We start from the raw sequence: 72,089 nt of genomic DNA, 5'->3' as shown, positions 1-72,089 counted from the left end.
AATGGGAGAAGTACTTACCCTTAGTGGAGTATAGTTACAATAACACTGTACATACTTCCACGGGAAAATCACCTTTCGAGGTAATTGAGGGAAGATAAAAAAGTCCCTTGCTACTTAAGGTACATGGGAAGATCTTCGCTGCAGATGAGTATAGCCGAGACCTACAAGAATCTTTCCAAAAGATTAAGGATGCTATCTCTATCTCACAGCAAAGGCAATAGCTGCTGCTGACAAGCACAGAAGAGCCCAAGCCTTTAAAGAAAACGATTGGGTCTTGTTAAAGTTTCCCAAGGCTCGATTAAGGCACAGGATGGGCAAGAATCCTACGGGCCACCAAAAGTACTATGCTAAACTAGCAAAAAGGTACTATGGTCCCTTTCACATTCTTAGGCCAATCAATGAGATGGCCTATCAACTCAATTTGCCCAATCATTGGCTCATACACAATGCTTTCCATGTGAGCCTATTAAAGCCTTACAAAGGAGAGCCACCTCAAGAACCAACAATTGAAGACCCACCGGAGATCGAGGACCAAAAGGAGGTGCTGCAGCCCAAGTCCATTCTCCGACATGAAGACAAGGTATTAAGAGGCGGTAAGACTATCCGACGATATCTTATCAAGTTTAAGAATTATCCTTTTGAAGATGCTAGATGGATGCAAGGCATACAATTAAAGGATAACCTAAACCTTGTCAATGCTTACAATGCTTCCCAAGAGTAAGCAAATGTACAAAATGTTAAAAATGAACAAAGTTTTTGTCTTATAAGACTCTCTTTTTCTTTATTGTGCACAAAAATGAAGTAGTATGCATGCTTAGATCAAGTTTGCGGAGACGACGTCTCCCAAACACCAAGTAGAGCTTGTCACTCTACTATGGAAGATTGATAGGACTAATGTGCAGACATGCTTGCGGCAGCCTCAGGCTCTCAAGCACCAAATGGACTAGTCATCCATTGTGGAATGATGTTGTAGGGTAACATAGGGATCCTCTACCCGCTAAGAAAAGGACTCATGAATATGCTTTATCTTCTCTACACCATAGTCCAGGACTACTATGATTTCAAGAGAGAGGTAATTTCATAATAATCAATATCTAATTCTCCTAAATGATTTTCTCATATTAAACTGATCATTTAATATGGGGAAGTGCCAGGGGAGAAAAAGCTAGAATATTGGTTAAGCTAGCAGACCGGCCACAGTAGGGATCCAAAGGAGGGAAAATAGGGATCCAAAGGGGGGGCCATCTGCAAAAGAGCCATGTCCAACAATGGGCTAAAAAGACCCTAAGTTTCAGCCCATTAAGACTTCCAAAATGCTAAGGTTCCAAAATTCAAAGGTTCTGTCCAAAGGGTTAAAGCTTAGGGGGAATTGGATGCTTTGTGTGCTCTCCAAAGTCAACACACATCCCTACACATGAGGGGGTGAGCACTAAAGGTAGGGAATGAGAGAGAAATTCACACACACACACACACACACACACACACACACACACACACACACACACACACACACACACACACACACACACACACACACACAGGCTCCCTTTACACAAAGGGAATTAGGGACACATGTCAGCTCCCTAGCCCAAATGCCCACGAGGTGTGCCCAATTCCTATTGGATGACCCTTGAAGTGGACCAATGAGAATTAGGCTAGAGTAAATTTAGCCTAATTAATTTTAAAACACTTAATAAAAAGAACCAATGAAAATTAAGTCTCCTCGATGATTATTGGACAGCCTGAGAAGGGGTCCAATAGGAATTGAGCAGCCCAATGGGCTACTTAATTCCTATTGGTCAGAATGGGGAAAGGTCCGATGGGGATTTAATTCATTTAAATCAATTAAGTTTAATTGATTAAGCTCTCACAAAAGGGGAAAGGGGGACACATGTCAGAAGGCTATCACTTATGCTGCTTAGTAGCCATTGGCTGAGCTTGGCATTGTCCAATAGGGAGCCTGCAAGAGCAAATAGCAAGAGGGCTCGCCCAAGAGAGAGAGGGGGCTGATTTTTGCAAGGCATTATCACACACACACTCACACAATCTCATGTGTGAAGAAAGAGAAGACTATCTCTACCAAGCTTGTGAGATAGAAGCCTACATCGACACACTCTTGGCTTGTGGATGCAAATCCAACCAAGAGTCAAGCTTCAATGCATGCTCATCTCCTCTACCAAGCTAATTACTAAGCTAAAGCTATGCTAATATGAGTGATTATGTGAGGAGATGCACATATTTCTCGTAAGATACTCCTTCTTCCTCTCAATCTACTCTCATACCCTGCTAGCTCTCACCATCTTTGAAGTTGTGTGAGGTCTTGGGTCTGAGAACGGGGATAATTTAAGTTGTGTTTGCTAAGTGTTTTGCTTAGTGCATGAAGCTTTCATCTTCATTGCACTAGCTAGTCTTGAAGGAACACAAAGAATTGCATTGTACAATGTCTCTCTTGATGGGAGAAACCATAATACAAAGCCTTTTGGAGGGGGGACCGGCTCCATGCAAATCCGGTCCTCAACTGTTGTCATTAGCTTAATTTCTCTCTCTTTTGAAAGTATTGTCTATGCTATCTAACTAGGTGTTATGATTTTTGTTGCTCTCTCCACCCAAGCACTCTTGTAATTCTCATTAGGAATCTATTCTAATGAAATGCCCACTATGTTCATGCTCATTTCCGCTACACACAAGTTATTAGGCCATTAAATGTTACAAAGAAGAAGAAGATGGAGATGGAGCAAGAGAACTCTTCAATTGCACAAATGAGAGAATGAGTGAATTTTAGGTTTAGTTGACTTTTATATGAGTTCGCCCCATTCACACTTGGGCACCCATGCTTAGCCAACTAATCCCTTGAATGTCCCAGTTAGAGTGCCCCTCTCATCGGCGATCACTCTTACCCTTTTCCTATTGGACCGACAAGCCCGGTACCTGAATCTACCAAATAAATAATACGGCATTTGTCTTAGGTGATAGGAATGTGCATGGGGGTTAACACAAGGCCACTGCCCAGAAGCTACTCCTGCAGGCGATGATCAACCTCCAGAAGGTAAGCCTTCGATCATCTTACCCTCTGTAAAAGTCAGAAAGGTAGAAAGGGATCTTGAAAGTAGGGCGTTAATAGGGTTACTTACTGGCCCTCGCCTCCCAGTTGACACTTTGAAGACCTGGATTAATCACCAATGGGCCTCTAGAGGCATAGAGGTGGAGTCAATATAGTGCCTGTCACGCAATCATTTTCTGTTTGTCTTTAGAGAGGCCTCCATGGCTTTTCAAGACCTGAGCTCAGGACAGTGGGTCATAAGGAACTCCCCACTGTTTCTGTTCTGATGGAGCAAGGACTTTAACCTAGTGCCTGTCACGCAATCATTTTCTGTTTGTCTTTAGAGAGGCCTCCATGGCTTTTCAAGACCTGAGCTCAGGACAGTGGGTCATAAGGAACTCCCCGCTGTTTCTGTTCCGATGGAGCAAGGACTTTAACCTAGAAGACTCTGCGGCCAGAGGATATCTAGTATGGGTGGAGTTCCCAAATTTACCTCTTCACGTGTATCATCACTTGGGGCCCATAGCGGGTAAACTAGGTAGGGTATTGGGGGGCAGACCAAGACAGGATTTCTATAACTTTGCTCGCCACCCTCAGGTGTTGGTCGAAATGAATATCTATCACCCAGATAACCTTCCCTCCTCCATAGAAATTAATATAGACGATGGAGAAGTCTTAAACCAATCTATAGAATACAAGTATCTTCTAGATACTTGCTTCTTATGCGGCAAGAAAGGCCACTACATGAGGGAATGCCCCCTGAAACCTGCCTCTAAAGAGCCCCACTCAACCCATCAGCCCAATCATCTCGCCCCTAAGGCTCAGGAAGAAACCCCTCCTTCCAATGTCAGAGGCAAAGGCACTATTAAGCCGAACCATGTGCAAGCTAAGCAGCCTCACCCCAAGAAGTATGAGCCCAAAGGTAAACCCCAACATCACAACCGTTTCTCCATACTGGCCCGTATTCAGGATTATCTTGACTCTGATTCGGATGAATCAGGTGAGTTTATCCCCCCTACCCAAGCCCAAGTAAACCCTTAGTCAACGGACATGGAAGTCCAACCCTCTAGGCTAGAGGAGGAGCTTAACGAGTTGGACAATAAAGTCCCCCTGGTTCTGAATGAGGAGAACATCCTTTTGAAAGACCACCCCCCAGTTCAACCAACAATGGGGCCTTCTCCTATGGAAGTCCTCAGAGACAACAAATAGAATCATGCTAGTGTGGCCCAAACCCCACCTAGACAATCAGGGAACAAAAAGGACAAAAAGGTTCTCAAATGAAGCTTCTCTCTTGGAACGTAAAGGGCCTCTCAGACCTACCAAAGTCAGGAAAATTTCCAATTGGCTCAAGAACAATAGTTTTAATGTGCTTATGCTTCAGGAGGTAAAGACTACTGGACATGATCTCACTAAGGCACTTGAGGGTGTCTCCAAGCTTCACACTCCCACACTCACGGGTCTGGGGGCTGCGCTATTGGTGTTCCAGAAGAGCTCAACATCAAAGATTTGGTTGTTCAGTTGGGGCTTAATTGGTGTTCAATAGCTCTTCCCTCACCCGTAAGTTCCAGGTTGGTATGTTGTTATGCAAGAGGCTCGGTGGCTGATAGAACAAAATTATGGACTAAAATTAGCTAACCTTCAAGAACCTACTATCTTAGTAGGTGATTTTAACATGGTTGAAAGCCTGGATGATCGGTTCTTGGCCCTAGGTCAAATCATTCGAGGGTCTGAGCTTCTAAAATGGGAAGCCCTCAAACAAAAGCTCCAACTTTGGGATGTGGAATTCTTGGGAGACTTTAATTGGCAAAATTATGCCTCAGACAACTTAGCAAAAAAAGCCCGACTTGATAGATGCTACATGGATATCTCTCTTGTCAATTCCTTTACAAGGGTTAAAGCTAAACCTAGGTACAATACTTGCATCTCTTTCACTATCCCGTGGTAGTTACCATCGATGACAAAGACTCCAAAGTCAGAAATAATTGGTTCCACACTGATTCGAGTCTTTTCAAATTACCTTCAGTCCAAGAAGACGTCAGTAAAATATGGACCCATGCCTTCAAGAATTGTTCCAAGCCCACCCAAGCCTGAAGCAAAGCAGTTAAAGACACACAGAGCAATCTTATCCAGGTTAGAAAGGAAGTGGCCCTAATCAGGAGAAAATGTAGGGATTTGATCTATGAAGAAATGTCTATTCTTGAAGCCTCTCCCCCGAATGAGGGCATCCAAAATCTCATAGCTACTGCTCGCCAAAAACTTCGACATGAGGAGGACATGATCATCAAGCACACCACAACCTTCTTCAAACATTGGTGGGCTGGGAAAGTGGATCGGCCTACCAAAGAAATGTTCATAACCATGAGAAAGAAGTATGTTCGAGAAAAAGTCCCCTTCTTCTCTTCCCCAATCCCAGTAACCTCTGACACTCAAATCTTGAGCCACTTTTCTACCCTCTTCAGCACTCTTGAGAAGCTCTCGCTAGAAGCTGTGGAAGCCCGAATTGAAACTCTCGCTTGCAGAGTCAAAGTTATCCCTGATCAGGCTGCCTCCTTAGCAGAGTCTCCCCTATCTATCTTTGACATCTACTTAGCCATAGAGGGGATGAAGCCACACAAGACTCCAGGGCTAGATGACCTTCCTGCTTGATTCTTTCCACAATTCAAAGAAATGCTCTCCCCATTCCTTCTATTGGTATGGGAGGAATCTATAGCCCACAAAGCTCGCCCCTGTTCCATCAGCACTGGGGTAATCAAACTTCTGCACAAGAGAGGAGTCAAGACAGATCTCTCCAATTGGAGGCCGTTAACCAACATACAAGATTTTTGCCAAGGCAGTGGCCAACCAAATAAGTGTACTCCTCATGAAATGGATCTCAGCTGAGCAAAAAGGGTTCATCAAAGGCAAGAAGATAATGGAGGCTTTTATCGCATTATGAAGGGCTTTAAACATGCTACAGAATCTGGCCAAGACTTCATCTTCATCAAAATCGACTTTGATAAAGCGTATGACCGACTAGAGTGGTCCTTTATCTTAAGGTGTTTGGAAGCAATGGGCTTTGGCAAGATGATGGTCCTCTTTGTGCAAACTCTGCTAGGTAATGCCAGAGCCAGGGTTTTGCTAAATGGATGTCTCTCAGGAGTATTTGATCTAGCTAGATCAGTCCGTCAAGGCTGCCCTCTAGCTCCTCTACTTTTTGCTATTGTTGCAGACTCCTCAAACTGCTTGGTCAAAGATAGGATGAACAAGGGACTCATTAAAGGCATCACTCTCCCTGGTACTATGGACCAACAATGCTTGTCTCAATTCCGACGATATGAATGCACTGATGGCTAATGATCAGTCCTCACTTTCTGAATTTTGGAATGCTATGAAGATTTTCTGTCTGGCTTCATGTTGCAGGTTAATCACAACAAGACAGGAGTCTACTCAACTCAATTTCTACCTGGGCGGCTGGATAACATAGGCTGTAAAAAATTAAAAGAAGGGGAGATTTTCAGGCTCCTTGGAGTTCCCATGGGATTCAGGGTCTCACTCAAAACCAGGTGGGACTGGGTATGCAACAAGTTCCAAGCCAAATTAAATAGATGGATAGGATTCCAACATTCTTTGGCGGGAAGGGTAGTGGTCATCAACCACTTTCTCAATGCTTATGTCCTGTTTTTCTTTGGTTTTTGGAGGCCTGCCGATTGTCATCTTCTAAGGATTTCCAAAATTTGTAGGATTTTTTTATGGGTAGGTGACCCCTTTGTTCGCAAGAATGCTAAGGTTGCATGGGAGGTGTGCACTCTTCCTAAACGCAAAGGAGGGTTGGGCATTCAAGACCTCAACCTTATAGCTGACAAGATGGGAGTCAAATTACTGGTGACAGCTCTCCATAAAAAACGGATGAAGAATGGTCAAGACTCTTACTCAGGAAGGCCAAGCAATTCAGATTAGAAGATGCCAAGGGATGGTCTCACCTTCCCCCTTCAGTCATTTTTTTAAGAAAAAAAAAGGTCCTCCCAACTGGCTCGACCTGCTCAGATCTATATTCCAGGCTTGGAACAGGCATAGGAGCAATCTCACTCTTAACTCTCTATCCAAACATCGGCACTCCCTTCCCCCCCATGATTCCATCTGGTGGTCTTGCATGGAACTTCCCTCTGTCAATCAGCAAGAGCAGAGGAAGGCCCTTATCCTTCACAAAAAAGGTTTAAAGACTTGGTCTCAACTCTGAGATACTGAGTCTAGGGATTGGTTGTCTAACACTGCCGTGTCTCTCAAGTATAGAGTCCAACTGTAGGATTTCCCGTTAATCCACTCCAGGATCAACTTATTCCCAATTGAGCTCAATTGGACCCTTCAAACGCCTTCTCCACTTGATCTTAGGGCCTTCATCTGGCCGGGCAGGTTCAAACTACAGAATCCTTCTTGGGAGTATTCCCCCATGCAATCTTCTCTCCATTTAACCCTCAACAAGAGGTGGCAAGTCAACTACTCCCCAAAACAATGGGAGTACAAGTTCACAAATATCTGGTCTTCTGCTATAGAATTGAAGAAATCTGTCCTTCTCTGGCTTCTACTGCATAAGGCTATATGGACGGGCAAGAGAATTCTCGAAGCTAACATAGGAACAGGACTATGTTGTAGATGTTATAGTGAGGTGGAGGACACGGGCCATCTGTTTGTTGCTTGTCCCTCTAATAAAAGGTTACTCGCCCCTCTAGAAAGGTCTCTAGGTTTTACTCCATCATGGAAACAATTGATCTTAGGTGACTATGTGGGGATCATTACTGTATGTTGGAACAAAGCAAGGGCGGAGTTTCTCTGGATGATCTGGAAGCTGCGTAACTGTACTTTGTTTGAAGAATTTTACTAGACTCCTAGTCTTAAAACCCTTTTCTCATTTCTGAATGTGCAGGACACGAATATTGCTAATGATCAGGTGACCCTCTACAGGACGAAGGAGGATATTCTAAAGGATTCTCAGTACTTTTATAACCAGCTCAAGGCAAGTTCCTCAAGTGGAATCTTTTTTGAAAACAAAGAGCTCACCAGGGACGAGTGGGAGAAGAAGCTAGACATCGAAATAGCCCATCTGGAGTCGCGGATCCGGGATGGCAACTTTTACCTGGAAAAGCTTCAGGCAGAAATTGAAGAGGTGGATGGATAGGGCTTACGACATGTGATCTAGTCTCTTTTTGCACAAGAGTAGTCTCCTTATGGTTAATTGTAAAAATATGGACATGACGTATGAAGTAAATGGGATAAGCCTAGCAGTAACTTTCTTGCTTATCTAAATACAATTTCTCTGCGCTTATGTGTTTTAAAAACAAGCCAAGAAGTGAAGCCAAACTTCACAAGGACGTGCCATGTGCCACTGGCAAGATAATGTAAGTGATGGAATGATCAGACCAATAACAATAGTTTGTCCCGCATGAGAATTCGTTTGCTCTTGAGTTGATCCAAATGTGATCCAACGTTGAGTAATTTATTGTTGTTGGTTCTTTGATTATTTGTCCATATAGTGCCATGTACTATTGTAGAGAGATGTAATAACTATTGCTATTGTTTGCATTTATATTGAAATCTCCTGTAATAATGGTTTCTGTGGTCATATCCAATGCGTGCAAAGTTTTATCCAGTGCTTGCCAAAGGGACGAGAGTTTCGATGAAGGATGTCTGTATAATGATACGATGTTTAATTTCTTATTGCTTACAATAAACATGGTTAATGAAACAATTTCAATTCCGTCTGATATTAATATATTTGTGTCAACAAAGTGATACTTATTCTTGTGCAGCATGAGAACACTTGATGGTCCTTCAGAGGATATACAATCAAATTCGGGAAATGTGTTTCTTGGTTTTTCTGTGTGTGTTTCTTGGATGCACAGAATGTCTGATGACATAAGGCTCGTGTCTTTTATAATGTCACTGTAATGCGGAGACATGGAGACTGTGTTTAAAGATTGAATAATGATATTGTTCTCTGTGTAGTCTCTTAAGTTTCTGTTTACGGTTTTCCATGTTGCTGTTTGTTTTTGGCGTTCTATTTCTTGTAACACTATCTTATCCGTTTTTATTTGCTTCGAGTCAATTCTAGAGAGGAGAAACAAGTTTTCAGGATTTTTAATGTGTGACAACGCTGTGTATATCAGTCCATGGCTTTTTACTTTTGAAGGGTCGAAGACCAATGAGTGAAGTGTTAATCCTTGAGATCTATGAATAGTTCGAGCTGATGCATGTTGAACAGGATAATGTGTTCTTGATACGACATTCATCATATTTTTTCCGACTTGGAACTCTCTTGTGATTTTTGTTATCAGAGTCCATTTTCTCGATATAAATTCTGTGAACAGATGTTGGTTCTCAAATCTTGTACGTTGACCTACTCTGACGTTGTAAAACTCAATCCAAATTATTTTTTCGTTTGATGCCTCTGAATGGCTCTTGTAAAGTCCATCGGCTCCATTTACAAGCCCATCTGTAATGTTTAAGTTTCCGGCGCACAGTTCTACGACTAAGTTTGGTTTCAAATGCAAGGTTTTTTGTAACCCTCCACATTGTTTTGAATCTTCTGGAATCTTAACATATTTTTGGCAACTTTTCGACTTTCTGTCAGTAGCTTCAAATATATCTGGTGTTCCTGGTGTGGCTTCAAATATGTACTTGTTATACGCGTCTTTGCTTTTATTGTCGTAAAACAAATAAGAGTAATTATTCAGTGGAGGTGGTTCACGGCAGAAAGAATCATTCAAGTGTTTAATATCTTCCTCTGTGTGTTCACTTTTGTGTATCCGATTTAAAATTTCAATAAATCTTATATTTTCTTGTCGCATTGGTTGTGTTACTTCATATTGCTTGATATGTGATGCCAAAATGAAACGAGCAATGTGTCGAGTATGTTTTTGTGGTATGAGAAGATCCAGCTATCACGAACAAGACTTTCTTGACAAAGATCTCCACAGAGGATAACGTCTATGCCTTCAAATTTCTTATCATGTATTCTTTTTATAGCGCGGAGTCGTGCATCAGCTTGTTCAAACAGATTACGTCCAACAAGGGAGATCTCATCAATAACCACTGACTGTAAATTCGCATACTGTGTAGAGAGTTCATCTAATTTTTTCACGCTCAATGAGGTTTGGTCACTCGCTATCAGTGGTAGACGGAGAGCAGAATGTATCGTGGTTCCACCAATATTGAATGTTGCTTTTCCAGTGTATGCCATCAATAAAATTTTAGTAGATTCAATGTTTGCAGGCAATTTAAAATTGTAGTGCCGCAGCAAGCCTTGAACCAATAGCAACAGTAAAAAAAATTTACCAGTTCCAGCACCTCCGGTCAAAAACATATGTATTGCTTTGTTTGGATCTGTTCATTTTCTCAGCATGATATCATCGAATAAAAGACATTGTCGGGTATTCAGCATTTGTAAGCCTTCATTTAAATGTTTATTTGAAATTGCTATCAGCTTCGTTATTGCTAGTTTTTTGTTGTTGGTAGTGTTCAAGTCTGGAAGATTTGAAGTGATGTTGTCGTGCATATTTTTGAGTGAAGAAGCAAAGGAGTATGATGTTGATGTTGTTGCAACTTGTGAGATATTATTTTCATGTATAATATCTTTGTTAAACTTTTTCTCATTGTAGGATATAAGATCTAGATGACGTTTATATATATGTGCCCATGTTTCAGAGCAATGAAGATGTTGATTCTTGTCATTGTTCCAAGGTAAATACAACAAGCATTATTCTCGATAAAAGTTATTGGAATCTCTATGCTTGTCGTATCGAACGCAACGAATGATTCAATTATCTTTCAACGAAACAATTTTGCATCCATAATGCTTGTAGCACGAGCAAAATTCTGCCAAGCAAATATTATGCAAGTACATTGGTCTTTTGTTGTATTTATCGACGATGTTTTCAAAAAATATTTCATGGCTGTCTGGATCTAATTGTTTCAGTGTTTCTTTTCTTTTTAAAATAAGCGAATGCTGGTCTGGAGGATTTGTGTTGATGAAAACAAATTCTCTAGTAGAATTGTGCAAAGGTGAAGATAAAACAATATAAGCACCTTGTTGTGCACTCAATTTTTGCATATTTAAAATTGTATTTCCAATGCGCCGTAATCTTTCAATAGTGTTGGCATTATTTGCGATACAAGTATCGATTTCAGCTTTAATAGGTGTTATCAATGTACTATCCATTTTTGTTATGTATGATGAGCAGTATGCAGCAGCACCATACGCGTTCACTATGTATTGGATGTCGGTGTTAGCGTTCCATAATTCTAAATTTTTTGGATTGAAATTATTTGTAAAAATGTCTCTTGTTCTTCGTCTCATTAGCATGGTCGATGTCACAATTTTTTATCGAATTGCTAATACGTAATCATCGAAAGAAAGTTCTAATTTTTCGAGCCAAATCTTGAAATCAGCTGGTAATTCATCGAGTTTGGTTGTTTCGAGGAGTTCTTTGATTCTCTTAAGATTTTTCTTGTGCTATTTGTTATGTATTTCTTCTTCTTGCAATGGTTTAAGTACACAAGTGTAAGGCATTGGATATCGGAGGAAATCAAAATGACATCTTTTTCCTTTTTTCAAGCAAGTTTTTCGATGTGCGTGTTGTTGAACGTCTCTCAAATCTTCCTGAAGAAGGTTCTTGTCAGTGCTAATGCATTTTTCAATGAATGTCGTTCCACTATTTGTATTTGCATCAGTTAGCTGAGGTGCATTTTCAATCCATATTACACCATGATCGTGTTGACTGCCACGACTTTGGAATTCGGTCACAAAAAAGTAATCTTTCACTTTTCCTCCTAGTATGTTGTTGTCTTTGTTGAGTAGTTTTTTCAAACTTCGAAATCTGTGTAAATAATATTTAGAACATGTAATCGGGTCCGATCGCACGAGACGTCTAATGTAAGAATTTTTTGTTTCGTTTTCATCTCTGGTCATGGGAGAGAGTTTTTCTAAACAATTAATTAGTTCTTTCGAGCGTCTCTCTGCAGCCGAGAAAGTGACAAAAAAGGTAGGAGGACCTAGCTGTCTTGTCATCGCGAAGATATTTTTTTTAATCTTTTAATTATAATCTGAAGAAGTTCTCAAAGCTTCGTAATCTCTGTAACCTATCTTTGATCGAATAATTCTGTCGACGTTTGTATCGTGCAACACATCTCGGGCGTGAAGAACGGTCCCTTCGAGTTTAACCTTTCTTAGACGGACCCATATAGACGAAATAATTTGTTCTGTCATTATTTTCACTGCTTTAAAGAACAAGTTTTCTATATCCAATGCAAATCGTCTGTCCCCATGAAGTAATTCCCTTTTTGCAATTTTATGATAGTTTTTAACTGCTAGATCGTGATACTTACGTGGTTTACCAAAAAATATCTTTGGAAAACCTAGTTCTTCACAAAAAGTGTCTTTTAATAAACCAAGTGGATGATTTCCTTCACTAGATGCAACGTGCAGAATCTTATCGTTGTAATCAATGATTTGTTGTGCCGATGTGAACTGATGAATGAGAATATCATGATAATCCTCATCATCCTCGTCATCATCATTGTGCCTTACAAGACAAACTAAATGCGCCTTTTACAAGAGGGTAATATGTCATAACCAATTCTCATTCAAGCTTATGTTCTCTTTCACATAAAGATCGGAATGTAGAAGCTCTTTTAGCGCTTCAAGAGTGAGAAGTGGATGCACTAGTCCGCTCAAATAACAATGATTGTATTCTAGTTTTCTCTTTAAACCTACGAGAATCGCGTTTTCTTCATCAATGAATCGCGGCAAGCTTACTTGTGTTTCGGTAACATTTGCTAGCACGTTCACAATACTTCCACGTAAACCGTGTAATGGAATTAGCCTATTCAACTTGAGAATAGTGGAAATTAATGAGAATACTTTCGAGAAATAACTTTGTGAGCATAGCGGGTAGACATAATTGAAGATAGCAACATAATCATAGCAATTAGTTAACTTGGCATGAACAATACTTTTGCAAGAGAGAGAATTTAGAGAACATGACAACAGTTGAGGACCGGATTTATGTGGAGCCGGTCCCCCCTCCAATAGGCATTTGTATTATGATTTCTCCCATTAAGAGAGACTTGTTACAATACATTCTTTGTGTTCCTTGTGACCTAGGTGATGCAATGAAGATGGAAAGCTTCATGCATCACAATCATAGCATAACATGAACTTGAAGAAAGCTTTAATTGTCCCAAGCCTCAGTCCCAAGACCTCAAACACCTTCGAAGGTGGAGAGAGCTAGCAGGGAATGAGGGTAGTGAAGAGGAAGAAGAAACATTTCATAGGAGAAAGAACTAGTTCCTCACTTATCATACTCTTGTTGCTAGCATACATAATAGCATAGTAATGAAGAAGAAGGAGATGACAAGCTCAAGCATTGAAGCATGGCTCTTGGTTGGATTTGCACTCCATAGCCAAGAGTGTTGGTGTAGGCTCTCCACCTCTACTTGCTTGGAGAGGGAGCTCTTGCACTTTGCATAGCACACAATGAGAGTGATTGTGAGTGTGTGTGAGTGAGTATACCCCTCAAGCAAGCCCCTAGCTAGCTTGGGTCGACCCCCCCTTGTAGCTCATGCTTGAAGCTCATTGGACCCTCCCAGGCCTAGCCAATCATGAGCAGGAGGCATTACAAGCAGTAGGGGTAGCCTTGAGACAAGTGTCCCCCTTTCCTTTTTGAGAGAGAGGGCTAGATAAATGCTAAAACAATTAGATAATTCATGTAATTTATCATTGGACCCCTTTGAAGCTTAGCCAATAGGCTTCAAGCAACACATGAAGGTAACATGGGTAGGGGCCTGACATGTGTCCTTGCTGCCTCTTCAAGTTGGGGCTTTCCTTGTGTGTGTGAGTGGGTGTTCTCTCTCTAGCCCCTAGGAAAAGGGCTCGCCCCCCCTCTTGTAGGAATGCTTTTGACTTTAGGTGATCAAGCACCTTACTCACCAAGCATGACAAAGCACTTGAACTAGGGGGTGTTCCCACAAGCATCTCAGGCAAGCTTCTCAAGGCACCTCAAGTACCTTAATCATGCAGCAAGTCAAGCACCTCAAGCATGGAGCCAGTCAAGCACCTCAAGCATCTTAATCAAGCACCTCAAGCATGACAAACACCTCAAGCACGACAAGCACCTCAAGCAAGACAAGCACCTCGAGCTTGGGCCGGGTTCCCACCTCAAGCTCAGCCCTAGCTTACCTAAGGTCAAAGGACTTTTACACACATTTATTGGAGGTCTTCAATGAAGCTAACCCTAAGGTCTTATGCTCCATTGGTTAGCCTTGCTCTTTGATAGACCATCTCCCTTTTGGGCCCCTTTACCATTGGCCCCGTGTTGAGATAGATCTATAAGCACATACCTATATCTTAACACTTGTTCCCGTTTATTCTCCCACATTAAGTGATCAATTTAATATGAGAAAATCATTTGGGTTGGTTAGATATTAGATTTTATGACATTACCTCTCTCTTGAAATCATAGTCGTCCTCGACTATGAGGTAGAAGAGATAAAGTCTTAGTCATTAGTCAATCGTACTTAGCGGGTAAAGGATCCCTTTTTACCCTACGACATCTTTCCAAGATGGATGACTAATCCATTTGGTGCTTGGGAGACATAGCTGCCGCAAGCATGTCTGCTCTTTAGTCCATTTCATTCTCCCAAAGTAGAGTGACAAATTCTACTTGGTGTTTGAGAGACGTCGTCATCACAAACATGATTCTAAGCATGCATACTAGTTAAATTTGTGCACAATTAAAAAGAGGACTAGTCATATAAGACAAAAACATGAGTCATTTAAAAGAAATTTGTATATTTGCTTACTCTAATGTAGCATTGTAAGCATTGACAAGGTTCATACTATCCTTAAGTTGTACTCCTTGCATCCATTTAGCATCTTCAAAAGGATAATTTTTGAACTTAATAAGATACCGTCGGATTATCTTACCATGTCGTAGTACCTTGTCTTCATGCCGAAGGACAGCTTCGGGTTGTAGCACCTCTTCTTGGTCTTCGACTTCGGGAGGGTCTTCAATAATTGGTTCAATTGGTGGCTCTCCTTTGTAGGGCTTAAGTAAGCTTACATGAAAGGCATTGTGTATAAGCCAATGGTTGGGCAACTTGAGTTGATAGGCCGTCTCATTGATAGGCTTCAAGATTTGGAAAGGACCATAGTATCTTTTTGCTAGTTTAGCATAATACTTTTGATGGCCCGTAGGATTTTTGCCCGTCGTTTGCCTTAATCGAGCCTTAGGAAACTTGAGTAAGACCCAATCATTTTATTTGAACATTAAGGCTCTTCTGTGCTTATCAGCAACAGCTTTTTGCCTTTGTTGAGAGATGGCTATAGCCTCCCTAATCTTTTGAAAAGATTCTTGTAGGTCACGGCTATACTCATCGGCGGCGAAGATCTTCCCATGTACTTTCAGTAGCAAGGGACTTTTAGGTCTTTCCTCTATGATCTCAAAAGGTGCTTTCCCCGTAGAAGTATATACAGTATTATTGTAGGCATACTCTACTAGCGGTAAATACTTTTTCCATTGTGAGCGTTGATCTACTTCGGTAACATAAGTCTTGAGTAGATCGAGTATCGTAAGATTGGCTATCTCACTTTGGCCATCCGCTTGTGGGTGATAGGCCGAAGAGAAATTCAATCTTGTTCCTAGATTTTCAAAGAGACCTTTCCAGAAATTACTGGTCATTCTAGGATCTCTATCTGACACGATAGATGTGGGTAATCCATGGTGCTTGAAAATCTGAGATATGAAGAGAGTTGCCATTTGGTGTGCCTTAATAGTCTTTTTGACAGGAATGAAATGTGCTTGCTTGCTAAACCTGTCGACTATTGTCCATATTCCTGTATTCCCATGGATAGACTTGGGCAATCCAAAGATGAAATCCATGGATATACTCTCCCATGGTGAATTTGGAATAGGCAATGGCTGGAGTAATCCAGGTTGCTTCCCTCTATCATACTTGGTCTTTTGGCATACTACACATTTTGAAACATACTCTTGTATATCCACTTTCATGGTAGGCCAATAGAAATACGTCTCTACTTCTCGGAGAGTAGGTTGAATACCTCTATGCCTTGCATATGGAGGAGCATGGGATTCATACATAACCTTCTCACGAAGGGAATGAGTAACACATAGCCTATTGCCGTGGAGACGATAACCATCCTGCAAGGTGAATGGTTCCTCTTTCTTCCCCAAAGCAAGGGCTGACATTATGTCTCTAAAGTCAGGGTCAGTAGCATACTCATCTATCATAGAGGATAGATCATTGTGAGTAGCTATAGACACCACATTAACTTTTGGTCGTCGTGAAAGTGCATCGGCAACTTGATTGTGCTTACCAGCTATGTGAGCAATATGAAAATTAAATTGCGAAAGAAAATTTGCCCACCTCATTTGTTTGTCGGAAAGCTTGGTTTGCGTCATGAAATACTTGAGACTTTGGTGGTCGGTTCGTAGGATAAATGGAGTCCCCAATAGGTAGTGCTTCCATGTGTCTAGGGCATGTAGAACAGCTAAAAGCTCTTTCTCATAAATGCCCAAGACTCGTTCATCACCATTGAGCCTTCGGCTCTCATATGCTATGGCATGCCCTTCTTGAAGCAAAACCGCTCCAAGGCAATCACCACAAGCATCACATTAGACCTCAAATGGCTTTGAGAGATCCGGAAGCACGAGGACTGGTTGGGAAGTAAGCTTCTCTTTGAGTTTTTCAAAAGCATTTTGCTCCTTAGCAGTCCATACAAACTTAACATTCTTCTTAGTTAAGTCGTGTAGTGGTCCTGCTACTTGAGAGAATTTTGCTATGAAGCGTCTATAGTATGCACACATACCAATAAAGCTTCTTAGCTCATGTAGATTTCTTGGGTTAGGCCATGCTTTTATTACCTCTAACTTTGATGGATCCATTTGGATACCATCTTTAGAGATAATATGACCTAAGTATTGAATCTCTTGAAGGAAGAATTCGCTTTTCTTTTGGTTGAGATAAAGCTTGTTCTCCCTCAATGCTTGAAAAATCACTTGGAGATGCTGCTTATGTTCCTCCAAAGACTTGGAGTAGATGATGATATCATCAAAGAACACTCCAGTGAATTTTCGATATGGTCTAAAAATTTTCTCCATCAAACGATTGAACGTAGCTGGTGCATTAGTCAAGCCAAAAGGCATGACTAGATATTCATAAAGACCAAACGTTGTGCAAAACGCGGTCTTTAAGATATCTTCATCCACTATCCTTATTTGATGATAGCCACTCTTAAGGTCAATCCTACTGAAGTAGGTAGAGCCTTGTAGCTTATCAAACAGATCTTCTACCCGAGGTACGGGAAATCTGTTTTTGATAGTGATATGGTTTAGTGCTCGATAGTCCACACACATACGGTATGTACCATCTTTCTTTTGCACTAAAAGGACTGGAGAACAAAAGGGAGAGGAACTAGGCCTCACCATCCCTTTGTCTACCAGCTCTTGTACTTGCCTCATGATCTCCTCTTGTTGAGCTTGTGAGACTCGATAAGGAGGCTTGTTAGGTGGTGAGCTTCCAGGAAGGAGCTCAATACGATGGTCATCATCCCCTCGTTTTGGAGGTAAGTCCATAGGGATATCATCGATGAACACATCTTGGAATCCTTTTAGAAAATTAGACAAGTCTAACTCTTCTTGATTCCTATCATTTACATTTGATGAAACATTAGTATCTTTTGGAGACTCTTTGACAAAAATCATGTACGCAGAAACTGAGCTCTTCATTGACTTATCAAAAGAAAGAGGATTTACAAGTGGAATAGTGCGACCACGCTCACTAGCATCTATATACATGTTCTTTCCCCTATAAGTGAAGTAAATTCTCCTTTCAGGGAACTTCATGTTGGCAGCCATGCGATCAAACCATGGTGCCCCTAGGATAACATCCTGATGTTGGAGAGGAGAGATGAAGAAGTCTTCTTTGTCGACATAGCTTTGGACATGAAGCCTCAACTTCCAAATCAAGGGAGTAACGGAGGCTTGTTGTCCTTTGAAAGCTGCATCAGCGACTACTATATCTCCCATCTCAAAAGCTTGAATGCCCAACTTGGTGGCCAACTCTATTGATATGAAGTTAAGAGTAGAGCCAGGGTCAAACAAGATGAAGGCATCATGCTCTCTTACCTTTCCCCAAGCATAGGAGAGTGATGATCCTTTGCAATGAGCATCCTCTTTTGGAGCTTCGATGGTGGAAGCTCTAGGAGTCTCATTGCGAGTATTCTTCTTGGGGCAAGAACGATAGCCATGTCCTTGCTCTCCACACTTGAAACACTTATGGTCCTTGCGAAAAGCTTCAAACTCTTCAGGAGAGATTTTGTTTTTACCTTTGTAAACTCCCTTCTCCTTGGACCGATTGTTGTTGTTGTTGTTGTTGTTGGAAGTGCCTTGGGAATTATTCTGAGCATTGGATTTCCCCTTTGCATCATTTTTATCTTTGTTTTCTATGGGCTTGACATTACGTCTAGCCCCTTGATGGAAATTGATGCGTGAAGCAACCATGGTGTGGTGGATTACTTCGGTAATAGTACCGGGCCGTTGAGAGTTGATGTATTCGGCCATCTCTTCAAGTAATCCCGCACAGAATTGCTGTCTTTTCTCGGCAAAGTCTATCTTTTGAAAGACAGTAGCTTTGAGATGTAAATCCCAAAACTTATCTACATACTTGTTGATAGACTCATGAGAGAGGAGCTTCAAGCCGCGCCATTCGGTAAGAACTTTATCTTTAGTATCGCTTGGAAGAAATTGCTTCATGATGGAAACTCGTAGAGTTTTCCATGTCTTTGGGGCTTCTCCATTGCCACGAAGGCTAGCCCACCATTGACGAGCTGATTTTTGGAAGTGCATAGCTACATGGCGTAGCTTGGAGGACTCTGTGAAGCCCTCGTCCCCAAAGGCCGCATCAAATTGCTGGATGAAGGCCAACACTTTGTCGGTAGCACCAAAGGTGCCATCGTAGGTGAGAAAAGAGATACTCTTTCCTCCCTCCTTGAACTTCTTTAGCTTTTGTGACCTTCGCCATGCAGGAAATGATTTGCGATGCCCTCCCCTCTTGTATTCTCTAGGAGAATAGCCATAACTTTCATCGGAAGAGAAGGAAGGTGAAGAAGAAGGAGAAGAGGGTGACCTCTTCCTAGCCCTTTTCTTCCTTTGTTTCCTCTCTTGCCTTTGAAAGTGATGAGGAGAAGGACTATGGGTTGCTCTTTTCCTCTTGGGAGGAGTAGGCGATCGTCTAGACCGCCTTCTTCGTGGAGCCACATCTTCAGAAGAACTTAGAATTTCATTGCTTTCTTTCTCTTTGGATTCCTCCTCTCGAATGGGAGAGAGTCTTCTTTTGGGGGTCTCTTCAAGAGGCCTCCTAAGCTCTCTCTCCTCTTGGAGAGGAAGGGAAATTCCATAGGCACGAAGTTGTTGAGTAACTTCGGCTTGCAAGGTAGGGTTGCCCATAGCTTGTTGCAACCTAGTCACAAGATAATTCACAAACATGGGAGCATCATCATTAGCACCTTCATGTGCAAAATCAAAGCTATCAATGTTCATTCTACTCTCTTGATTATTGTCAGCCATGTTAACAAAATTTTATGTATGTACTTAGTGTATGCTTTGGCAATTCAAAACCTTAGTTGCCACTCCTCTTAGCCTTTGAAAATCGGCTCTTAAGTATCTACACCCACGGCTCAAAGTGGTTAATTATAGAGAGTAGAGGAGTAGGTCTAACATAGCAGAGTTGCCAAGGGTTAGCTCCTTTCGGACTTCTTATGGCTCAATAATTGTAAAGCCGTAGGCAAGTCTAAAAAGACTCCATTATTAAGTCCAATGCTCCCGAGGTGTGCACCATCCCCCACATAGTGGGCTTAACAAAACCGATATTAGATCCCAGTTCCACTTACCCTATTATAATTAACAACATCAACCATTTATAGGCTACTTAAGGACCTCTCTTCTTAAGCAAGAAAAGAGAAACCAAATGCTCTGATACCAATGTAATGGAATTAGCCTATTCAACTTGAGAATAGTGGAAATTAATGAGAATACTTTCGAGAAATAACTTTGTGAGCATAGCGGGTAGACATAATTGAAGATAGCAACATAATCATAGCAATTAGTTAACTTGGCATGAACAATACTTTTGCAAGAGAGAGAATTTAGAGAACATGACAACAGTTGAGGACCGGATTTATGTGGAGCCGGTCCCCCCTCCAATAGGCATTTGTATTATGATTTCTCCCATTAAGAGAGACTTGTTACAATACATTCTTTGTGTTCCTTGTGACCTAGGTGATGCAATGAAGATGGAAAGCTTCATGCATCACAATCATAGCATAACATGAACTTGAAGAAAGCTTTAATTGTCCCAAGCCTCAGTCCCAAGACCTCAAACACCTTCGAAGGTGGAGAGAGCTAGCAGGGAATGAGGGTAGGGAAGAGGAAGAAGAAACATTTCATAGGAGAAAGAACTAGTTCCTCACTTATCATACTCTTGTTGCTAGCATACATAATAGCATAGTAATGAAGAAGAAGGAGATGACAAGCTCAAGCATTGAAGCATGGCTCTTGGTTGGATTTGCACTCCATAGCCAAGAGTGTTGGTGTAGGCTCTCCACCTCTACTTGCTTGGAGAGGGAGCTCTTGCACTTTGCATAGCACACAATGAGAGTGATTGTGAGTGTGTGTGAGTGAGTATACCCCTCAAGCAAGCCCCTAGCTAGCTTGGGTCGACCCCCCCTTGTAGCTCATGCTTGAAGCTCATTGGACCCTCCCAGGCCTAGCCAATCATGAGCAGGAGGCATTACAAGCAGTAGGGGTAGCCTTGAGACAAGTGACCCCCTTTCCTTTTTGAGAGAGAGGGATAGATAAATGCTAAAACAATTAGATAATTCATGTAATTTATCATTGGACCCCTTTGAAGCTTAGCCAATAGGCTTCAAGCAACACTTGAAGGTAACATGGGTAGGGGCCTGACACGTGTCCTTGCTGCCTCTCCAAGTTGGGGCTTCCCTTGTGTGTGTGAGTGGGTGTTCTCTCTCTAGCCCCTAGGAAAAGGGCTCGCCCCCCCTCTTGTAGGAATGCTTTTGACTTTAGGTGATCAAGCTCCTTACTCACCAAGCATGACAAAGCACTTGAACTAGGGGGTGTTCCCACAAGCATCTCAGGCAAGCTTCTCAAGGCACCTCAAGTACCTTAATCATGCAGCAAGTCAAGCACCTCAAGCATGGAGCCAGTCAAGCACCTCAAGCATCTTAATCAAGCACCTCAAGCATGACAAACACCTCAAGCACGACAAGCACCTCAAGCAGGACAAGCACCTCGAGCTTGGGCCGGGTTCCCACCTCAAGCTCAGCCCTAGCTTACCTAAGGTCAAAGGACTTTTACACACATTTATTGGAGGTCTTCAATGAAGCTAACCCTAAGGTCTTATGCTCCATTGGTTAGCCTTGCTCTTTGATAGACCATCTCCCTTTTGGGCCCCTTTACCATTGGCCCCGTGTTGAGATAGATCTATAAGCACATATCTATATCTTAACACTTGTTCCCGTTTATTCTCCCATATTAAGTGATCAATTTAATATGAGAAAATCATTTGGGTTGGTTAGATATTAGATTTTATGACAAACCGTATTGTCCATCGTATGTTAACTCTCGTATTTCCGAGAACAGCATTCGAGGTGTGATCAGTCTTTCTTCTAGCTTGTTTAGTTTTTGTACAGTTTCATTCTTGTCGTTCAACCCGATTTCTTGTAAAGATTTATAAGTTATTGCTAGTTTTCTTCTCTTTCTTTTGCAAGCTTCACAAATTCGTGTGAAGGTGTCGCTAGCTTTCTTTTTTTTCGTCAACGTTATTTGGTAACAAAAAAGCATTGCTATTGCAATGCTCGCATAAGGTTAAAGGAGTATCCTAAATTTCTTTTAAATACATTTTCAAAGGTGTATCATTGAAACGCAATCTCTTTTTCGAGCAGGGTTTGTGTTCCTCGGGAGAAATATCTTGATATGACTTTCTCAAGCGTTTTACCTTTGTTATTATCGCTGTTTTTGTACGAAGTGTGTTGGTTTCTTGAGACAAATACTCTTCGGCGACACATTGTTACTGTCGTTAGGATACAAAACCAGTAACCTACAAAGTTTTGAAACTTCAGAAGATGTCCAAATTTCAGATCTTTTCGACCCTGATGCAGGTTCGCGCATAGGATACACGTACAAAGTCCCATCGATGTCTGTGACCAATATTCGATGTTTCATACCGTCATGGTTGCATGCACCGACGATTAATTTCCTTTGCTTCTTACGTTGTCCACTTTGTAAAACCACCTCAACGCACAAGTGGTTCGCTTCGTTGAAAAGCTCGATTATCTGAATAGTTAGTGCCAAGGAATTGCGAGAGGTTTTTAGCAACCTGCAGACTCTATCGTAAGTTATTTTGGTTATGCTACTGTTGTTTCCCACCATGAGAGAGTTTATTACATTTGTCGATGCGGTTTGTTGTTCCATTTGAAGGAGGGCATAAGCAACTAAGTTTCTCAGAAGATCTGTCGGTGCAATTGTTGTTTTTGTGATATACTAGAAAACAGTGAATATATCAACATTCTGATTGTATGTACACAAGAAAGATTCATCAACGCCAAGTTTTTTTATGTCGTCAATAGTGGAGATAGCCATTGTTTTAGTGAACTGAATGAGCAGAGAGAGAGAGAGAGAGAGAGAGAGAGAGAGAGAGAGAGAGAGAGAGAGAGAGAGAGAAGAGAGAGAGAGAGAGAGAGAGAGAGAGAGAGAGAGAGGGGGGGGGGGGGGGGGGGGGAGAGTTCCTTATCCAGTTGTAGATAGAGAAAAGGGAAACGAGAGAAATATGTGAACGACTGGAAGTAGTGAACCTCTATCTGCAATATTGTAACTAACAAACACAAGCAAGGGAGTCTTTATGAATAATACTGAAATAGATAGATAGAGAGAGAGAGAGAGAGAGAGATCAAACGAAAATCAAAACCAATTCGAAGGCTTTGATCTGTGATTGCTACCGAGGGGGGGAGAGAGAGAGAGAGAGAGAGAGAGAGAGAGAGAGAGAGAGAGAGAGAGAGAGAGAGAGAGAGAGAGAGAGAGAGAGAGAGAGAGAGAGAGAGAGAGAGAGAGAGAGAGAGAGAGAAGCCAAAGCTGTTGGCTACTGAAAATAACGGGACTCTTTACATGTTCATATTTGAGAAAGAGAGAGAGAGAGAGAGAGAGAGAGAGAGAGAGAGAGAGAGAGAGAGAGAGAGAGAGAGAGAAAATCAAAACCAATTCGAAGGCTTTGATCTGTGATTTCTACCGAGGGGGGGAGAGAGAGAGAGAGAGAGAGAGAGAGAGAGAGAGAGAGAGAGAGAGAGAGAGAGAGAGAGAGAGAGAGAGAGAGAGAGAGAGAGGAGAGAGAGAGAGAGAGAGAGAGAGAGAGAGAGAGAGAGAGAGAAGCCAAAGTTGTTGGCTACTGAAAATAACGGGACTCTTTACATGTTCATATTTGAGAGAGAGAGAGAGAGAGAGAGAGAGAGAGAGAGAGAGAGAGAGAGAGAGAAAAGACAGTTGGGTCACTAACGACAGAGAGGCCTATGCACAATACTTAGAGAGAGAGAGAGAGAGAGAGAGAGAGAGGGAGGGGGGGAAATGAGTGAATAGAGAGAGAGAGAGAGAGAGAGAGAGAGAGAGAGAGAGAGAGAGAGAGAGAGAGACGGGAAGGGAATCTTGAAAACGGTATGAAAGCACAGTTGCAAGTCTTTTTACAGAATTTTTTTTTTTACAAGGCTTTTTTGGTGCATTCAAGACCATGAAAAGGAAAACTAGATCGAAACTCTCCAAGAGCTTTACTAGTATTATTTATATACAATGGTAATTTCTATTCTGCCTCCAAGACCTTTACCCTGGATAAAAAGCAGTCAGATTTCCTGCAAGGCTGATTTTGAACGTGTCAATGCGTGTTGTTGATGCCAAGATCTCCCTTGTGTGCGCTCCTTGCCGCACTGTCGAAGCAAGGTACTTGCCTAACACTGTGTGCGAGCCACAGACGGCTCCCAGCACACAACTAGCTTAACTAGTAAGCTCAAAAGAGGGCAATGGTGTGTCAGTCACCGCTCTATGCTCCTGCCGTGGAGGATTCCTCGCCGCGAAGAAAAAGGAGCCACCGCTTCGCCGCCGCCGTCGTGCCTTCGTAATGCTCGATCACCCACACACACACGCTCTCTCTCACACACACACACATATACACACACACAAGGAGGTGAAGAAGAAGAAGATGGAGATGGAGATGGAGCAAGAGCACTCTTCTATTGCACAAATGAGAGAATGCGTGAATTTTAGGTTTAGTTGGCTTTTATATGAGCTCACCCCATTCACACTTGGGCGCCCATGCTTAGCCAACTAATCCCTTGAATGTCCCAGTTAGAGTGCGCCTCTCATCGGCGATCACTCTTACCCTTTTCCTATTGGACCGACAAGCCCGGTACTGTTAAGTATGGAGCCTGATTTACCCTTGTAATTTTCTGTGGTAAAAGCGTACATTTGTAAGGCCCCCATTATGAGGAGAAGCCATCGTGCGTGAAGGAAAATCACTCATCGGAAACCAAAATTTTCACGGACAAGAATCAGGGGCAACTTTAAAGGCCTCGGGGGCGGAGGCCCCGAGACTTTTTTTTTCGCCGGAATATTATGGCCGGACGGCGGCCGGAAAGTGGTCGGAAAACAACCGGTCGGTTGGCCGGTGGCCGGTAGTCAATGGCCGATGGCCGGTGGTCGGAAGTCAATGGCCGGTGGCCGGTGGTCGGAAGTCAATCGCCGGTGGCCGAATTCAATGGTCGGTGGCCGAATTCAAAAGCGGACTTGTCTTCTCAAGGGCGGCCACACATGGGCGGATTGGAGGGTCCGATTTGGACTTATTCGCACAAGGGCGGCTACACATGGCTGTCTCTCATAAGAGAGGGCAGCCCTTTTGGCCTATAAAAGGAGGCCATTTCTACACACATTTCATAGTGTGAAGTTGATGCAACAAGGTGAGTGTGAGGTGGTGAGAGTGAAGCAAGGCGGGAGCTCCATTAAGGGTATAATCCCTTTGTAAACTACTTCTTGTTTTGAAGTACTAAAGCCATTGAGTGGCTGCTTTCCCGTGGACGTAGCCCACATTGGGTGAACCACGTATATCGTGTGTACTCTCTCTCTCTCTCTACTCTATAATCTCGTGTATATAAATCTGTCTCTCTCCATTAAGTAATCTACTCAATTATCTATTTAGCTACGTCTTATTTCCTAACAACTGGTATCAGAGCAAGGTTTGCTCGTAGCTAAATTATCTCAAGGAAAGGATTCCTTGAATTGAGTGGGAGTTATGGCGGAGGAAGGGAAGCTCAAGATTGAGAAGTTCAACGGCAAAAACTACCAACATTGGAAGATGCAGATTGAAGACTATCTCTACCAGAAGGACCTCTATTTGCCACTAGGCGCTCTTGCGAAGAAGCCCGCAACAATGGCAGATGAAGCTTGGATTGTCCTTGATCGAAAGACACTGGGAACAATCCGGTTAAGCTTGGCATCAACGGTGGCCTTCAATGTTTCGGAGATGAAGACCACGGAGGACTTGATGAAGTCACTTGACGACTTCTACGAGAAACCATCGGCATCCAATAAGGTATTTCTTATGAAGCGCTTGTTCAATCTAAAGATGGCAGAGAATGGTTCAGTTGCAGAACACCTAAATGACTTTAACACAAACATAAGTCAACTTCGATCAGTGAAAATCAATTTCGATGACGAAGTGCGAGCTCTCCTTATACTATCATCTGTACCGGATAGTTGGGACAGCCTTGTGATGGCTGTAAGTAATTCTATCTCTGGCACAAATACTCTTAAGTTTGATGATGTTGTGGGTGTTCTCCTAAGCGAGGAAATGCGAAGGAGAAGCACAGGAGAATCATCAAGTGCTGCACTATCAGTGGAAACAAGAGGAAGGCTTAAGGAGAGGTTCAAAAACCAAAAGGGTCGTGATCGCTCAAGGCGGAGCAAGTCACGCACAAAGTCAGTTCTTGAATGTTGGAACTGCGGCAAGAAGGGCCACGTCAAGAAGGATTGCTGGTCCAAGAAGAAGAAGGAGACGGAGTCTCAAGACAACAAGCCAACATCGGAGGCCAATGTGGCAGGTAAAGTAGAGCAAGATGCACTAATTCTCTCATTAGACAATGTGTCTAATTCCTGGATAGTAGATTCCGGGGCTTCATTCCATGCGACACCACACAAGCAACATTTTCAAGACTACACCAAAGGTAGTTTTGGGTATGTATACTTGGGAGATGATGAAGCTTGTGAGATTGTCGGCAAAGGTACAGTTTCTGTCAAAACTGCTAACGGAAATGAATGGAAGCTTAAAGATGTTAGGCATGTTCCTTCTCTTCGCAAAAATTTGATCTCTACAGGACAATTGGATGATGAAGGTCACAACATTGCATTCGGAAACAAACGGTGGAAGATCTCAAAGGGATCTTTGGTGGTTGCCAAGGGTGAAAAAATCGGTACACTTTACTTGTGTACTGTTAGCATGCAACCTTCAGCTTGTGCAGCAACTACAGAAGTTGACAGTGCGGTGTGGCACTACCGACTTGGGCATATGAGTGCCAAAGGAATGCAAATCCTTCAAACAAAGAAGCTTCTACCAGGTTTGAAAGAAGTGGACTTAGAGTTCTGTGAAGATTGTGTTTATGGTAAACAAAAGAGGGTAAAATTTCAAAAATCAGGAAATGAAAGAAAAAATAAAAAACTTGAGTTGGTTCATTCTGATGTTTGGGGTCCTGCAAGTACACCATCACTTGGTGGCTCATTGTACTATGTAACATTCATAGACGATGCGACTAGAAAAACATGGGTTTATGTCATGAAGAATAAATCCGATGTATTTTCCATATTTCAAAGGTGGAACGCCTTTGTGGAGAATGAAACAGGTACCAAGGTTAAATGCCTCAGATCCGACAATGGAGGTGAATATTGCAGCCAAGCTTTTGAAAGCTTTTGTGCTAGCAATGGCATTCGGAGGCAAAGGACAACCCCGAGGACACCTCAACAAAATGGGATTTCGGAAAGGATGAACAGGACAATCATGGAACGAGCACGAAGCATGCGGCTACATGCAGGCCTACCGCTTGAGCTTTGGGCGGAAGTTATAAGTACGTCGGTGTACTTAATCAATCGGTCACCCTCAACGGCATTGGATGGGGGAGTTCCAGAAGAGGCATGGACAGGTAAACCTGTGAATTATACATTTCTCAAAGTGTTTAGGTGTGAGGCTTTCATGCACATAGATAGAAGCCTAAGATCAAAGTTAGATGCAAAGTCCAAAAAGTGTTTCTTCATTGGCTATGGAGAAGGAGACTTTGGGTATCGCCTATGGAATCCTGAAGATGGTAAAATCTTAAGGAGTAGGGATGTAATTTTTAACGAACAAAATATGTACAAAGATTACTTGGAAAGAAAACAAACAAAAGAAACAGGTGATGAGTACATGGAGCTTGAGGACAGTGAAGACTCAAGGACTGCAAACGGTGACAATGTGCAACAACGTCAACCAAATGAGGAGCCTCAACCTATTCCCCGAAGATCTACAAGAGCAAGTAGACCTCCAGAAAGGTTTGTTCCTTCCTTCAACCATCTCTTGATCTCAGATTCTGGAGAGCCGGAATCATATGAAGAAGCTATGCAACATGAATCCAAAGAAGAATGGACGAAGAGCATGCAAGTGGAGATGGACTCACTACATCGCAACCAAACATGGGAGTTGGTTGAGTTGCCTAAAGGTAAGCGGGCACTTCAAAACAAATGGGTGTACAAGCTAAAGGAAGAAGAAGGTGGGAAGAAAAGGTACAAGTCTAGGCTTGTGGTAAAAGGTTTTTCTCAAAAGAAAGGTATTGACTTGAATGAAATATTTTCTCCTGTTGTAAAAATGAACTCAATTAGGCTTGTCTTAAGCCTTGTGGCTGCTCATGATCTAAATCTCGAGCAAATGGATGTAAATACGGCATTCCCTCATGGTGACTTAGAGGAGGAAATCTACATGCTTCAACCAAAGGGGTATGAAGTAAAAGGTAAGGAGAAAATGGTTTGCAGATTAAAGAAGAGCTTGTATGGTTTAAAGCAAGCATCAAGACAATGGTACTTGAAGTTTGATCGATGGATGTTGGATCATGGATTCACAAGATGCAACTCGGATCACTGCGTCTACACGAAGAATTTGGGAGATGGGAAATTCATCATCCTAATGTTGTATGTTGATGACATGTTCATTGCAAGTGCTAACATGCAGGACATCAAAGACCTAAAAGAGGAGCTGTCCAAATCTTTTTCAATGAAAGATTTAGGTACTGCAAAGAGGATACTTGGTATGAAAATATCAAGGGACAGGACGAAGAAGACAATAAAGCTATCTCAAGAAGATTACATCAAAAAGGTACTAGAAAGGTTTGCAATGCAAAATGCAAAACCAGTTTCTACACCTTTGGCTGGTCATTTAAACTAACGAAGTCCAAAGACACAAGAGGAGATAGCCTATATGTCTAAAGTTCCATATGCTGCAGCGGTAGGTTCTCTAATGTATGCTATGGTCTGGACAAGGCCAGACATTGCACATGCAGTGGGAGTTGTGAGTAGGTTTATGGACAACCAAGGTAAAGAGAATTGGCAAGCTGTGAAGTGGATACTTAGGTATCTAAAAGGGACAACAACAAATGCTTTGTATTTTGGAGGAACTAATATTTTTCTAGAAGGGTATGCTGATGCAAATATGGCAGGTGACAAAGATACTCGAAGGAGCACTATTGGCTATGTGTTCACGGTTGGAGGCACAGCAGTAAGCTGGGATTCAAAGCTGCAAAAAGTGGTTTCACTTTCTACCACGGAAGCAGAGTATGTGGTAATGACAGAGGCAAGCAAAGAAATTCTGTGGCTTCACAGATTCTTAGAAGAGCTTGGATTCAAACAAGACAATTGTGTCTTGTACAGTGATAGCCAAAGCGCTATCCATCTTGCGAAGAACTCAACCTTTCATTCAAGGACAAAGCACATTGAGGTGAGATATCACTTCATACGCACTCTTTTGGAAGAGGGACAACTAAAGCTAGGAAAGGTGCATACAAGTGAAAATCCTGCAGACATGTTTACAAAGGTGGTCAACAAGGAGAAGTTGAGCTTTTGCTCATCTTCAATCGGCATTCAAGGATAAGAAGCCAGAATAGAAAGCAGTCACAGGTTTGGTTTGGAGATCAGTCTCCAAGTGGGAGATTGTTAAGTATGGAGCCTGATTTACCCTTGTAATTTTCAGTGGTAAAAGCGCACATTTGTAAGGCCCCCATTATGAGGAGAAGCCATCGTGCGTGAAGGAAAATCACTCACCGGAAACCAAAATTTTCACGGACAAGAATCAGGGGCAACTTTAAAGGCCTTGGGGGCGGAGGCCCCCGAGACTTTTTTCTCCGCCGGAATATTATGGCTGGACGGCGGCCGGAAAGTGGTCGGAAAACAACCGGTCGGTTGGCCGGTGGCCGGTAGTCAATGGCCGATGGCCGGTGGTCGGAAGTCAATGGCCGGTGGCCGGTGGTCGGAAGTCAATGGCCGGTGGCCGGTGGCCAAATTCAATGGCCGGTGGCCGAATTCAAAAGCGGACTTGTCTTCTCAAGGGCGGCCACACATGGGCGGATTGGAGGGTCCGATTTGGACTTATTCGCACAAGGGCGGCTACACATGGCTGTCTCTCATAAGAGAGGGCAGCCCTTTTGGCCTATAAAAGGAGGCCATTTCTACACACATTTCATAGTGTGAAGTTGATGCAACAAGGTGAGTGTGAGGTGGTGAGAGTGAAGCAAGGCGGGAGCTCCATTAAGGGTATAATCCCTTTGTAAACTACTTCTTGTTTTGAAGTACTAAAGCCATTGAGTGGCTGCTTTCCCGTGGACGTAGCCCACATTGGGTGAACCACGTATATCGTGTGTACTCTCTCTCTCTCTCTACTCTATAATCTCGTGTATATAAATCTGTCTCTCTCCATTAAGTAATCTACTCAATTATCTATTTAGCTACGTCTTATTTCCTAACAGGTACCTGACTCTACCAAATAAATAATACAATGTCCACCGTAGGTTACAACGTCCATCTCATAGGTGATAGGGTGTCCGTGAGCCGTGAGGGTTAACATGCCCCCCTTCCTGATGTAGATTCCGTCCTCGGAAGCTATTGAGTTGAAGCTCGTTGGTCGAGGTGGAAGAGGATTTGAGATGAATGTCCTTAGCCTTCTTCAGTCACTGCAAAATCAAACAACATTGCACAGTAATTGCATTCTCATAAGCGATTAAAAAGCATATGCAATTTTAGGTAGACAATTGATTAGTAACAGAATTTTAAACAATTTGTCAGCAATAAGCATTAAATTGCAATGTAATCAAATGCATAAACAGATGTAAAGGTAAAAAATTAAACAAGTCTGGGGTGGCTAATTTAACGGTTGAAAGGCACTAGAGATCGACTATTAATACCATGGGTAAGCTTCTTAATTTTCTCTGGTTAATTAAGTTGTTTAATCGCGAGAGCCAAGTATTTCATGTTCGAGGGCTGACTAGAGGCTATACCTAGAGGACCTTGTAGTTAAGCTACGATAAAAGGAATTTCTCATGAAATCATCGCCTGACTGATTACCTTTGCTTTGACCCCCCAAAGTCTTTTCACAGTGATTCAATTTTGATGTGTGTGCTTATTTTGTATGCCTTGGGTTTTTTGCTTTTCAAGGAAAAGCGCCCACACTGGGAACCTCTCGGGCTACCATAGGCGATACATGTGAGTGGAGTACCAATTTAAGCAGGGATTTCTCTTCCAGCTTAAAATTTTACATTGTGGCACTTTGATATTTTTTTGTGTTGTTTGTTTTCATCATTTTAATTTTGTAGCTTTGGGGGGTCATATAACTCTGATACACCTCCCCAAGCTCATCACACTAGTAAACTCCCTTTATAATACTTAAGCTAAAGGTCAATAGGGTCAAGCCCACTAGAAAGCCCTAGTACATTTCACACAATGCTGCCTAAATCGGATTAATAACCTAAGTAACCATTGCTTATTAGGAAGGCATTCCCCATGGTATTAAGAGAAGATTTCTAACACCTAGCTTGGTCAAACTAGCTTAGTCGGACTGCTTGATTTTTAAACCTAGACAAGTGATTATGACAAAAAATTACATTGAATTAAATGTTTGATACTAAGCAAATGCAGTGAATATTAGGCTACCAATCACAATTAAAGCAGACAAACATGGATGCAAAATAGATAGGGGCAATGCTAATGGACAAAAAACACCTGTTTGTGTTGATGGTCGCGCTTGATCTGAAGTGTGAACGAGAGAAAGGTTCCATGAAGGTCCAAATCATATCAATAGCAACATGCTCCTGTACACACTAGGAAACAAAAGGAATACCTCCAGGAGGCACATTAGTGGGAAAAGGTACCAACACTTATTGAACACAACAAAAAACATAAGGAACCCTAACCTAATCATTTGCACTCCCCCTAGAGAGTCAAGGGAATAGGATATTGTAGAGGTTGGGGGGAAACCCTAAGGCTAAACCCCTATCCTCGTCGTCGAGATAAACAAAGTCATCATCCATGAGACCATATGTGCCATCCGTGTAGTCCTGTAAATTTTCTTCTGCATCATAGGTGCCCATGTTTACTGAGAAGGTCACTAGACGCCTATAGTCATCTTGGTCAAAAGGGTAGGCTTGTGCAATGGGAGAAACGCTCTCTACTAAGTATGGATCAGACGTGGTCAAGAGACGTATCAGCCATTCTAACTCCTCAAAATTCCTCTCACATGCTAGCGTACCTATCAAATCCCATTCACATGCAAGCACTGGAAAGACCATGTGAAATATTTGTGAAAAGTAACGAGGGTACCTCTCACCCAAGGCAGGAGTGGATGACTCTAGCGTACTAGCCATATCTGTACACGCAAATAGATGATGGTTAGAGTGCAAATATTACAAGGGTCGTGTTCTTGTGCATAATTTGTTTTTATGATTTTGTGTTATGGCTCTTGCTCTTTTACTTTTTTATCTTGTTTTTGTGAGTATAAGGCTTTATATATACATTCCCTAAGATTGGAGATTAAGAGGTCAGGGAGAAAGGTTGAGAGGGAAGCAAGTGAATAATGGATGTCCACAAACACTCCCCCCTTCCTTGGGTAGATCATACCGTTTGAAATGATGTCGTCACCCTTTGAAACAAGTTGTTCCAAGTTGTTATAGGTGAAGATTTTTGCCAGTAGTTTTCTATTACCTTAGGTGCCTCGTCGAGTTGCAAGGGTGGTAAGGTACTCTCCCAGGATCGAACTTGAAGTGGTTCATCAGGTGATTCTTAAACACTGGAAGGTGTGGATTCTTTTGTAGCTTCATGGAGGTCCACTACTATAGATGGAGGCTGTGTAGAAGCTTTTACCTCTATGGATGTATTACATGAGGAGCTAGAAGCTTCATGGAACTCCCCCCTTCCTGAGCTAGGTGGAATAAATTGGTTTTGCCTTGGAGCCCAAACTAGCTCTGGACTAGGTGTGTAGCATTCTGTGATCTTTCCCTTCCCACGGTCTGCCATTGGCTTTAGCGTTACACTGTTTGACTCATATGGGTTTGTTGTCGATAGGGAAGGACACATTTTACGTTTAGGTACCCAAATTTGCTCATTTCCATCATAGTAGCCTTGGGCTTCTAATAGTCGTTTTGGAATCCATCGTGATTTGGTCTTGACTCTCCTAGAGCGCGCTCTTGGTTTTCCAGGGAAATTTTTTCTTGGAATGGATGGGAGGGTTGAGGTAGTTGGAAGTAAGGCCTTGGGGACCCATTGATATGTACTCTTAGGTCGTGCAGGTTGAGTACTTGCAATATTACTACTTGCTGCAACTACAAGTGTTGAAGTGCTAGGTTCATGGGTAGCCGGCAAAGACGAGTTAACCACCTTGGCTTGTGAATGTTGGCTATCCTTCAACTTTGCTAGAGTTTGCAACGTAGGTGACTTTGCTTGAATGATAGGGGTAAGAGTCGGTGGTCGCGTCATGACACTACCAGTATCCCAATCAATAGTGCATTTGGTTGCCAACATCCACGTGCGTCCTAGGTTTACGTTGCCTTCCATAGCTCCCGCGGGCATGACTAGAAACCTCTACGCTATGCTTCCATTGTCATAAACAACAGGGGTCTGAAGGACTCCAAGAATAGCAGTTTTCTTTTTATTAATGCCCTTGACTTGCATCGTACTCGGGGATAGGGTCGGTTTCCCTAATTGACACCAAACTCCATAGGATAACAAATTGTGTTTAGCTCCCGTATCTAATAAGGCATTGTATAGTACTTTTCCATAGGGGCTATTTAGCTCAATTGGGTATCGTAGGGGTGGCTCAGATTCTAATGAGTCGTCATCTGTGTCCTCGAAAAATGCTTACATGATTCCCAGATTAGCCTCTCGTTGGCGTCTAAGACATTGTTGTCATTCTCGAGCCTCAACTCTTGCTTGGATTTTTCTAAGCTCTGCTTGTTCCTTCGCAGCCTTCTTTTGATGGATGGCTTGCAACTCTTCCTGGCTTAGAGGATCATAATATCTTTTGAATTTACTCCCATTAAGGAATCCAATGGTTTCAACTCCATCTAGAGTCTCCACACGAATGGTACCTTGCGGGGTAATTTCACACACTCGATATGGTCCCTTACCAGCGTATTTCAATTTCTTCTTTTCATTACGTACCCCGTACATAAGAACTTTATCACCAACCTTGATGTCTTTATCCTTTAAATGGCTATCAAACCACTTCTTTCTCCTATCCTTCTCCACTAGAGCATTTCGCACAGCTAATTGCCTCTCTTCATCTAGCCTTTTCAGGATATATAATCGCTCCACTAAGGGGTTACCATCCCAACCTTCTAGAGAAGCTACTTGAAGACTAGGAATGACAAACTCCCATGGCATAACTGCTTCTTGGCCATACACCATCTTAAACGGTGTGCAATTAATAGCAACTTTATACGCAGTACGATAAGCCCATAAAGCTGATGTAAGCTTTAGGTCCCAATCAGTGCGATGAGCCTCAACTGTCTTTGTCAAAATGGAGATGAGAGTTTTGTTGGTACTCTCAGCTTGGCCATTTGCTTGGGGATAATAGGGTGTAGACTTGTGGTGAGATATCATGAAGTTTGATGTGAGTTATTTTATTACTTCATTTATAAAATGAGTTCCATTGTCGCTCACAAGTTCAAAGGGGCATCCAAAACGTGTGATAATGTTCTCAAAGAGGAACTTAGCTGTTGTTTTTGCATCCGCCTTTCGTGTTGCTTTTGCTTCAGCCCATTTGGTTACATAGTCGGTAGCCACAATGATATATCGTGATTGCGTGTTACGTGCAGCCGGACTAATCGGTCCTACAAAGTCTAAGCCCCACTTTTCAAATGGTTGGGTTACCTTGATGGGATGTAGAGGCATCCTATCTCTTCTTTGTGGCTTCTTGAAGTGTTGGCATTCATCACATCCCTTTGCAAAAAGTGATGCATCCTTAAACAGAGTGGGCCACCAATAGCCTGACTGTAAGATCTTTCGGGCAGTCAACTTTCCTGAAAAGTGACCACCAGCTACGCCCATGTGTGCCTCTTGTAGAATATATAAATACTCATCCTCGCGGGCACAGTGTCTAAGAACATCATCTTTTTCTCTCTTATAGAGAGTTCCAGCCAGTAAGCAATAGGGTTCGCATTCCTTGATTAATTTTTGAGCTATATCTTTTCGTAGCTCTTTGGGTGGAAAACCATTAACGAAGAAGTTAGCAACCTTTTCACTCCATTCAGGCATTGTCTCAACAATGAAAAAAGGAGTATCATGCAATTCATCATCAACCCCCGTAGGAGCTTCGCCATTAGGGATACGAGATAAATGATCCGCCATGACATGTTTCCTCCCAGGCCTCACAACAATGGTGAAGTCAAACTCAAGAAGAATTAACAACCATCATGTAATTCGACCTGTGGAACACGGCTTGTTTACCAAATATAGCAATGCTTGATGATCAACATAAAACACAAACTTGGTAGCAAGAAGGTAATAGCGAAATTTCTTTACTACGTAAATCATAGCTAGACCTTCGCGCTCTGTAGTAGTGTAGTTCATCTCGGCATCATTTAATTGGTGACTTGCAAAGCTAATAGGGTAGTCCAATTATGTTCTCCTGGTGTTCGCAGGATTGGAGCACTTGTTAGGGACTTCTTTAATAACTCATAAGATTGATGACATTCTTCCGTCCAGTGAAACTCGATAAGAAGCTTGTACAATGGACGCGCTATCTCGGCAAAGTTTAAAATAAACCTTCGATAATAACCAACATGGCCCATAAATCTTTGAACTCCTTTATAGTTCGTAGGTGGTGGCAAATCGGCAATGGCTTTAATCTTACTCTCATCTGTGGATATCCCGTTCTTGAACACTATATGCCCTAGAATGACTCCATGCTTAACCCAAAATTGGCATTTGAAAGGGTTCAATGAGATGCGATAAAATTTGCACCTTTCAAATATTTTTCGTAGATATAACAAATGCTTCTCCCAAGAAGAATAAACACAAAGGTCGTCTAGGAAAGCTTCACAAAACTCCCTTAGAAATTCTTTAAACGCAGTGTTTATTAATCGTTGGAATGTAGCAGGGGCATTTGTTAAGCCAAAAGCCATAACACGAAATACAAACACTCCAAACTCTGTGATAAAAGCAGTTTTAGCTTGGTCCTCTAATGCAATTGTGATTTGATTGTAACCAGAGTACCCATCTAAAAAGCTATAAGCTTCCTTGCCCGCAACTCTTTTAAGCACATGTTCTGAATATGGCAAGGGATAATGATCTCTCCTACTAGCTGCATTAATTTTCTTGAGGTCCACGTGTTAAGTATGGAGCCTGATTTACCCTTTGTAATTTTCTGTGGAAAAAGCGCACATTTGTAAGGCCCCCATTATGAGGAGAAGCCATCGTGCGTGAAGGAAAATCACTCACCGGAAACCAAAATTTTCATGGACAAGAATCAGGGGCAACTTTAAAGGCCTCGGGGGCAGAGGCCCCCGAGACTTTTTTCTCCGCCGGAATATTATGGCTGGACGGCGGCCGGAAAGTGGTCGGAAAACAACCGGTCGGTTGGCCGGTGGCCGGTAGTCAATGGCCGATGGCCGGTGGTCGGAAGTCAATGGCCGGTGGCCGGTGGTCGGAAGTCAATGGCCGGTGGCCGGTGGCCAAATTCAATGGCCGGTGGCCGAATTCAAAAGCGGACTTGTCTTCTCAACGGCGGCCACACATGGGCGGATTGGAGGGTCCGATTTGGACTTATTCGCACAAGGGCGGCTACACATGGCTGTCTCTCATAAGAGAGGGCAGCCCTTTTGGCCTATAAAAGGAGGCCATTTCTACACACATTTCATAGTGTGAAGTTGATGCAACAAGGTGAGTGTGAGGTGGTGAGAGTGAAGCAAGGCGGGAGCTCCATTAAGGGTATAATCCCTTTGTAAACTACTTCTTGTTTTGAAGTACTAAAGCCATTGAGTGGCTGCTTTCCCGTGGACGTAGCCCACATTGGGTGAACCACGTATATCGTGTGTACTCTCTCTCTCTCTCTACTCTATAATCTCGTGTATATAAATCTGTCTCTCTCCATTAAGTAATCTACTCAATTATCTATTTAGCTACGTCTTATTTCCTAACAGGTACCTGACTCTACCAAATAAATAATACAATGTCCACCGTAGGTTACAACGTCCATCTCATAGGTGATAGGGTGTCCGTGAGCCGTGAGGGCAGGTATTTTGGAGGAACTGATATTTTTCTTGAAGGGTATACTGATACAGATATGGCAGGTGACAAAGATACTCCAAGGAGCACTACTGGCTATGTGTTCACGGTTGGAGGCACAGCAGTAAGCTGAGCTTCAAAGCTGCAGAAAGTGGTTTCACTTTCTACCACGGAAGCAGAGTATGTGGCAATGACGGAGGCAAGCAAAGAAATTCTGTGGCTTCACAGATTCTTAGAAGAGCTTGGATTCAAACAAGACAATTGTGTCTTGTACAGTGATAGCCAAAGCGCTATCCATCTTGCGAAGAACTCAGCCTTTCATTCAAGGACAAAGCACATTGAGGTGAGATATCACTTCATACGCACTCTTTTGGAAGAGGGACAACTAAAGCTAGGAAAGGTGCATACAAGTGAAAATCCTGCAGACATGTTTACAAAGGTGGTCAACAAGGAGAAGTTGAGCTTTTGCTCATCTTCAATCGGCATTCAAGGATAAGAAGCCAGAATGGAAAGCAGTCACAGGTTTGGTTTGGAGATCAGTCTCCAAGTGGGAGATTGTTAAGTATGGAGCCTGATTTACCCTTTGTAATTTTCAGTGGTAAAAGCGCACATTTGTAAGGCCCCCATTATGAGGAGAAGCCATCGTGCGTGAAGGAAAATCACTCACCGGAAACCAAAATTTTCACGGACAAGAATCAGGGGCAACTTTAAAGGCCTCGGGGGCAGAGGCCCCCGAGACTTTTTTTTTCGCCGGAATATTCTTTTTCGTCGGAATATTATGGCCGGACGGCGGCCGGAAAGTGGTCGGAAAACAACCGGTCGGTTGGCCGGTGGCCGGTAGTCAATGGCCGGTGGTCGGAAGTCAATGGCCGGTGGCCGGTGGCCGAATTCAAAAGCGGACTTGTCTTCTCAAGGGCGGCCACACATGGGCGGATTGGAGGGTCCGATTTGGACTTATTCGCACAAGGGCGGCTACACATGGCAGTCTCTCATAAGAGAGGGCAGCCCTTTTGGCCTATAAAAGGAGGCCATTTCTACACACATTTCATAGTGTGAAGTTGATGCAACAAGGTGAGTGTGAGGTGGTGAGAGTGAAGCAAGGCGGGAGCTCCATTAAGGGTATAATCCCTTTGTAAACTACTTCTTGTTTTGAAGTACTAAAGCCATTGAGTGGCTGCTTTCCCATGGACGTAGCCCACATTGGGTGAACCACGTATATCGTGTGTACTCTCTCTCTCCCTACTCTATAATCTCGTGTATATAAATCTGTCTCTCTCCATTAAGTAATCTACTCAATTATCTATTTAGCTACGTCTTATTTCCTAACAATTGGTATCAGAGCAAGGTTTGCTCGTAGCTAAATTATCTCAAGGAAAGGATTCCTTGAATTGAGTGGGAGTTATGGCGGAGGAAGGGAAGCTCAAGATTGAGAAGTTCAACGGCAAAAACTACCAACATTGGAAGATGCAGATTGAAGACTATCTCTACCAGAAGGACCTCTATTTGCCACTAGGCGGTCTTGCGAAGAAGCCCGCAACAATGGCAGATGAAGCATGGATTGTCCTTGATCGAAAGGCACTGGGAACAATCCGGTTAAGCTTGGCGTCAACGGTGGCCTTCAATGTTTCGGAGATGAAGACCACGGAGGACTTGATGAAGTCACTTGACGACTTCTATGAGAAACCATCGGCATCCAATAAGGTATTTCTTATGAAGCGCTTGTTCAATCTAAAGATGGCAGAGAATGGTTCAGTTGCAGAACACCTAAATGACTTTAACACAAACATAAGTCAACTTCGATCAGTGAAAATCAATTTTGATGACGAAGTGCGAGCTCTCCTTATACTATCATCTCTACCGGATAGTTGGGACAGCCTTGTGATGGCTGTAAGTAATTCTATCTCTGGCACAAATACTCTTAAGTTTGATGATGTTGTGGGTGTTCTCCTAAGCGAGGAAATGCGAAGGAGAAGCACAGGAGAATCATCAAGTGCTGCACTATCAGTGGAAACAAGAGGAAGGCTTAAGGAGAGGTTCAAAAACCAAAAGGGTCGTGATCGCTCAAGGCGGAGCAAGTCACGCACAAAGTCAGTTCTTGAATGTTGGAACTACGGCAAGAAGGGCCACGTCAAGAAGGATTGTTGGTCCAAGAAGAAGAAGGAGACAGAGTCTCAAAACAACAAGCCAACATCGGAGGCCAATGTGGCAGGTAAAGTAGAGCAAGATGCTCTAATTCTCTCATTAGACAATGTGTCTAATTCCTGGATAGTAGATTCCGGGGCTTCATTCCATGCGACACCACACAAGCAACATTTCCAAGACTACACCAAAGGTAATTTTGGGTATGTATACTTGGGAGATGATGAAGCTTGTGAGATTGTCGGCAAAGGTACAGTTTCTGTCAAAACTGCTAACGGAAATGAATGGAAGCTTAAAGATGTTAGGCATGTTCCTTCTCTTCGCAAAAATTTGATCTCTACAGGACAATTGGACGATGAAGGTCACAACATTGCATTCGGAAACAAACGGTGGAAGATCTCAAAGGGATCTTTGGTGGTTGCCAAGGGCGAAAAAGTCGGTACACTTTACTTGTGTACTGTTAGCACGCAACCTTCAGCTTGTGCAGCAACTACAGAAGTTGACAGTGCGGTGTGGCACTACCGACTTGGGCATATGAGTGCCAAAGGAATGCAAATCCTTCAAACAAAGAAGCTTCTACCAGGTTTGAAAGAAGTGGACTTAGAGTTCTGTGAAGATTGTGTTTATGGTAAACAAAAGAGGGTAAAATTTCAAAAATCAGGAAATGAAAGAAAAAATAAAAAACTTGAGTTGGTTCATTCTGATGTTTGGGGTCCTGCAAGTACACCATCACTTGGTGGCTCATTGTACTATGTAACATTCATAGACGATGCGACTAGAAAAACATGGGTTTATGTCATGAAGAATAAATCCGATGTATTTTCCATATTTCAAAGGTGGAAAGCCTTTGTGGAGAATGAAACAGGTACCAAGGTTAAATGCCTCAGATCCGACAATGGAGGCGAATATTGCAGCCAAGCTTTTGAAAGCTTTTGTGCTAGCAATGGCATTCGGAGGCAAAGGACAACCCCAAGGACACCTCAACAAAATGGTATTTCGGAAAGGATGAACAGGACAATCATGGAACGAGCACGAAGCATGCGGCTACATGCAGACCTACCGCTTGAGCTTTGGGCGGAAGCTGTAAGTACGTCTGTGTACTTAATCAATCGGTCACCCTCAACGGCATTGGATGGGGGAGTTCCAGAAGAGGCATGGACAGGTAAACCGGTGAATAATGCATTTCTCAAAGTGTTTGGGTGTGAGGCTTTCATGCACATAGATAGAAGCCTAAGATCAAAGTTAGATGCAAAATCCAAAAAGTGTTTCTTCATTGGCTATGGAGAAGGAGACTTTGGGTATCGCCTATGGAATCCTGAAGATGGTAAAATCTTAAGGAGTAGGGATGTAATTTTTAACGAATAAAATATGTACAAAGATTACTTGGAAAGAAAACAAACAAAAGAAACAGGTGATGAGTACATGGAGCTTGAGGACGGTGAAGACTCAAGGACTGCAAACGGTGACAATGTGCAACAACGTCAACCAAATGAGGAGCCTCAACCTATTCCCCGAAGATCTACAAGAGCAAGTAGACCTCCAGAAAGGTTTGTTCCTTCCTTCAACCATCTCTTGATCTCAGATTCTGGAGAGCCGGAATCATATGAAGAAGCTATGCAACATGAATCCAAAGAAGAATGGACGAAGAGCATGCAAGTGGAGATGGACTCACTACATCGCAACCAAACATGGGAGTTGGTTGAGTTGCCTAAAGGTAAGCGGGCACTTCAAAACAAATGGGTGTACAAGCTAAAGGAAGAAGAAGGTGGGAAGAAAAGGTACAAGTCTAGGCTTGTGGTAAAAGGTTTTTCTCAAAAGAAAGGTATTGACTTGAATGAAATATTTTCTCCTGTTGTAAAAATGAACTCAATTAGGCTTGTCTTAAGCCTTGTGGCTGCTCATGATCTAAATCTCGAGCAAATGGATGTAAATACGGCATTCCCTCACGGTGACTTAGAGGAGGAAATCTACATGCTTCAACCAAAGGGGTATGAAGTAAAAGGTAAGGAGAAAATGGTTTGCAGATTAAAGAAGAGCTTGTATGGTTTAAAGCAAGCATCAAGACAATGGTACCTGAAGTTTGATCGATGGATGTTGGATCATGGATTCACAAGATGCAACTCGGATCACTGCGTCTACACGGAGAATTTGGGAGATGGGAAATTCATCATCCTAATGTTGTATGTTGATGACATGTTGATTGCAAGTGCTAACATGCAGGACATCAAAGACCTAAAAGAGGAGCTGTCCAAATCCTTTTCAATGAAAGATTTAGGTACTGCAAAGAGGATACTTGGTATGAAAATATCAAGGGACAGGACGAAGAAGACAATAAAGCTATCTCAAGAAGATTACATCAAGAAGGTACTAGAAAGGTTTGCAATGCAAAATGCAAAACCAGTTTCTACACCTTTGGCTGGTCATTTTAAACTAACGAAGGATATGTGTCCAAAGACACAAGAGGAGATAGCCTATATGTCTAAAGTTCCATATGCTGCAGCGGTAGGTTCTCTAATGTATGCTATGGTCTGGACAAGGCCAGACATTGCACATGCAGTGGGAGTTGTGAGTAGGTTCATGGACAACCCAGGTAAAGAGCATTGGCAAGCTGTGAAGTGGATACTTAGGTATCTAAAAGGGACAACAACAAATGCTTTGTATTTTGGAGGAACTGATATTTTTCTTGAAGGGTATACTGATGCAGATATGGCAGGTGACAAAGATACTCGAAGGAGCACTACTGGCTATGTGTTCACGGTTGGAGGCACAGCAGTAAGCTGGGCTTCAAAGCTGCAGAAAGTGGTTTCACTTTCTACCACGGAAGCAGAGTATGTAGCAATGACGGAGGCAAGCAAAGAAATTCTGTGGCTTCACAGATTCTTAGAAGAGCTTGGATTCAAACAAGACAATTGTGTCTTGTACAGTGATAGCCAAAGCGCTATCCATCTTGCGAAGAACTCAGCCTTTCATTCAAGGACAAAGCACATTGAGGTGAGATATCACTTCATACGCACTCTTTTGGAAGAGGGACAACTAAAGCTAGGAAAGGTGCATACAAGTGAAAATCTTGCAGACATGTTTACAAAGGTGGTCAACAAGGAGAAGTTGAGCTTTTGCTCATCTTCAATCGGCATTCAAGGATAAGAAGCCAGAATGGAAAGCAGTCACAGGTTTGGTTTGTAGATCAGTCTCGAAGTGGGAGATTGTTAAGTATGGAGCGTGATTTACCCTTTGTAATTTTCAGTGGTAAAAGCGCACATTTGTAAGGCCCCCATTATGAGGAGAAGCCATCGTGCGTGAAGGAAAATCACTCACCGGAAACCAAAATTTTCACGGACAAGAATCAGGGGCAACTTTAAAGGCCTCGGGGGCAGAGGCCCCCGAGACTTTTTTTTTCGCCGGAATATTCTTTTTCGTCGGAATATTATGGCCGGACGGCGGCCGGAAAGTGGTCGGAAAACAACCGGTCGGTTGGCCGGTGGTCGGTAGTCAATGGCCGATGGCCGGTGGTCGGAAGTCAATGGCCGGTGGCCGGTGGCCGAATTCAATGGCCGGTGGCCGAATTCAAAAGCGGACTTGTCTTCTCAAGGGCGGCCACACATGGGCGGATTGGAGGGTCCGATTTGGACTTATTCGCACAAGGGCGGCTACACATGGCTGTCTCTCATAAGAGAGGGCAGCCCTTTTGGCCTATAAAAGGAGGCCATTTCTACACACATTTCATAGTGTGAAGTTGATGCAACAAGGTGAGTGTGAGGTGGTGAGAGTGAAGCAAGGCGGGAGCTCCATTAAGGGTATAATCCCTTTGTAAACTACTTCTTGTTTTGAAGTACTAAAGCCATTGAGTGGCTGCTTTCCCGTGGACGTATCCCACATTGGGTGAACCACGTATATCGTGTGTACTCTCTCTCTCCCTACTCTATAATCTCGTGTATATAAATCTGTCTCTCTCCATTAAGTAATCTACTCAATTATCTATTTAGCTACGTCTTATTTCCTAACACCACGCACACTCTTAGTTTCCCATTCTTTTTTGGCACAATGACTATTGGAGAAACCCATTCTGAGTGCTCAATAGGGTATATGAATCCACATTGGATAAGTTTTTCAATCTCCTCTTGTACAATTTTGGCGTACTTAGGATTCATTGGATAGGGTCGTTGCTGGATGGGTTTAGCAATGTTGATCATGGGAATTGTATGTTGCACCACAGAAGGTGGAACGCCCTTCATGTCATGATATGTCCAAGCAAAGATATCCTTGTATTCCTTGAGGAGCTCCTTAAGTACAGCCTCTTCAGTTTCGGTAAGGTCTTGAGCAATAAGACTAGTTTAGACTCCTCACCTGGTTCTGCTAACTCTATCTCTTTAACTACCGCTGGACCATCATAGACTCCACTGCTTCCATTGGTAGATATTCGTTGGGCTTTGGCATACACAACCTTTCGCTCCCCCGTGGTATAAGATTTAAAATGTTCAGGAGCCGTATGTAAGTCAGCAGGCTCTTGTCCTGACAGAGACCTTTCTTTTAGTTCTGCCTCCTTTTGTTGTTGTGCTAACTCTCGGTTTTGACGTCTTCTTATAGTTCGACTCAATTTCGGCTCTGTAACCTCCAATTGAGCGAGGTCAATGGGTCGCGGGTTGCACCACATGACACTCTGGAGATGTTCACCCCAATTGTCTACTAGCTTTCGATGAGCATCACATGCCCCTAGATAGCTAAGCCAATCTGCAGTAGATCTTTCCTTGTTTATCCTAGCTCTCACATTTGCTCGATATCATCGTCTCTTATATGACCTTTGTTTCTTGTTAAGGTTTTGATTTTGGTAAATGTTTGAACTCGACTCGCCTGATAGGTCTTCGCTTGTATCTTCTTCACTCTCATATAAATTACCATAGATGGTCGTACTAGGCCTTGAGTGTTTAGTTTCTATACTTGGTTCACTCGATGTTTCCTCAGGTTCCGAATCCATTTCTCCCTGAGATTCCGTTTCTGATGTGTATTGGCCTGAAGCCTTTGAGGAATCATCAGTTTCACTCTCAGGTAGGTGTGCCTCTTTCTTATCATCGATGTTACATGCGCTACACCTAACATGTTTACTGGTGCAATGTGTGGTATCTCTTCCCCATCTGGTGTTACCCAGGTTGTTCCTCTAGCTCCCCATGTATCTATAGTTGCCGCTAGGTGTACCCAATCGACATTGTCTGACTCAGCCATTCCGGGTAGGATATCCATATAAGGAGAGTTCTCCCCAATATCCGTGTCTTCGTTACACGTGTAACAATACTGTAATGGAGCTGAGTGAATTGTTGTGTCTGATCGATTATCAATGATGAATTTATTTCCTAGAGGATGCGTTCGACCACTTAAAAGATCAACTCGAATGACAGAGTCTTGGAACTGTAAGTAGACATGGTTTTTGGACCAGTCATGCACCATTTTTGCTTCCCTCATGAATGGACGCCCTAAGATCATCTCAAATGACATAGGATGCTTGGAAAAATCCATAACAATGAAAGTCGGCCTTACCTTGTGTCCCAAGACCTTGATCCTGAGATCCTTTAGCATTCCAATAGGCGTAACAATAGATCCATTAGCCATTTTTACCACTACACTTGTGGCTTCAAGGTGAGGTCTCCCCATAGACTCCGAACAACTCTTTGTCACCATGCTGACTCCCGCACCACCGTCAAGGACCCCCTTTACAGTTAATCCTTTAGTAGTGATTGGTAGAGTAGCATTAGATTCATCACCTTCAAAGTATTGCCCCAACTTGTTAACAGGTATTTCTATAACAAGGTTCTCATCTAGGTTGGGTTGTGGATCTATGTGTTCCTCCTCTATTGGCATCTCCGCAGCTCCATCCATCTGTGCAAATTGGTAGCCCAAACTTTAGTTCTCCATTGAGGAAGGCTCAAAGAGCTGAGACTAGCTCAGGGTCTTTATATAGTTTGGACATGATGGTGGTTCTAACTTCTGAAGACATGAAATCCATCAATTTCGCAATGTTTAACGGCACCTTTTGGCCTTGAGTCCCTTGACGTGGGGAAGATGGGATCTCCATTTCTTCGATAGGATCAGGTAGTCCCTCTGTAAACATTCTTTCCATCAAGAAGTGAGTACGCCCACTTTCCCATGACTTTAAGTCACTTTCTTCTTGGATGACACTAGGTATGTCCAAGGGTCTATGGACTTGGTGAGGTTGTTGTTGCGTAGGGAACACGGTGTCTGTAATCTGGATCTTCCTAGGTGCTGGTTCTAGATCCCTTTGGGTATCTTCTACCAAACTCCTTAAATGCTTGACTCGCTCAATCTCCTCTGTAGGGTTAGGGTAAGTTCCTATCTTCTTTTTGGATCCTGGCCATTGTGGCTCATGAAGATCTTCCTTGTTGGTTTCTATGTTAGTGGTCGTTTTGGTCTCCATGGTTTCACCTGAATCAGAATCTTCTTCAGCGTCGTTCATATATACGGGGTCATCACCTGTCCCTATGTTGGTCTTTGAGTTGGGGTCTGACTTCGCTGCTTTTTGCGATCTCTTTCTTCGTGTTTTCTTCTTTTTCTGAGATTGGGCAATTGATGCCGTGTCTCTTTCCTCAAGAATATAATTTTGTTTTTGGAGCATCGATCGTGTGAGTGCGTTTACTGGTACTATGTTTATAGTTGGTGGTGTCCCATCAACAATCTCTATTAAGTTTAATGGTGTGATTTTCAGTGCGTTTGGATTGTTAGGACACTGTGCGATCAAATGATCTATGCCACAACGATTACAAGTGAGTATTGGCATTGCCAATGCACTCCCTTGACTTGTTTGCATTAGTGCAGCATTCTTTTGCATTCTAATGGGGCACTCAGCTACTCGATGTGGTCCACCACATTCGTAGCACTGAAGAGATGGTCTCCTGGAAAAACTATTAATGTTTTGGCCTCTTGCTGCTAGCGCAATAGCTTGATATACCGGTTTGATTTGTCCCCAATGGTCTTCCATATAGTACATGGGACACTCCTCAAGCATGTCGACTCCATAGGTGATACTAGAGTCTATGTCCTCTTCGCAATCTACATAAGTACTAGATGACTCGCAACTTATTTGGTTCATAGGTGTAACTCTTGGATGAGGGGGTTGCGGTCCTAGCACTGGAGGTGGCAACGGTGTGGTTTGGACCACATTTTGGGTTCTAGGGACCATGTGCTGTAATGGCAACTGTTGCTCCATGGGTGGGGTAGGCATCAATGCAGGAACTCAAGGTGAGTCTGCCCAAGCTATAGGTGGTCTATTTTCCATGATGCGTTTAAGCATTAGGCAATCCTTCGCTTGATGGCCATACCTACCACACGCGTTACAAGTCCCGTTAAACTTTACTCTGAAAGTAGGGAATTCACTCGTAGTATGTGGGCCCAAGCAAATTGAGCACCATTGTTGCTCCCTTCTTGGATACATATGAGTGTTTTGTGGAGCACGATTACCCCTAAGGCTTTCTTGGATGGCCTTGGTGAGATCTGCCAGAGTCATCTCAGATATCGTTTTCTCTTTCACAATTGGCTTTATCTTCATTGGCTCATGCCCTAACGCTTGCGAGCTACTAGACTCCGGCTCGGCAGACACTCTTTCTCCTGCAATCATTAAATTATCCTCCAATTGGATTGCATTCATGGTGACTGCTTCCCAAGTAGTGATACCTCTAATGACTAGGCCATTATAGATACTTTCATGTCATAATCCCCTAATGAATCTATCGAGCAATTGGTTGTTGTTGAATCGCTCGTTTGGATTGCATCGAGAATTCAAATTCTTTAGGCGACTAATGAAGTCTCTCACCGATTCACCTTCTTCTCGTTAGGCTTTCTGGAGCTGAGAGGCTACACCCCAAAGTACTCCCTCTCATATGTGCTCTTTCAAGAACAATCTCCTAAGAGTAGAGTAGATCGTTTTCTCTTCTACTCTTAAGGTTCTATACCAATCTCCAGCCTTTCCGCTCAGGGTCAAACTCAAAGCCTTACACTTATGTAGCTCATTGTGCTCTTCCAAGGAATCGCACACATGTTCAAAGACTTCCATATGCTTTCTAGCATCTCCGTCTCCACTGAATTTCTGTGTGAGCTTAGCTACTTGAACTACCTTGCTCCTAGGCTCTCTATCAGGTGCACTACGCATGTTTTCCGCAATAGAGCGATCGATAGTTTGAGCAAATGCTGCCAAATCTCCTATTTGAGCAGGTATAATGGGTGTATGTGCTCCTGGAACCACATGTGAGATGGGAGTTGGCCTTGGCCTTGGCATACGCGCGGCTCTTGGGTCCCATATTTCGTATGGTGGTGTACCAGACGGTGGTCCAAAGTTTACAGGCGTGGCCCTAGGCATAGGGGGTGCCTGATATGGCATGTTATTATTAAATGGCATGGCTCCACTTGTATAAGAGCTTGGATAATGCCATTGAGGATTGTAAGCTCTTGGAATAATCGGAGGTGTAGGAGCTACATGAGGCTGAGGTACGACAGGTGCACATGATTGATACATACATGTAGGTATAGTTGGGGGCACTGTGCTACTAGGCATCGGCACAGTATTAACAAATGAACTCCATGGTGTACTTCTTGTCATGCTCACCACTGGGATATGCATGGTAGCCGTAGTGTCATTAAGAGAAAGATGAGCTAGATCTGGGAAGGTAAAGCTGCCACTTGTGGGCTCAGATTGTACTGAGGCTCCCGGCGAAACAACATATGGAGGATCAATGGGGCTCACTGAGGGAGTCTCCATTTGTGATAGGGTTGGTTGGTTGGCCTTTCCCATATCCAAGAATCTCATTAGGCCTGTTGAAGGCATGTTGATCCCTGTGTTCTGTCTTTCTAACTCGACAATCCTATGGAGGACATCACAGACTTTCTGTTGTTGCTCATCTATGCTAGTAGCACCCGATGTGGATTGTAGAACATCTAACCAACCCACATGATAGGTGTGTCTTGTGTACCGATCAGTTAAAGCTTCTGCTTGTAGGTCATTCTCCCAATTTTCGTTTAGGAATATCCCATCTAGGCCTCGCGTGCTGGAGGTTTCCCTCGAAGTGGAAGCATTATTGCTCCCCATCGCTTGCCCCTCCGTGACTGCTACCTTGGGAGCACTCGGTTGCTCGGCTGGCATGATTGTTGTCATAGGAGCCTTTGATTTCAGGGCTCGTCCTTGTTCTAGCCTTCGTAGATTCTCAATTTTCCTCTCCCTTGTTGCTTGCATATAGCGTTCGATCTCTTTTACTTCGGCAAGACTCCTACCATCGGGTAGTAGAACCTCAGAGGGAGATAGTCCTAAAGGATCAGGAGGTGCAGTGGATGGAACATTCACATGCACACTCTCAAGAAGCATAGGGTCTATTTTAGGCATGAATGACAAATTTACTTCCCCACTCCCTTCATTTATTTCATTAACCGCATGTTCGGAGCGAGTAGCTCTACTAAGGGTCTCTTTTAAGCGGCTAAGCACGCTGGACCCGGGCCGTGGGCCCATGGCATGCATGTCTTGACTTGAACTATCAGGGTTTGGTGTAGGATATCCCTCCATGACTTCGTAGTCAGAGGAAGAATCACTAGACGCGATATGAGGATCTTGGGTCGCGCTACCTTGAGTCCCGGCCAAAGGTCCAGAACCTAGGGTGGAGGAATAATGGGTGCCCGCGTAAATGGAGGCACTACCAATATGCTCGTGCTCTAACACTCGTCCAGAGCGTAGGTTCATATGACTTGGATCCCCTAGAAGTGTCAGTGAGTGCCCGTGAAGGCTGCTCACCTAGTATTTTTGGGTGTTTTGCAACCCAAGTCTTTTCTTAATTTTTTTTGATTTTTTGGTCCTTTTTTTCTGAACCAACTATAGAATAGAGCGTATGATAACTCAAAACGAGCGTCTCGGTCAGAGGGACGTGCCGTGCTTTATAGCCCTCCGTTTGGTCACTTTATGCCCTCGAAATCCCTAAAACCGTCAATTTCTAGTAGGGAACTAGGCCCAAATTAGAAAGTCTAAGGGTGCAAGTGGGAAGAGAAGGGAGGAGAGTGGAGGACTTGCCCCACATGCTCTCATTCCCTCTTGAGGGGGTAGGGTATATATATAAGAGTGAGTCTAATATATATCATAGGACTGAGGCCTGGGCCTGGGCTTGGGCTTTGGGAAATGATCCCGATCTCGATCAAAATTTTAGTGTAGCCCCCCAGTCACTCACACTTAAATATTTTCGGATTTTTTATAATTTTATTTATTTATTTATTTATTAATAATTTTTTTTATTTTCCCGATCCCGATCAAAAGTTTAGTGTAGCCCCCCAATCACTCACGCTTAAATATTTTCGGATTTTTTACAAATTTTTTTTTTGGGCGACGATCGCGCGCGGTTTAGGTGACCCTTTCTTGGCCACACACACTGTCAACACCTACCTAACCTCTCTGTCAACAGCTCACAGCTCACTACCTTATCTACTTACTAACAGTGCTGATAACCACTAACTAATCTGTTAACCACTCTGCTAACTGCTTACTGACAGTGAGCTAATTGTCCACCTACTTCCTCTCTCACTACCTTACTGTGCAAAGACTATGTGCAAGCAAACCTTAACAGAAAATTGTGTACAGACTGTGTGCAAACAGAAATTGCTAACTGTCTACCTACTTACTCATTCACTGCGAACAAGCTAACGACTACTAATTGTGCAAAGACTGTGTGCAAACAGAAAACACAAGATTATGCAGAAATCACAGAACTTGCAGACAATACAGAAAATAACAACTTGCAGAAAAATAACTCATTCCTCTTCCTCTTCCTCTTCTTTCCTACTACAAACAACTCATAGAAGAAGCACAAAGTGCCTCTTGGGCTTAGTGCAGGGCGATTCCCCGGCAGCGGCGCCAAAAATGTGCGCTCCTTGCCGCACTGTCGAAGCAAGGTACTTGCCTAACGCTGTATGCGAGCCACAGACGGCTCCCAGCACACAACTAGCTTAACTAGTAAGCTCAAAAGAGGGCAATGGTGTGTCACTCACCGCTCTATGCTCCCCCCATGGAGGATTCCTCGCCGCGAAGAAGAAGGAGCCGCCGCTTCGCCGCGCTCAACCGCTTCGCCGCCGCCGTCGTGCCTTCGTAATGCTCGATCACCCACACACACATTCTCTCTCTCTCACACACACATATACACACACACAAGGAGGTGAAGAAGAAGAAGATGGAGATGGAGATGGAGCAAGAGCACTCTTCTATTGCACAAATGAGAGAATGCGTGAATTTTAGGTTTAGTTGGCTTTTATATGAGCTCACCCCATTCACACTTGGGCGCCCATGCTTAGCCAACTAATCCCTTGAATGTCCCAGTTAGAGTGCGCCTCTCATCGGCGATCACTCTTACCCTTTTCCTATTGGACCGACAAGCCCAGTACCTGACTCTACCAAATAAATAATACAATGTCCACCGTAGGTTACAACGTCCGTCTCGTAGGTGATAGGGTGTCCGTGAGCCGTGAGGGTTAACACCTTGTAACTATTGGACTTTTAGAATACAAGCTTTGAAAAGTCTTGCCCAAAGCCAAGACCTCATCAACAATGAGTCCAACCAGTTGTGCAGAAATGGTAGGACCTTCGCTTGGCTTGATCTTCACTTGAAGCTTGGGAATCTCGTAGCTTGTGGTGGTCTTTTGGCAAGTGACACAGAAAAGACCTTCCGTCGTTTTATGAACCTTGTTCGATTTGCAAATGGCACATAGTGTCTCTAGAAGAACACCATTTATATTATAGAAACGCAAGACACCGAATACCTGCAGGTCAAAAGTGAGAACGAAAAATTACAAAGGAAGTCAGTACAGTTTCTAGGCAATCAAGTTATCTAACATTACCTGTTTTCCGTAGCCGAGACTCTCAACCTGTGTCTTGTAAGTTTGTAAGAGATCAGATTGTAGACGCTTGCTATGAACAGGCACCAAGATCGTGAGATCCAAAACAGAGAGTGTATTCTCACAACCTAAGAAAGCTCCGACATTCCTTGCAACAAAAGTTTTCACTTCTCCATTGTCAATATCCCTCTTGATAGACTTATACTCTTCTTTGCGATCGTTGACAAAAGTCAGCTGAAACAAGTACACGTTAAAAATCACAAAATCTTATCCACCCAAAGAAGTGCAAACGATTTTAATCACGAGACTTACAGTTGCTTGATCTTTGGGAGTAGAACCGTCAGCCACCAGTAGTTCTCCACGAGTGGAGTTGGCGTACATTTCAAAACTCTCACTCTTAATAACAACAAAAGCAAGCGTACCCAAATAACTTTTTGCACCGCTTAGACCCGCACTTGCCGCCTCATCTAAGAAAAATCTTATCTTCGTTTCTGGGTAAAAGCTCAAGCGAATTGGAAACGAAGCAATGCAAGTGACGATCGAGGTAGCATCCAGGTAAAGAGAGAAAGGTGACGTCCCACCGTCTGCCTTGTTCTTTGTTTTGATTGCAGAACCTTCTATCCGCACAAAGCTACCAACGCTAAAAAAGGAAGCAAATTGACTTATCAAAGATGAACCAACAACGACAATGATTGTGTTGGAGGTGTGCGAATCCACAAGATCAGCCTTGAAGAACTTCACAATCTTTGGATCAAAAAGCTTGAAAGTACCATAATTGTTCAGCACACACCCCTCAATTGCAAATCTAGGAGTGATGTTAGAGAGGTCATTTATATGTAAAAAAGGCACATTATGCTCTTCAATAGAAGGTTCTTGTTGTGGGAAAGGGTTGGCTTTCACTTCATCTTCTTCAGTGTCAATTAAAGCATCTACAAAACAGTAGAGGAGAACATGATAAATGATTTATATTAAAAACAAGTATATGGTCAAATTTTTTTGGTTTTATATATACCATGTCTCTCGATCTTAACGACAGCCATCTTTGCTTTTTGCGCTTTCGAGCATCCAAATTGTGCACCTATTGAAAAAGAAAGGGACACTATAAAATGTAAAAGGAAATCGAATCTCGTATACACTTTCTTTAGAAAAAGGTAGAAATCAACGCACTGCAAGCTTGCACTTTGCCTTTCGAAAGAGATGGCTGGATAGCAAACTTTGGTTCACTGTATACACTACGCTTACGAGAAGTTGTCGGAGTGCTTACAGATGACTCACTTGCATCAATGCGTACACATTCACGTTTGGAAGTTCCACTTTTTGGATGTACAATACGTGCAAGGGCAACGTTTTTTTTCGGCTCTACAAAACGATATGTTCAAGTAAGAAGACCAAAAGCACACAGGACACCGCAAGACCTATACTCCATACCGTCAATCTCCATGCTTTGCATGCCACCACGGCTATAGGCCATATTTCAGCGCACTTACTCACTTTATCTACATAACACAAACAAATGAAAAAGATTGAGAACACTTGTGAACTATGATTCTGTCACCAATTATCCAAACTAAACCTACAAAGAAGAGGGAGTCAAAAAAGGGGGGGAGGGGATTGCATCTTTCTGATACCACGTATCCCAAATAAACCATTGTCTTTTAAAGGAGCACAAGAAAGAGGGAAGGTGGCATCCACACCCAATAAACAAAAGTGAAGAGAGTAGTGAAAAGGAGGAAAGGCATTTTGAAGCAACAAGAAACTTCACTACATCAATTCAATATAGAATAGTGCCACTCTACAATAATGGAGAGAGGAGAAAAAGTGAATGTCATTTTTCTTTAGTGATGACAATACATATTGTACCACCAATCCATCATAAAGCACGACACCGTAAACAAAACTAACGGCGCACAAATTGTATTTTTTCAACCTCGAACAGAGTCAACAAGGGCAGAGAGAGAGAGAGAGAGAGAGAGAGAGAGAGAGAGAGAGAGAGAGAGAGAGAGAGAGAGAGAGAGAGAGAGAGAATTGGGGGGAAGTGGCTAGAAGAGAGGGGGAGGGGAGGGGGAAGTATTCAAAAACTTCTTAACGGAACCAAGACACCGAACCCATAGTGCACTTTGGAAGATCGACATGTGACAAATGTGAAAAAGACGTCTACATTTATTGTTAAGCACAACTTCAAACTGAGTGACGTACCAGCCTATATTTCCATCCACAAATTCAAAACAAAGAGCAAACACATTGCCTATTGTCTACTAGCGACAAGAATTTTAGCACAAAGCAATAAATTTCTTGTTAAGAGCAGCTTCAAAGATGACTGAGATAAGGGCCTTTTTTTTCTACACAAAAGTTCAAAGCAAACAATGAATAGATTGCCCGTTTTTTGTCAACAACTATAATTTCAGCTGGAAGGGACATTCACATAAAGAAAGCACTATACTCATTGAAAGCAAAGACTGGAAACAAGCAAAAGAATGACTTCAAGTAGCGTAAGCACAAGAAGATAGTCATGATTCTTAGCATAGTACAACAGTAATGGCATTCAAAAGCAACTAATTTTTGTACAACCTTGCCCTGTCACCTGCATGACACTTTTTCAACAAGAAATACAGCATTTGCACTGGGCATACAAGCCCCAAGAGTAGGTGCATATCGTAAAGAGATTACGATATTCAAAAACTTCTTTAAAAATCCAAGAAAACAACCCCATACTGCACTTTCAAAGACCGACATGTAACCAACACAAAAAAGAGCTCTAAATAAGCACGACTTCCACCTCAGTGGCATACCGGCCGATTTTTGGCCGTACATAATTTCAAAGCAAAGAGCAAACACATTGCCTATTGTCTACTAAAAATCAAAATTTCAACACAAAGCAATAAATGTCCTGTTTAAGCACCGCTTCAAAGCTAACAGATAACGGCCTTTTTTTTTCTACACAAAAGTCGAAAGCAAACAGTGAATACGTTGCCCATTCTCTATTGACAACCACGATTTTAGCACAAAGCAACGGCTTCATCATTCCTCACGAAAGCCCCAGGCTTTCACCATCATCACATGCGTTACCTTACTTTCATCCTGACATGCTTGCAACTGAGAGTAAAAAATACACTGACAATATTCATACATCACATCACTCAGCTAGAGAGGCGCACAGCAGGCCCATGCTCGAGAACCGAATGCAACCAGCAGCCAGAACTTTGAACCGAGTATACAACAGCAAGCAGGACCCAAATTTCTGTTGAATACATGGGCAATGGATCATGGAGCACAGACGAATATAGAGCAAATATGTAGGTCTATTTTGCCCTAATTTAGTCTGTTCCACCAACCAGAAACAAACCCGCATTCTGCTCAAGCTACACACGGACATCACCACTCACAAAAAACACGAAGCTTTACCAGTCCATTACAGAACATATCTCCTAAAAAGCAACCGACCATAATCATTGTTGGCAGAGGACAGGCATGAAAAATCAGTAGAACCAAACTGCACAAAATCAGTAGAGCCCTCACTGCACATGGACATTTTCAACGAAACAGCTCCCTACTTACCAAAGAAGAGGAGTGCTTTGTTGTGAATGTATGCCAGGCTATCACTCTTTGCAAGTTGGAATTTTATGTAGTCCTAGATGTTATGCAAGAGGACTCCAGTCCTAGATGTCATGTAAGAGGACTCCGTATCACAACTATGATGAGTTAATGCCATCATTCTCCTCGTGAACTAGACACAAACCAAAACGCAGATGTAGACAGGAAACAAGAAACTTACTAAGCCGAACAAACAGCAATTACCCACTAACGATCAGAGCACTCTCACCACATCAGGTGATCACTTGGTCATAGCACAATATCACATCACAGTCCACGGAAGGATCAAAAGAGAATAGAGACATGCTCAAGAAAGAGAGCAGTACCTTACACACAAGCCTCGGAAGCACTTGACAGTCACAACCTCAAAAACCATGTATTTAAACCCCTTGCATTCCATAGCCAGAATTGGGAACAACATGTAAATCCATCACGCAATGATGAGCCACATCGAAAGCAATCCGAGGAGGATGGGCACAGCAGGGCACCGTCACACGCACGGTAGAGATTGAATCTTCCATCACAGACGAACATCAGCACACACGCAAGCGAGCATGAGGCCGTCGACTTCACTCCCTGCACCAACGCCAACAAGGAATCTCCACGAGCGAGAGACGGAAAAAGACCAGGTCCACAACCCCCTGAATCCGAACGCGGACGCGCGCGAAGCAGAAGAGCACAAAAGGGGCGCAGGGCAAAGGGAGTAAACCCTAACCACATGGGTTCACGCGCCTCACGCGCCAGAGAAAGGGCAAAGGGAGTAAACCTTAACCACGTGGATTCCCAAAAAGGGCTAAGAGCAAACCTACACTCAAACCACTAGGCAAGCGACACTTGTGTGCCCCAAGTTCTAGGCAAACGCTAAGGCTGCCAGTATGGCAGGCCAAAAAAAAAGCAACCAAAGGCTAGAGCGACTTCACGTGAGGAATGGGGATGGATCATTGGCCTAGTGGTCCTCCCCTTTAAGTGCCACGAGGTCCCAAAGCATGGGATCAATGGCTCTTGTGCAAAATCAAAGGCGCGCGCAAATCTCTGCCGTCGACGGGTAAAAACTAAACTCGGGATCTCGAGCTTAGTTTTTAAGGTGGGGTCCACAAAAACTAAACTCGAGATCCCGAGTTTAGTTTTTATGTCGAGATCCCGAGTTTATCTTCAAATAGATGTGAAATCACATCTACATCAACGAGGCGCACGCGGGCATGTTGGTCAAGGCATGTGCCCCCCAAGCTGATGACGAGGGTTCAAAACCTCGTTGGGAAAGCGAGGCGTTCCGAGATTAGGCTGACCTCCCGAGATTAATTTTTTGAAATCTAAACTCGAGATCCCGAGTTTAGATTTTAATCGATCAACAATTCGGATCGATCGTGATCCCGCCTTTCAATTGGGACCATTGATCCCATGCTTTGGGACCCCGTGGCACTTAAAGGAGAGGCTAGCGGCGAGCCTCAGGACTAAGTGGCACGGGCACCTCAGGGTGGGATCGAGGGCGGTGTTTATTGGGGGTGGCATGGAGGGCGCAGGGCCGTCGATTTCGCTGGCGCTAAAAAGTAAACTAGGGAAAGCAAGTAAACTAGGGAACCCTAGTTTACTGGGCGTTTGAGTATTTTCAAAGGCTTAAAAACTCAAAAATCGGGTCTCTGTAAACGAGCCTGTCACTTTCTGTTGGTCCTCGTAGGTACTGGTTTTTGCGTGCAGCAGGGATTTCCGCGAGCACTGCGAAGGGCCTCAACGGCCATCGAATGGGGGATTCCCATGTGAGTGGGGATAGGGAGGTTCCGGAGCATCCTGAGGATGTCGAGCAAGTGGAGCCAGCTAAGGCCGCCGAGCAAGTAAAGCTCGATGAGGCGGGTTTTTTAGTTGAGAAAGAGGAGCAGCAACAGGGTGCCGAGCAAGTAAAGCTCGATGAGGTGGGTTTTTTAGTCGAGAAAGAGGAGCAGCAACAGGGTGCCGAGCAAGTAAAGCTCGATGAGGCGGGTTTTTTAGTCGAGAAAGAGGAGCACAACAGGGTGTCGATCCCGAGAAGGGGTGTGAGACAGGGAAGCCGTATGAAGCTGAAAACTTAGCCGGGCAAGAGGATGGTGCTGAGGTTGGAGAGCGACAATCCGATTGGTCGATTGAGGCATACCATCCGCAACAGGTACAACCAATGGATTGAGGCAACGGATCTAGTTATCTCTCTTATCTTGCTACTCAGCTATCTCTCATCGCTCTTGTAGGTGAATGAGCCATACATTGAGGTGAAGCGCGATCGAGATAACAAGGTTATACGTTACTATCGCGCTTCAGAGACATGTCCAAAGAGGAAGCGAGCCTTTGAAAAGCAAATGGATATGGTGCGGCACCTTCAATTTGTACATGGTATCCATGTGGACATTCCAAAAGGTTTAGGGGGGCGGCCTAAGGTTTTATGTAGGCCAAGCAATGCCCCTCAATGGGTCTTACGACAATGTGAGAAGCGTTTCAACGATATTGAGGTTAGAGTAAAGAATGCTCGCAAAAAACACAAAAAGGATCTTGAGGAAAGAGCTTCTCTTTGCTGGGACAAAGTGCAGGACAAAGAGGACCTCTCTTATGACACATGGTTCCAGGGCTACACGGAAGCTGAGATGAAGCGATGGGAAGATGGCATGCCACACTGCGTTTCTTTGATGAGAGACAAGATGAAGCAGGGCTACAAGGCTTCGGTATGTACGCTTGCATTGTCTTTACTGTAAATATTTCTATGATTAGGCAATAGATAACTCCATTTGCGTGTCATAGATGAGAGCGTCAAGCGAAGGGCATGCCAATGAGATTGTCGAAAAAAACAAAGATATGCATGAGAATGAAACTCCTGTGAGTCTTTCGCTTTTTGCATTATTGCATGCGTGGTGTTATATTTTGTGAGCATATGCGTAATATGGTCTTCCACCTTAGGACCCAAATCATGAGAGTGGAGATGTAATGGAATTTGCCTATTCAATTTGAGAATAGCGGAATTTAATGAGAGTACTTTCAAGAAATGATTTTGTGAGCATAGCGGGTAGACATAATTGAAGATAGCAACATAATCATAGCAATTAGTTAGCTTGGCATAGACAATACTTTTGCAAGAGAGAGAGTTTAGAGAACATGACAACAATTGAGGACCGGATTTATGTGGAGCCGGTCCCCCCTCCAATAGGCATTTGTATTATGATTTCTCCCATAAAGAGAAACTTGTTACAATACAGTCTTACCATGTCGTAGTACCTTGTCTTCATGCCGAAGGATAGCTTCGGGTTGTAGCACCTCTTCTTGGTCTTCAACTTCGGGAGGGTCTTCAATAATTGGTTCAATTGGTGGCTCTCCTTTGTAGGGCTTCAGTAAGCTTACATGAAAGGCATTGTGTATAAGCCAATGGTTGGGCAACTTGAGTTGATAAGCCGTCTCATTGATAGGCTTCAAGATTTGGAAAGGACCATAGTATCTTTTTGCTAGTTTAGCATAATACTTTTGATGGCCCGTAGGATTTTTGCCCGTCGTTTGCCTTAATCGAGCCTTAGGAAACTTGAGTAAGACCCAATCATTTTCTTTGAACATTAAGGCTCTTCTGTGCTTATCAGCAGCAGCTTTTTGCCTTTGTTGAGAGATGGCTATAGCCTCCCTAATCTTTTGAAAAGATTCTTGTAGGTCACGGCTATACTCATCGGCGGCGAAGATTTTCCCATGTACTTTCAGTAGCAAGGGACTTTTAGGTCTTCCTTCTATGATCTCGAAAGGTGCTTTGCCCGTAGAAGTATGTACAGTATTATTGTAGGCATACTCTACTAGCGGTAAATACTTTTTCCATTGTGAGCGTTGATCTACTTCGGTAACATAAGTCTTGAGTAGATCGAGTATCGTAAGATTGGCTATCTCACTTTGGCCATCCGTTTGTGGGTGATAGGCCGAAGAGAAATTCAATCTTGTTCCTAGATTTTCAAAGAGACCTTTCCAGAAATTACTGGTCATTCTAGGATCTCTATCTGACACGATGGATGTGGGTAATCCATGGTGTTTGAAAATCTGAGATATGAAGAGAGTTGCCATTTGATGTGCCTTAATAGTCTTTTTGACAGGAATAAAATGTGCTTGCTTGCTAAACCTGTCGACTGTTGTCCATATTCCTGTATTCCCATGGATAGACTTGGGTAATCCAAAGATGAAATCCATGGATATACTCTCCCATGGTGAATTTGGAATAGGCAATGGCTGGAGTAATCCAGGTTGCTTCCCTCTATCATACTTGGTCTTTTGGCATACTACACATTTTGAAACATACTCTTGTATGTCCACTTTCATGGTAGGCCAATAGAAATACGTCTCTACTCCTCGGAGAGTAGGTTGAATACCTCTATGCCCTGCATATGGAGGAGCATGGGATTCATACATAACCTTCTCAGGAAGGGAATGGGTAACACATAGCCTATTGCCGTGAAGAAGATAACCATCCTGCAAGGTGAATGGTTCCTCTTTCTTCCCCAAAGCAAGGGCTGACATTATGTCTCTAAAGTCAGGGTTAGTAGCATACTCATCTATCATAGAGGATAGATCATTGTGAGTAGCTATAGACACCGCATTAACTTTTGGTCGTCGTGAAAGTGCATCGGCAACTTGATTGTGCTTACCAGCTATGTGAGCAATATGAAAATTAAATTGCGAAAGAAAATTTGCCCACCTCATTTGTTTGTCAGAAAGCTTGGTTTGCGTCATGAAATACTTGAGACTTTGGTGGTCGGTTCGTAGGATAAATGGAGTCCCCAATAGGTAGTGCTTCCATGTGTCTAGGGCATGTAGAACAGCTAAAAGCTCTTTCTCATAAATGCCCAAGACTCGTTCATCACCATTGAGCCTTCGGCTCTCATATGCTATGGCATGCCCTTCTTGAAGCAAAACCGCTCCAAGGCAATCACCACAAGCATCACATTGGACCTCAAAGGGCTTTGAGAGATCCGGAAGCACGAGGACTGGTTGGGAAGTAAGCTTCTCTTTGAGTTTTTCAAAAGCATTTTGCTCCTTAGTAGTCCATACAAACTTAACGTTCTTCTTGGTTAAGTCGTGTAGTGGTCCTGCCACTTGAGAGAATTTTGCTATGAAGCGTCTATAGTATGCACACATACCAATAAATCTTCTTAGCTCATGTAGATTCCTTGGGTTAGGCCATGATTTTATTACCTCTAACTTTGATGGATCCATACGAATACCATCGTGAGAGATAATATGGCCTAGATATTGAATCTCTTGAAGGAAGAATTCACTTTTCTTTTGGTTGAGAAAAAGTTTGTTCTCCCTCAAGGCTTGAAAAATCACTTGGAGATGTTGCTTATGTTCCTCCAAAGACTTGGAGTAGATGATGATATCATCGAAGAACACTCCAGTGAATTTTTGATATGGTCTAAAAATTTTCTCCATCAAACGATTGAACGTAGCTGGTGCATTAGTCAAGCCAAAAGGCATGACTAGATATTCATAAAGACCAAATGTTGTGCGAAACGCGGTCTTTAAGATATCCTCATCCACTATCCTTATTTTGATAGCCACTCTTAAGGTCAATCCTACTGAAGTAGGTAGAGCCTTGTAGCTTATCAAACAGATCTTCTACCCGAGGTACGGGAAATCTGTTTTTAATAGTGATATGGTTTAGCGCTCAATAGTCCACACACATACGGTATGTACCATCTTTCTTTTGCACTAAAAGGACTGGAGAACAAAAGGGAGAGGAACTAGGCCTCACCATCCCTTTGTCTACCAGCTCTTGTACTTGCCTCATGATCTCCTCTTGTTGAGCTTGTGAGACTCGATAAGGAGGTTTGTTAGGCGGTGAGCTTCCTGGAAGGAGCTCAATATGATGGTCATCATCCCCTCGTTTTGGAGGTAGGTCCATAGGGATATCATCGATGAACACATCTTGGAATCCTTTTAGAAAAGTAGACAAGTCTAACTCTTCTTGATTCCTATCATTTTCATTTGATGAAACATTATTAGCTTTTAGAGACTCTTTGACATAAATCATGTACGCAGAAACTGAGCTCTTCATTGATTTATCAAAAGAAAGAGGATTTACAAGTGGAATAGTGCGACCACGCTCACTAGCATCTACATACATGTTCTTTCCCCTGTAGGTGAAGTAAATTCTCCTTTCAGGGAACTTCATGTTGGCAGCCATGCGATCAAACCATGGTGCCCCTAGGATAACATCCTGATGTTGGAGGGGAGAGATGAAGAAGTCTTCTTTGTCGACATTGCTTTGGACATGAAGCCTCAACTTCCCAATCAAGGGAGTAACGGAGGCTTGTTGTCCCTTGAAAGCTGCATCAGCTGTTACTATATCTCCCATCTCAAAAGCTTGAATGCCCAACTTGGTGGCCAACTCTATTGATATGAAGTTGAGAGTAGAGCCAGGGTCAAACAAGCTGAAGGCATCATGCTCTCGTACCTTTCCCCAAGCATAGGAGAGTGATGATCCTTTGCAATGAGCATCCTCTTTTGGAGCTTCGATGGTGGAAGCCCTAGGTGTTTCATTGCGAGTATTCTTCTTGGGGTAAGAACGATAGCCATGTCCTTGCTCCCCACATTTGAAACACTTATGGTCCTTGCGAAAAGCTTCAAGCTCTTCAGGAGAGAGTTTGTTTTTACCTTTGTAAACTCCCTTCTCCTTGGACCGATTGTTGTTGTTGTTGTTGGAAGTGCCTTGGGAATTATTTTGAGCATTGGATTTCCCCTTTGCATCATTTTTATCTTTGTTTTCCATGGGCTTGACATTACGTCTAGCCCCTTGATGGAAATTGATGCGTGAAGCAACCATGGTGTGGTGGATTACTTCGGTAATAGTACCGGGCCGTTGAGAGTTGATATATTTGGCCATCTCTTTAGGTAATCCCGCACAGAATTGCTGTCTTTGCTCGGCAAAGTCTATCTTTTGAAAGACAGTAGCTTTGAGATGTAAATCCCAAAACTTATCTACATACTTGTTGATAGACTCATGAGAGAGGAGCTTCAAGCCGCGCCATTCGGTAAGAACTTTATCTTTAGTATCGCTTGGAAGAAATTGCTTCATGATGGAAACTCGTAGAGTTTTCCATGTCTTTGGGGCTTCTCCATTGCCACGAAGGCTAGCCCACCATTGACGAGCTGATTTTTGGAAGTGCATAGCTACATGGCGTAGCTTGGAGGACTCTGTGAAGCCCTCGTCCCCAAAGGCCGCATCAAATTGCTGGATGAAGGCCAACACTTTGTCGGTAGCACCAAAGGTGCCATCGTAGGTGAGAAAAGAGATACTCTTTCCTCCCTCCTTGAACTTCTTTAGCTTTTGTGACCTTCGCCATGCAGGAAATGATTTGCGATGCCCTCCCCTCTTGTATTCTCTAGGAGAATAGCCATAACTTTCATCGGAAGAGAAGGAAGGTGAAGAAGAAGGAGAAGAGGGTGACCTCTTCCTAGCCCTTTTCTTCCTTTGTTTCCTCTCTTGCCTTTGAAAGTGATGAGGAGAAGGACTATGGGTTGCTCTTTTCCTCTTGGGAGGAGTAGGCGATCGTCTAGACCGCCTTCTTCGTGGAGCCACATCTTCAGAAGAACTTAGAATTTCATTGCTTTCTTTCTCTTTGGATTCCTCCTCTCGAATGGGAGAGAGTCTTCTTTTGGGGGTCTCTTCAAGAGGCCTCCTAAGCTCTCTCTCCTCTTGGAGAGGAAGGGAAATTCCATAGGCACGAAGTTGTTGAGTAACTTCGGCTTGCAAGGTAGGGTTGCCCATAGCTTGTTGCAACCTAGTCACAAGATAATTCACAAACATGGGAGCATCATCATTAGCACCTTCATGTGCAAAATCAAAGCTATCAATGTTCATTCTACTCTCTTGATTATTGTCAGCCATGTTAACAAAATTTTATGTATGTACTTAGTGTATGCTTTGGCAATTCAAAACCTTAGTTGCCACTCCTCTTAGCCTTTGAAAATCGGCTCTTAAGTATCTACACCCACGGCTCAAAGTGGTTAATTATAGAGAGTAGAGGAGTAGGTCTAACATAGCAGAGTTGCCAAGGGTTAGCTCCTTTCGGACTTCTTATGGCTCAATAATGGTAAAGCCGTAGGCAAGTCTAAAAAGACTCCATTATTAAGTCCAAAGCTCCCGAGGTGTGCACCATCCCCCACATAGTGGGCTTAACAAAACCGGTATTAGATCCCAGTTCCACTTACTCTATTATAATTAACAACATCAACCATTTATAGGCTACTTAAGGACCTCTCTTCTTAAGCAAGAAAAGAGAAACCAAATGCTCTGATACCAATGTAATGGAATTTGCCTATTCAATTTGAGAATAGCGGAATTTAATGAGAGTACTTTCAAGAAATGATTTTGTGAGCATAGCGGGTAGACATAATTGAAGATAGCAACATAATCATAGCAATTAGTTAACTTGGCATAGACAATACTTTTGCAAGAGAGAGAGTTTAGAGAACATGACAACAATTGAGGACCAGATTTATGTGGAGCCGGTCCCCCCTCCAAATAGGCATTTGTATTATGATTTCTCCCATAAAGAGAAACTTGTTACAATACAGTCTTTGTGTTCCTTGTGACCTAGGTGATGCCATGAAGATGGAAGGCTTCATGCACCACAAACATAACATAAACTTGAAGAAAGCTTTAACTATCCCAAGCCTCAGTCCCAAGACCTCAAACACCTTCGAAGGTGGAGAGAGCTAGCAGGGAATGAGGGTAGGGAAGAGGAAGAAGAAACATTTCGTAGGAGAAACAATTAGTTCCTCACTTATCATACTCTTGTTGCTAGCATACATAATAGCATAGTAATGAAGAAGAAGGATATGGCAAGCTTAAGCATTGAAGCATGGCTCTTGGTTGGATTTGCACTCCATAGCCAAGAGTGTTGGTGTAGGCTCTCAACCTCTACTTGCTTGGAGAGGGAGCTCTTTGCACTTTGCATATCACACAATGAGAGTGCTTGTGAGTGTGTGTGGGTGAGTATACCCCCTAGGCACCCCCCTAGCTTGCTTGGGTCGACCCCCCCTTGTAGCTCATGCCTGAAGCTCATTGGACCCCTCCAGGCCTAGCCAATCACAAGCAAGAGCCATTACAAGCAACATGGGTAGCCTTGGGACAAGTGTCCCCCTTTCCCCTTTGAGAGAGAGGACTTGATAAATGCTAAAACAATTAGATAATTCATGTAATTTATCATTGGACCCCTTTGAAGCCTAGCCAATAGGCTTCAAGCAACACATGAAGGTAACATGGGTAGGGGCCTGACATGTGTCCTTGCTGCCTCTTCAAGTTGGGCTTCCCTTGTGTGTGTGAGTGGGTGTTCTCTCTCTAGCCCCTAGGAAAAGGGCTCGCCCCCCCTCTTGTAGGAATGCTTTTGACTTTAGGTGATCAAGCACCTTACTCACCAAGCATGACAAAGCACTTGAACTAGGGGGTGTTCCCACAAGCATCTCAGGCAAGCTTCTCAAGGCACCTCAAGTACTTTAATCATGCAGCAAGTCAAGCACCTCAAGCATGGAGCCAGTCAAGCACCTCAAGCATCTTAATCAAGCGCCTCAAGCATGAAAAACACCTCAAGCTCAGTCCTAGCTTACTTAAGGTCAAAGGACTTTTACACACATTTATTGGAGGTCTTCAATGAAGCTAACCCTAAGGTCTTATGCTCCATTGGTTAGCCTTGCTCTTTGATAGACCATCTCCCTTTTGGGCCCCTTTACCATTGGCCCCGTGTTGAGATAGATCTATAAGCACATACCTATATCTTAACACTTGTTCCCGTTTATTCTCCCACATTAAGTGATCAATTTAATATGAGAAAATCATTTGGGTTAGTTAGATATTAGATTTTATGACAGGAGAGGTTGGAGACCCAAACGCTCCTCGTAAGTTGAGAACTAGGAGGGGGTCCTCTACTCCTAAGGGTACCGATCAAATACGTCAGGTTAGTTTAAATTTTTTGCTCTTGTTGAAGTTGACTTCTATTAGAGAGCTATGATTTAATGACTTTTTGTAATGAAGCCTAACTTAGGAGCGTCAAATTAAATATTGATGTGTACTTTTGGTCTTAGATGCCAAAACAACCTAATGGTACAGATTGTGGATATTACACAATGACTGTGATGTCAAAGTTTATCGAAGGCACACTTATGCAAAAGAAACCACGAAAATGGGTATGTGAACCTTTCAACCATTTACATATATTGCAAATTACAATGTTGGTGTGTTTCGAGTCGTAACTTGTTTTTCTCTTTTTGCATGTTGCAATTGAATAGCTATCCAAAGATTGGTTCTCTCATGGTGATGTGGAAAGTCTAAAGGAACATCTTGGTGAATGGATAAAGTGTCTCGTGCATGGAGTAGCAAAGGGAGACTTACTTAGCCAAGATCCGGGATATCTATTTTTTGTGCAAGTTTGTCGTGTGTACACCAAGAAAACTTCTTTGCCACTTACGACGGTGGTAGTTTTTCTGGTGCAAGTTTGTCATGTGTACACCAAGAAAACTTCTTTGCCACTTACGACGGTGGTAGTTTTTCTCAGTTTTGATTCGGTATATGTAAGGACATATGGGTTTAATTTGAATCAATTCTTGGTATTTTCCCAAGCTTTGTTGTTAAGCTATGCGAATACGTGTCGATTGCTTAAGCATTGTTTGGAAAATTTTGCTTGCTTTGGTGTTAATGTTGCATTAGTGTCAAATGCAATTACTTTGGGGTTGATGCTTGATATGGCTCTTGGTGTTAATGTTGCTTTGTGAGAGCGAAAAAAGTTAATAGATACGAAGGCTACTCTTGTTATCATGTGTACGTAGCAAAGTATGCTTGAGTGGTTCACACTCCAAGTGGCTCTAAATGTAGCAAATCTCCCATCACAATTTACCTCACATAATTTACCTCGCGCTCTCACAAAGTATTGGAGCTTCTATACACCAAAATTGGAGTGAAGAAACACTAACTAAAATCGCACGTGGAAAATACTAATCCATGACCACAATCTTTGACATCCAAATCTATTTGACACTGTAATCTACTTGACATATAATTTGTTATCTTGTTAGCGAAGTAATTTAGGCTACCTATTGGTACTAAAGGCACAAAATATGGATTGCTTTCTTGGTTTTTGAAGTGACCAAGGGTACCCTAAATTAGTTGTAGGTACCAAAACCACAGAAAAGGGTATGATTTCTGGTTTTTGAAGTAATCTAGGGTACCCTAGATTACCTGTTGAGACCAAAAACACAAAATAGAGGCTGATTGCTGTTTTGATAAGTAATCTAGGGTACCCTAGATTACTTATTGGAAGTAAACTAGGGTACCCTAGATTACTTATTTAAAGTAATCTAGGGTATTGGTGGGAGGTAATCTAAGGTGCTAAGGATTTCTTTTGATAGGCAATCTAACATTATCTAAGGCGCCCAAAAGGGTTAGTGAAGTAATCTTGGGTATCCCTGATTACTAGTGGGAAGTAATCTAGGGTACTCCCCACACCAAAAGGACTTTCTCTCTGGTTAGTCAAGTAATATAGTGTACCCTATATTACTTATGGGAAGTAATCTAGGGAACCCTAGTATACTTGTGGTTAGTCAAGTAATATAGTGTACCTTATATTACTTATGGGAAGTAATCTAGGGAACTCTAGTATACCTGTGGGCACTTTCCACACATGAAAAGGTTACTCTCTGGTTAGTGAAGTAATCTAGGGTACCCTAGTTTACCTGTGGACACTTTCCACAAGTAAACTAGATTACTTATTGGAAGTAATCTAGATTACTCTCTGGTTAGTGAAGTAATCTAGGGTACCCTAGTTTACCTGTGGGCACTTTACACACATGAAAAGGTTACTCTCTGGTTAGTGAAGTAATCTAGGGTACCCTAGTTTACCTGTGGGCCCTATCCACAGGTAAACTAGGATACCCTAGTTTACTTATTGAAAATAAACTAGGATACCCTAGTTTACCTGTGGGCACTTTCCACACATGAAAATGTTACTCTCTGGTTAGTGAAGTAATCTAGGGTATCCTAGATTACCTAAAGGAAGTAATGTACCCTAGATTACATGTGTGCACTTTCCACACACAAAAAGGTTGCTCTTTGGTCAGTGAAGTAATCTAGGGTACCCTAGATTACCTGTGGAAAGTAATACAGGGCACCAAGTATTTCTTTTGACATGCAACCTAACATTATCTATGGCACCCAAAAGGGGTAGTGATGTAATCAAGGGTATCCTAGATTACTATTGGGAAGTAATCTAGGATACTCCCCACACCAAAAGGACTTGCTCTCTGGTTAGTCAAGTAATATAGTGTACCCTAGATTACTTATGGGAAGTAATCTAGGGTACCCTGGTTTACCTGTGGGCACTTTCCACACATGAAAAGGTTGCTCTTTGGTTAGTGAAGTAATCTAGGGTACCCTAGATTACCTGTGTGCACTTTCCTCACATCAAACGATTGCTCTCTGGTTAGTGAAGTAATCTAGGGTACCCTAGATTACCTAAAGGAAGTAATCTAGGGTACCCTAGATTACCTGTGTGCACTTTCCACACTAAATAACTTAAAGAGTACTAAATATAAGAGACACATCAAAATTCAAGTTAAGTTTCAATGTAGCATCTGTATGGCTAAATGAACGACCTTTGTGAAGGTATATGATCTTTTGTGACTTTGGAAGATGTGCCCTTTTTTGAAGAGCGTGCCATTCTTAACCTAACCTTGTACTTTACCATGAATCTGCTAGAACCTTGTCCACATCATTTTTGTTTGTGAAAATTTCAAGCAATGGTACTCTATTGAGATCCAAACCTTGGTGGGAAGAAGATTCAACCCTACTCTTGACACATTGACATTCACACGATGCAATGAGTGCCTTGATATAAGAACGTGGTATTCCAAAATGTTGCAAATCAATACACCATTGTAATTTCAAGGTGTCCATGGTAGCATTAAGACCTTTATGATCCCCCCTTCCTTCATTGCAATGAGCGGCTAATACTAGGCCCTCCCAATCCTCAATACAAGCAATCTTTAACTTGGGTTCCTGTTTCAAGCAAGTAAGACCTTTATGATCCCCCCTTCCTTCATTGCAATGAGCGGCTAATACTAGGCCCTCCCAATCCTCAATACAAGCAATCTTTAACTTGGGTTCCTGTTTCAAGCAAAGTGCTAATTTCTCACCCTCTACCACCAAGCAAAGCCAGTCTCTAAATTGTCTCCACTTCTTGAGATCATGTACATTGCTTCTCTTGCAACCTTTCAAATCCTCAAGGGTTGTCGGCATCGCATCTTGTAGAGACAAAACCATTACATTGTAAGTTTCCCTATCAAAGGAGAAGTACATGGAGGATGTAAAATCAAGAGGATTTGGTCGCCGAACATGTAATCCTTGAGCATCTACTTCATCCTCTTCATCGTTGTCGAAGCTCGATTATGAATTGCTTGTAACACTGGCACTATCTTCACTTGTCATCACCCAATCCATTGTAGACTAATCAATGATCCTCAAGGAATGGAGCAAAGATAATTCATAGCTCCAATTTGTGGAGACATTAATCAGAGAAATGAGCAAACCGTTGAAAACCCCACTAGCTCCCTTTTTACACAACTGTAAACTAGGAAACCCTAGTTTACTTTTTACACAAAAGTAAACTAGGGTTCCCTAGTTTACAATTGGGTAGCCGCCATGCTTAATGACATTCGTCCATAGATTTTTAATAAGAGTATAAAAATCTGTCAGTAATATGCTCCACTGAGTACTTTACGGGTCCCAAAAGCCCCCATATTTAATGCTTAATCGAAAATCTTTGGGCGTGCACTTTTTGTCAAAAAGTAAACCAAGGTTCCCTAGTTTACTTTTATGGCGCCCGAAGAAATCAACGCTATCCGCCCTCCATCCCACCCCCAATCAAGCACCGCCCTTGATCCCACCCTGAGGTGCCAGTGCCACCTAGTCCTGAGGAGCGGCGAGCACAGTAGCATACGAGTTTCCCAGATAGCTGGCGAGTACAAAGAACTGAGGATGCAGGGTGTAGAAATAGAAAGAGCCCACAGAAAGAGGGGCGCGCTGCAGCGGCGCAGCCTTTCTTCGGGGGGGGGCATCATTCAATTTCCAGGCTGGCCCTCGAGGATGCACCAAACGGCAGCGCTATTTTGTAGCAGAGCAAGTGCGGGACAGAGCCAGCCATGTGGACTGTGGACTGTGGAGTCTGGACACCTCCTCATTCTGCAGTTTTAGATTCTGCCACATGTGGGCTTCGGACACACACACTTTTTTTCCTTTTTGTTGTAATTTCGGACACACACACACACGAGCTCTCTCTGCTGTCTGCAGCATTCGGGTTCTCCTTCCTCTCTCTGTTCGTCTGCCTCTTTGCGTTCTTGTGGGTATGCTTTCTCCATCGTCGATTCCTGTGCTCGACGCTGGCTCATCAGCAGCTTATCCATGGCGGCCTTCTGCGGCCTCAGCTTGCCCTGCCACCAGAACATAACGCAAGTTTCTAGCGCTTGTATGCAGTATTATTTTGATGCAGGCGCTTCCTCCTCCTTCCAAAGCATATTCCTCCCGCATGGACACCTTCTCGCCTATTGGCCTCCACGTGCTCGTGGTGGATGACGACCCCCTTTGCTTGCTTGCTCTGGAAAGAATGCTCAAGCAATGCAGCTACAAAGGTAAGTCTTTTCAAGCTATCTTCAACAGAGCAATGCTGTAAACTAGCTTCTTCAATAGAGCAATGCCGTGAATAAATCAATTTTAGGCGTGCAAGCCAGCTACACACACACACTTTTGTTTTATATTAATGTGCCAGCTACACACACACACACACACACACACACACACACACACACACACACACACACACACACAAGCTGCTTCTCTGAATTGGGTGTCTGTTCATGTGAAGGTAATGTGTGTGTGTGTGTGCGTGTGCGCGCGCGCGGGTGAGCGCACGCCTGCGTGCAAAGGGCGAGAAAATTGACCATGTGAACTTACCAAGTGAATTTGTGCGTTTCCTCTTCGAGAGTTTAGGGTTTAAGGTTTTAAATTTAGGGTTTAAGGTTTAGTTCCATCTAGCTCAGTAATTCAGGGTTTAGAGTTTAGCTCAATCTAGCTTAGTACATTCTTTTATTGGATGAAAACGCGTAAAGTAATTCAATTCCTTCACTTTCTCATGTTTAAGCTTTCAATTTCGCTATTTATTGCAAAGCTGACTAATGAGAATTTTTTGTTGGCCTGCCATTTTTGCTAATGATGCTTCAGTAACCACTTGTATATGTGCGAAAAATGCTTTAGACGTACTGAGGGATAGCGAGGAGGCAGTTGACCTTGTATTGAGCGACGTCTATATGCCAGATGTGGATGGATTCAAACTGCTGGAGATCATCGGGCTTGAGCTAGACCTTCCAGTGATAAGTAATCTCTCTCTCTCTCTTTTTTTTGTGTGTGTGTGGGGTCATACCCTGGATTTTGATGGTAATGAAGCTCAAACATTCAAGCTGAACACAGGTTTTTTGACCTTAATGGCATTTCTTTTGTCCAAACCTTTGAGTTTACAATGCTTCAAGTCAAATGATACACTTGTATGTAGTGTGTTTTTGTGTGTGAATGCCATTACTGCATGTATGTTACAAGAATGTCAAATATATGTATGACGTAGTGTGTGTGTGTGTGTGTGGTATACATTGGATTTTGATGGTAATGAAGCTCTAATGTTCAAGTTGAACGCAGCTTTTTTGAAATGGCATTTCTTGTTCTTAATCTCAATTGTCTTCAGGGTTTCCTAAATGTTAAGCATGATATGTATGGATCAAGCGACATTATCATCGAGTATATGTAAATGTGTATAAGTTAACCTAAATGCTTAATCTTAATAGACGCCATTATGCTTGCCTTTATTTATTTTTTTATAGATAACATAAATGCTTAAATCTTATTAGACACCATTATTTTTTCCTTTCAAGGATTATTTTTAACTCTTAAAGACAAACAACACTTGCAGTGATGTCTGCTAATGGCGACACTGGTGTCGTCATGAAAGGTATCACACATGGTGCATGTGATTACCTCATCAAGCCAGTGAGAATAGAGGAGCTTAGAAACGTTTGGCAGCATGTCGTTCGAAGAAAGGGAACAGATTCTCCTACTAATTCGGGACCGTCTTGTGGAGACAATAATGAGGTCTCAAGTTTATGCGGGTCGACAGAGAACCTGTCCAAGAAGCGCAAAGAAGTTAGTGTCATGGGCGAGAATATGCACAATATAGAGGATGTCAGCAATCTCAAGAGGGCACGAGTAAATTGGACTCCTGATTTGCATCAACGCTTTGTGAATGCAGTGAATCAGCTAGGGGTAGACAGTAAGTTCTTAACCCTGAAGATGTTCTTGCTTTGAGGTGGCTCTCTTAATTAATTTTGAAGGTGTGCTATAGTATGATGCCTTAAGGTGTTTGGTGATGGAATTGCATGCATTTATGCAGGCTTTTTGGGTCATTTCTTGCTTTATAGGTAGACTTCAAGTACTGAGGTTTATTAAAGCGCACAAGCCTTAGTGAAGAAGGGAGCTAAGCATACATTTGTTAATTTTTTACACACACTTGACCTACCTTTGCATGTGAAGCATTGAAATTTTTATTGATTTCTATTTGTCACAAATGGATTTTTTCTTTAAAAGCCTCATACGACTGCACAACTGATGGAGCAATAGTGTCATAGGGATTTGAGGGCAATAGTCACAAGAAGTTTTGGATATATTCGCACAATAATTCACACCGGGCCGGCGGTCCCCTGCCCCCAATCGTACCTAGCTAGGTATGCCGTGCCTCCCTCACAGAAGCTCATGATGTTATGCATTGTATGACCACCGGGCCGGCGGTCCCCTGCCCCCAATCGTACCTAGCTAGGTATGCCGTGCCTCCCGAGCATAAGCTCATGATGTTATGCTTTGTATCAAAAACATTGAAAAAGGCTCCCTTTTCCTTCATGAGAAAATTTCTAAATCTTCTTGTGAGTGTCATAGGGATTTGAGAAATTAGTCCTATAAATAGGCATTTCCTCCCAAAATATTACCTTTTCACCTTGTTTCATTATGTCTGTTGGTTGTGCAGAGCATAACTGCAAATGCCTTGTTAATTATATGGATAGTAATGGGAGTGCATGATATTAAACAGAGTGTTGTCCAACTCTTTTGATGGTATAGCTTTGCATTGCTCTTGTGATTGTAGAGTCCGCTCCGAAGAAGGTACTTGATGTAATGAGTGTTAAAGGCTTAACCCGGGAGAATGTGGCAAGTCATTTGCAGGTCTGGTCTGTCCCTGCCATAGCTAAAAAGCTTATGTTCATCATCATCTTGGTGTTTTTCTCATTGCTGGACAGTATGTTTGTTTCAACATCTATACTTGCAGAAATATCGCCTTTACTTGAAGCGGTTGAGTGGAGTCACGCCAGAGCCTTGCCCAATTGCTTCATTCCAGGCTTCCAAAGGGGGGCAATCCGGTGGCACCATGCGCATCATGCCTGGGGGTAAGAGCTCAAGCTTGACTTCTGCAACGAAAGGACTTAGTCTCTGTAGGTCCAGCTTGGGTGCTCAAAGT

At 42.9% G+C, this 72,089-nt stretch overlaps 2 protein-coding genes and 1 pseudogene across 5 annotated transcripts in view; 1 reads left to right on the top strand and 2 right to left on the bottom strand.

The window, feature by feature from the left end:
- Positions 1 to 23,970: 23,970 nt before the first annotated feature.
- Positions 23,971 to 52,393, bottom strand: LOC147437420 (uncharacterized). Its single transcript, XM_086485942.1, has 9 exons — positions 52,351 to 52,393; positions 52,198 to 52,281; positions 52,088 to 52,123; positions 51,935 to 52,000; positions 51,318 to 51,851; positions 51,235 to 51,245; positions 50,926 to 51,156; positions 50,567 to 50,847; positions 23,971 to 24,052 (listed from the first exon to the last, which is right to left on the bottom strand). Exons 1-9 carry the CDS (start codon positions 52,391 to 52,393, stop codon positions 23,971 to 23,973), a joined length of 1,368 nt encoding a protein of 455 aa, XP_086342068.1.
- Positions 52,394 to 67,428: 15,035 nt separating this feature from the next.
- On the bottom strand, positions 67,429 to 67,984 carry LOC147437419 (uncharacterized; annotated as a pseudogene).
- A 400-nt stretch (positions 67,985 to 68,384) lies between these two features.
- Positions 68,385 to 72,089, top strand: part of LOC147437418 (two-component response regulator ORR23-like) — a 4,878-nt gene continuing 1,173 nt past the window's right edge. Inside the window, exons 1-7 of one of the 4 annotated variants that reach the window (XM_086486953.1) lie at positions 68,385 to 68,749; positions 68,834 to 68,886; positions 69,033 to 69,171; positions 69,794 to 69,913; positions 70,500 to 70,856; positions 71,721 to 71,797; positions 71,901 to 72,089. The exon at positions 71,901 to 72,089 is cut by the window's right edge and continues 472 nt beyond it. In XM_086486953.1, the coding sequence (XP_086343079.1) occupies positions 68,686 to 68,749; positions 68,834 to 68,886; positions 69,033 to 69,171; positions 69,794 to 69,913; positions 70,500 to 70,856; positions 71,721 to 71,797; positions 71,901 to 72,089 (999 nt within the window). In that variant the 5' untranslated portion in view covers positions 68,385 to 68,685. Of the gene's footprint in view, positions 69,172 to 69,760; positions 69,914 to 70,499; positions 70,857 to 71,720; positions 71,798 to 71,900 lie in introns of all 4 variants that reach the window. The other 3 variants (XM_086486951.1, XM_086486950.1, XM_086486952.1) reach the window with 3 other exon arrangements.

Source organism: Adiantum capillus-veneris, chromosome 17 (genome assembly GCF_014529385.1).
Source record: "Adiantum capillus-veneris isolate H3 chromosome 17, ASM1452938v2, whole genome shotgun sequence".
NCBI lineage: Eukaryota > Viridiplantae > Streptophyta > Polypodiopsida > Polypodiales > Pteridaceae > Adiantum > Adiantum capillus-veneris.
The sequence above is the reverse complement of the archived record's forward strand: the minus strand, read 5'-3'. Positions and strand labels throughout refer to the sequence as shown.

Coding starts and splice junctions, on each gene's coding strand:
- LOC147437420 (XM_086485942.1), bottom strand. CDS start 52,393: ATGGCCTATAGCCGTGGTGGCATGCAAAGCATGGAGATTGACG. Junction 52,282..52,350: donor GCAAAGCATGGAGATTGACG/GTATGGAGTATA, acceptor ATCGTTTTGTAG/AGCCGAAAAAAAACGTTGCC. Junction 50,848..50,925: donor GTCTCGGCTACGGAAAACAG/GTAATGTTAGAT, acceptor TTTGACCTGCAG/GTATTCGGTGTCTTGCGTTT.